The sequence below is a fragment of the Amphibalanus amphitrite genome, unplaced genomic scaffold (genome assembly GCF_019059575.1).
Source record: "Amphibalanus amphitrite isolate SeventyFive unplaced genomic scaffold, NRLGWU_Aamphi_draft 000597F_arrow, whole genome shotgun sequence".
NCBI lineage: Eukaryota > Metazoa > Arthropoda > Thecostraca > Balanomorpha > Balanidae > Amphibalanus > Amphibalanus amphitrite.
The window spans coordinates 48,500-109,447 of NW_024882091.1; the positions used below are offsets into that span (position 1 = coordinate 48,500).

General features: G+C 47.7%; 4 protein-coding genes across 22 annotated transcripts; 3 read left to right on the plus strand and 1 right to left on the minus strand.

Moving 5' to 3' along the window:
- The first annotated feature begins 5,212 nt into the window (after positions 1-5,212).
- Positions 5,213-22,205, plus strand: LOC122394534 (myosin regulatory light chain sqh-like). 9 transcript variants are annotated; one of them, XM_043391473.1, is made up of 4 exons: positions 5,213-5,468; positions 19,001-19,206; positions 20,966-21,195; positions 21,645-22,205. In XM_043391473.1, the coding sequence occupies exons 2-4, from the start codon at positions 19,017-19,019 to the stop codon at positions 21,747-21,749; spliced, it is 525 nt and encodes a 174-aa protein (XP_043247408.1). In that variant the 5' UTR covers positions 5,213-5,468; positions 19,001-19,016; the 3' UTR covers positions 21,750-22,205. The 9 variants fall into 9 exon arrangements, with proteins under 9 accessions (XP_043247408.1, XP_043247406.1, XP_043247412.1 ...); XM_043391471.1 differs by having other exon boundaries at positions 5,224-5,269; XM_043391477.1 differs by lacking the exon at positions 5,213-5,468 and adding an exon at positions 5,990-6,022.
- A 1,980-nt stretch (positions 22,206-24,185) lies between these two features.
- LOC122394536 (G patch domain-containing protein 1-like) lies at positions 24,186-31,873 on the plus strand. Of its 2 annotated transcripts, none has more exons than XM_043391480.1 (10): positions 24,186-24,286; positions 25,251-25,329; positions 26,031-26,251; positions 26,572-26,726; positions 27,083-27,182; positions 27,578-27,841; positions 28,108-28,780; positions 29,258-29,573; positions 29,912-30,104; positions 30,411-31,873. In XM_043391480.1, the coding sequence occupies exons 2-10, from the start codon at positions 25,266-25,268 to the stop codon at positions 31,305-31,307; spliced, it is 2,883 nt and encodes a 960-aa protein (XP_043247415.1). In that variant the 5' UTR covers positions 24,186-24,286; positions 25,251-25,265; the 3' UTR covers positions 31,308-31,873. The 2 variants fall into 2 exon arrangements, with proteins under 2 accessions (XP_043247415.1, XP_043247414.1); XM_043391479.1 differs by lacking the exon at positions 24,186-24,286 and adding an exon at positions 24,441-24,735.
- A 68-nt stretch (positions 31,874-31,941) lies between these two features.
- On the minus strand, positions 31,942-41,737 carry LOC122394537 (lissencephaly-1 homolog). 10 transcript variants are annotated; one of them, XM_043391490.1, is made up of 10 exons: positions 41,659-41,737; positions 38,861-38,924; positions 38,404-38,557; positions 37,956-38,102; positions 37,268-37,424; positions 36,077-36,254; positions 35,526-35,661; positions 34,880-35,038; positions 33,830-34,025; positions 31,942-33,255 (listed from the first exon to the last, which is right to left on the minus strand). In XM_043391490.1, the coding sequence occupies exons 2-10, from the start codon at positions 38,896-38,898 to the stop codon at positions 33,182-33,184; spliced, it is 1,239 nt and encodes a 412-aa protein (XP_043247425.1). In that variant the 5' UTR covers positions 38,899-38,924; positions 41,659-41,737; the 3' UTR covers positions 31,942-33,181. The 10 variants fall into 10 exon arrangements, with proteins under 10 accessions (XP_043247425.1, XP_043247424.1, XP_043247426.1 ...); XM_043391489.1 differs by lacking the exon at positions 41,659-41,737 and adding an exon at positions 41,577-41,638; XM_043391491.1 differs by lacking the exon at positions 41,659-41,737 and adding an exon at positions 41,526-41,550.
- Positions 41,738-57,199: 15,462 nt separating this feature from the next.
- LOC122394538 (glutamate receptor ionotropic, delta-1-like) lies at positions 57,200-58,525 on the plus strand. Its single transcript, XM_043391492.1, has one exon. The coding sequence runs from the start codon at positions 57,200-57,202 to the stop codon at positions 58,523-58,525; it is 1,326 nt and encodes a 441-aa protein (XP_043247427.1).
- The last annotated feature ends 2,423 nt before the right edge of the window (positions 58,526-60,948 follow it).

The window sequence follows — 60,948 nt, forward strand, 5'->3', positions numbered from 1 at the left end:
CTGTGTGACGTTCCAAGAACTATTTGGGAAAAGTTGCACCTCCGGAGAGACGGACAGACGGACGGAGAGACGGATGGACGGACGAAGAGACTGATGACGGACGGACGGAGAGAGTGACTGATGGACGGACGGATGGAGAAACGGACGGACGGATGGACGGACTGAGAGACGGAAGGGCGGACGGACGGACGGACGGACTGAGAGACGGAAGGGCGGGCGAACGGACGGAGAGACGGACAAAGAGATGGACAGACGGACGAGAGAGAGAGAGAGAGAGAGAGAGAGAGAGAGAGAGAGGGTGGTGAGAGAAAGGAGGATCAGATGAAGGAAAAGACTTAGAGACATGGATATTACTTGTCAGAGACTCGGGGAGGACGGGAAGGAGACTGATACCTAAAGAGAGGAAAGATGATCGTGAGCAAGGGGTTTGGGAGATAGGTAAGGAGACAGGGGAAAATGAGATTTTATTGCTCCGGTCCCAATAACACTTCCCAAAATAAAATATAATTGGTCGTAATTATCGAATAAGAATCGGAAATTGTCAATTGAACGTCTGATTTGCTTACATCGATCCGCCCTATACCCTGTTTGACATGTTTGCACCAAAGCCAACTTGCAGGCTATACATCGAGCCAGTGGTATATACTATACAATAAATACATCTCTCCCGGTGGTATACCTGCATAGAGCCGAGACCTCCGGCTGTATTTTCCCACGATCAGCCGGATCGCAAAGCCGTGTATTTTTCGTCCGTTGCAGGCGGCCGGCGCAATCTCCGTGAAAGAAGCGCTCCAGTGACAAAAGCACGAGCAGATCGCCTAAATGCCGGTGGCCGCGAGAATTTCTCTAGTTTCTGAAGAATTGTTCGGGACCCATGCTCTACTCATACTGCATCCGAATATACGCGTACACGAGCTCCGTCGCGCCGCCAGCCGCCCGCTAAAACTACTGTTGCCATGACAACAACCGGGAGAACGATTTGTCCGCCTGAATCCTTCAGGGCACTCGGCCACTAAAATATTATCCCCGCGTTCGATGTATTTCGGACGACGAAGATTCTACGTCGTCTGGCCAATCACGTTCTATAACCGCAGCTGAGCCCCCGCTGACCTTGAACGGGATTGACCGGTTGACGTAGAATCTTCGCCGTCTGAGAGACATCAAACGCGGGGCATATGTGCTTACAGCCTTACATGCTGGTCTCGTCAATTTTAGAGCTAAGCGGGCCGGACAGGGCACTGTATGGGCTGGAGTTCAAGTTCAAGTTTCAAGTTCGGTGTATTGAGGACATTTCCACATAGTGGCTTAATATTTAGTCCGAGTCAGAGTACATAGATAAAAACATGTCAATTTCACAGTAAATCACAATCAAGAGATAGGTAGGTATATAAAAACTCGGTCCAAAGTCGGACAAACCAAACCCTCGACTAGTTCGACAGCCGGCGCAGAAACTCGGCGCGGGTTACAGAGCCGGTGACAGCCGGCGACAGGCGGTTCCACGCCGCGGCCGCTCGGTAAGAAAACGCGCGGCGCGACGCGGACAGGCGGTATGGAGGCAGCTCGAGAGCGCCCGCCTCAGTCGACCGGGTGCTGCGCCGGGAAACCGCTGTACGAGGGACGAACAGGGAGCGGATCGCCGCGGGAGTGTGCGGGTCCCTCAGCGCCCTGTAGACGCCGAGGCAGTCACGGCGCTCAACCAGCTCGCGCACGTCACACCAGCCCAGCGCAGCTAGGATCGGCGATATATAGTCATGCCTGCGCACGCCAGAGACAACCCTCGCACCAAAATTCATCGCCTTCTGCACACGGTGAAGGTGGCATGCAGCGGCGCCACCCCAGACAGAGAGGCAGTACAGGATGTGAGGAAAGGTATGACACTGGATAAGGATTAAGGATGTCGGGACTAAGATGATGGCGAATTTTATACAGACATAGGTATAAGGATGGAATTGCACTTTTTGACAACGTTGGAGATGTGCTTTTCCCAGGATAAGGTGGGGTCTACGGGCGTCAGGTCACTTTCCGAAAACTATTGGAAGCGGTTCTTATAGTTACCTATGATATGGCATAAAAGGATTCCTGGCAAATTAATTTGCCATTAATTTGCCAGCAGGACAGCGCTATATCCCAGTAAACATGCCGACGTCGGCCCATCAGCATGCCGACGTCGGCCCGACGTCGGTCCAGCCTCGGCACGACGTCGGCTGGATGTCGGATATGCCCGCATGTACCGACGTCCAGCCGAGGTCCAGCCGACGTCGGGCCGACGTCGGACCGAGATCAATTGCTGAGGTCCAGCCGACGTCGGGCCGACGTCGGGGCGACGTCGGACCGACATCGGCCGCTGTTTTACCGTTAAAATAATATAAAATACATGTTTCATGTTTCATAAAGAGCTTATATATTCAAAATATCCTCAGGAAACTCAAATCTTCCTCCACGCCGCAACCCCCAGATCCGGACTGGACGGTAAACTTTATCCCATTTGGGATTGCCCGTAAGCCGAGCTCGCCCGTAGCCGGGTGCGGTGAGTGCTTGGGGGATGCTCGGCCTATCCTTTGGTCAGGCTCAGCCCCGGCAACTCACCAGGGCCGGGCCCAGTTCATATAGAAAGGCCAGTCGGCAAGTGTCACTTTGCCAAAGTGCCACTTATCAAAGGGACACTTTGGGAAACGTTGGTGCAGGTGTGTAAGAGTGGCTATATGAATCCATTGTGGGGTCGCCCCTTCCAATAAGTGTCACGTAACAGCAATGGGACCAGGGACTCTAAATGAACTGGACCCAGGGTGCTCGCCAAGAAGACCAATGTCTCCATCCTATCATCCTTCCGGCTGATCTGAAATGGTCTTGTCAGACCGAAAGGGCATAACCCAACAAAACAAACTACATTCGCTATTTGGATGCGTGGTGTAGTGGTTAGCGCTCTAACCTCGCGTTCAAATGACAAGGGGTTCGAATCCCATCGCCGGCTGATGCTTTTGGCGTGTTGTCCCAGTAAACACGCCGACGTCGGCGACTGGGGGGCTCGAATCCCGCCGCCGGTTGATATTTTTGGCGCGTTGTCCCAATAAACATGCCGACGTCGGCCCCGTCGGTCCAACGACAAACTATCTCGTCAAGTCAACCTCGGCAAACGACCTCGGCCCGACGTCGGCTCGACGTCGGCTGGACTTCGGCTGGACGTCGGAACATGCGGGCATATCCGACGTCCAGCCGATGTCGGGCCGAGGTTGAACCGACGTTGGGCCGACGTCGGGCCGAGCCTCGGCCCGACGTCGGGCCGACGTCGGCATGTTTACTGGGATGTTAACCCTCGCCCCGTTTGGGGGGGGGGGCAATTTGGCTCCCCCTGTGGTTTTTCCTGAATAGCAGGAAAACGGCGGCGCGCAATGCCGCCAAATTTTCAGTACCTTCCCGGGCATCAATTTGACACCTTCACACCAAATTTCAAGTCTTAGGTCACCTTAGGTCAGGAGTTATTGAGGTCAAACTGAGGTCATGTTCGAGCAAAAATGAGCAAAAAACATGCAATTTTGAAACGCTCACCAAATCTACAGTTACCAAGCAATTTCAAAGTTCTTTATATGGTCTAGTAGACAAAAAGCGGCGCTACAAAACTGCTATCTCGGATTTTCAAAATTTTGGGATTTTGACCCCCAAAAATTCAAAAACTTGAATTTTTTAGAAAAACTAAAAAAAAATCCAAAAAATCCGAATTTCGAAAAAAACGGAATATATGTGATAGTCCCTGCGCTCTTCTATATACATATCAAATTTCAGATCGATATCTCGTTTTTTGGCCAAGTTATGGTGAAAAAACTGTTCATAAATGATGACGTCAAATTTTTGAACTCAATTTTTAGCGAATCTAGACCACGTAGGGCAAAACAAAGACCACCATTGAAATCCCCGTGACGAGCTACATCGAATCGATACCCATTTATGCAAAAATATCAACTTTTAAATTTAACCTTTTTTACCTTTTTTGACCTTAACCTGACCTTGACCTGACCTTGACCAACACGTGACCTAAGCTGGCCCCAAAGGCTGCATGGCCCACATAATCGCATTTGTCATGTAAAATGGACCATAAAACATGTATCACACGACACCTTCATAAATTGTGACCCCCCAGTGACCTGACCTCTGTGACCTGACCTGGTATCAGTGACCTCAAATAGCAAAATATGCGTTTGAAGAACATTTCCCCATCGATGATTTTCAATGAAATGCATTTTACTCGATTTTACAACGCATTTCTTGAAATGCCTGTAAACGGTGAAAATTCGACCTTTGACCTGATCTGTGACGTCATCGGTTTGACCTAGGTCAATAAAATTGGGTCACAAGGTAGTTCCCTGATAGGGCTATCCAACACCGTTTGCCGCTTGTCGCTAGGTTACGTGGTTCTCGAGATCTTAGGGGGGGGGGGGCAAATTGCCCCGGCAAATTGCCCCCCCCCCCCAACAGGGCGCGTTGCTCTGCAGAGCCCAACGGGGCGCGGGTTAACCCTCGCCTGTATTGGTGTTTTTCCAGCCGCGAATTTATAAGGGGGAGGGGGTCCGTTGGATTCCCCCCTTGCTGTTTCGTCCCTGATCGATAATGGTATGTTTTAGGGCCTTGGATCGAACTATGAGCTTCGCGGAAAACCGAGCGTGTTACGGGCTAGTACTAGTAGTACATAAAGGAATCTTGATACGGGTAACGGGCGGGGGTTAAAATTTCGAAATTATTGGTAGGGCTCAGACCCTAACAAAGCGTCACCCTTGGATAATCCTGTCGGTTTATGTAGCATTGATTCTGTGCGTAAGCCAGCGCCCAATGCGCCCAAGATCTTCAGCCCAAGATTCCTTTACTACTCCTTCCGCCTTTCATGCTGCTGCCCAAGCTCCTGCCTGATCTCTTCAACGCAACATCCAAGATTCCTTTACAACTCGCAACATCTTGGCACCATCAGCTGATAAAGCTGTTAGCACGGATTACTATAATTATTATCAGTATACCTACTATATTGTACTGATCCGTGCTGTTAGACTCAAGATTCCTTCACTACTCCTTAGACTCCCACAGAATCCTTTACTAAATGGCAGCATTCTGCCCATATGGAGGCACTTACTTGATTTTTCAGACAAATATTGCGCATAATTTTCATTTGATAGTGTTCATATGCATATTTTTCGTAGCTAAAAGTACGGAAATAAGCGAAATGGTCGAAAGCAGTTGGCTTTGCAGCCTTATATCATCCAAGATTCTGCTACCAGCGTCGAACGTAAAATACAATCCACGATCACCTTGCTTCCTGAAGCAAATGGATGACTCATCACACCTGGGTCAACATTGGGTGTGCCAGCCTTGGGTGTGCCCGATCCTATATATTATCGATTGTCTTCTTGGTCTTTGTCGTTCGTCTAACCTGGTCGAACCGTTAGGAAGGGAGGCTTGCTAATATCTGCAATTGGAAGTGGAACGTAAGTACGTTGGTTTATTTTACCAGTTGTGATCGCTTCTATACAACCAAAATGAGTGTTACTACAATGCACTGCTGGCAGCTGTGGTGGTAAAAACAAGAAACAAGCAAACCGACCTGACCTGACCTACCTACAGATTTTTGCCTTTTAATGGATAAAGAAGAACTGACTCAAATGAATAGATTGCTAGCAATGATAAGTCAAATATTTTTAGGTTAAAGTGACTATCCCACGATCCACCTTAACATAAGTTTTTGAGTTGAGTGTGCTTCTACAGGTTGCTGGAGGTCATATCCCACCTGAGATTATGGGTTTGTTCCCGTCGCTCCTCTAACCTCCTCCAAGCTCCTCTAACCTCCTCTCGTTTCAAAAAATCGTTCCCGTCGCTCCTCCAAGCTGCTCCAAGCTCATCTTGATTTCACATCTCACCACCACTATTTGCCTCCTCCCTCATCCCAAACGAAAGTTGGTTTTTCGGAGGAGGCTCTTGCGTAGACATATTTGGCGCACGTAATACAAATGTGAATTGTTTATAAATGAGATTTGAAGGAAGTGTAAATAATTTTAGTGATTGATGACGATTGGATATCTTTAAATAGTAATGTTTGATATTAATATAAGGTTATTTTATTAGAAAGCGATTATTATCTCTTGATTTATGTTTGCGCGCCATAAAGCGCCGACCGTTACAGCCCGCAAACAGCTGATTTCCTCGCGAAAATGTTCCCGTGGCTCCTCTGAAACGGCTCTCCTCCAAGCTCATCCAACCTCATCCGAGATTTTTTGGGAGGAGCGACGAGAACAGACCCTATGTACACCCCAAGACCCCCCTGTGGAGTCACCGACTCGCTCAGTTGGCTCCTGGCTCAGAACACTGGGGACTGGGGAGGCATGGGCACTAATACAATTGATATCAGTCGGTGACACACCAGGGAAATAAGCTAAAATTTGAGCGCTCTATTTATTGCTCCCGCTACTTCACCGTCTCCCATAGGGTCCTGTGTTGAGCTGGTGTCGAGGCTCTAAAAATGACGCCGATTTTTGCACCCTTCTCACGAAAACCGCTCGGACCGCCTGGAAACTAATTGTTCCGCTCTAAAAATTTCATGATCGACGGGAAAATGAATGAGGAAAAGATTGGTCCTGAAATAATTCTGAACTCCCTGTAGAACATATCGAAATATGGCTGCAAACTAGGAGCATGTCAAAATCGACAAAACAATACAAATAAACTTACCGGGATTTTTTTATTTTCCATGCATCTGTGTATGAAATCAGTCGGTTTTTCGGAAAGATAATCTTCTGTTTAATAAATAATTCCACAATTGCAATCGAGAAAAAAAAACATTTCTGCTGTGACGGCAGTTTTGGCATTGTGCCAGTAGTGTGGCGTGCGCGGTGCTGCGTGGTCGTCGGTGCGGAGTTGTGAGTATTTTCGGTGTTTTAAATGGTTGATGGCCATTTGAACCAGCTTTATATTATTTCCTACAAATTTTTGCATCAAATTATTGCTTTGAAAGACCATTGAAACCCCTTATCCCTTCATGAAACACGATCATATTTATCGTCGACGAAAATGGCGCGGGACCCCATGTGCGTTCCGATCGAAATAAATCGTAAATTAAATAATATTCGATGATAAGTATCATATTCTAGTGACACATTTTCATAAAATAAGGCATAAACTTTGCAAGGAAGTCAACATTGGATAATTGGATTCTTATTTTGCTCACATATCCTTGTGTAGTCAAATGGCTCAATTGTTAGGATAAATGTAAGCATATGTTTTGGCTTGATGTTTGCTGTGAAACCACCCAGCCACTTGCTGGTTGAGTGGTTTTTGATAATTACCTGATAATCATTTCTCCTTTTCCTTAAAAGAAACTAAAATTCTTTTCAAAGTAATCCATTTTTAGGAAAGGCGGCTTGCTCATTGACATTTCATGTTCTTGTTTTGTTATTGCTGGCAGTATTTTGATACAATAATGCAATATGAATTTTTTGCAATAATAAAACCTAAGACAAACCTAGTTAATGCGTCAATCAAACACCCAACAGAAAGATTGTGAGTCCTTGTGACGTGAAGTAGAACATTCTATGAATGTGATACCTATATAGAATATGCCAAATTTTAAATTAATTTATTATTTGATACTGATAGCTGAGCATGTGAATTATGCCACAATATAATTTCATTTTCTGGTTTTGAAATAGCCGGCAGTATTTTACTTCAACAAATGTAATATACATGGAATATATGTTGTTATGTTATGTTAAAAGTTTAATAACAGCAAACAGAAGGGGCTGTTTCAGCAGATAATGTTGTACCTTATGCATTACCTTTCTTTTCTGCAGGACCATGCTTCCGCTGGGTGGTCGACATTTGCCTCCTGAAGAAGTTGAGCAACATGAAGACCACCAGATGAGGTGTCTGCAGTTCATGTGGAACTCTGCAGACTACAAGTGTTATGCCAACCACAACCAAAGTGCTGTGATCATGGAGGCATGAACCTCATGACAACACTTCAGATTTGCAATTGTACCAAAGTGTGATTCAAACCACCTGTGGCATCTCACTCAATGTGTGAACAGTGTGATCATTGTGCAGTGTTCAGCTGCAACTAAGACATTTATTAGTGACTTGTTTTGCAATTAGCCACCAAAAGCATTTTTGGGCTGGCTGCTGTAATTTGTTGTGCACTGCGCAATAGTGGTAGTGTTTTGTCACTTGTCAAGTTGTCAGTTGTGCATGTTGCATGTTTCTCTTCCCTCGGCCCTCATTATCAGTTAAGTGGTGAATTGGCATCACTCAGTCTCCCCAGATCTCCATTGACTGTCTGTCAACCACCTAACGTGAGATGGTATTTGCTAATAGTGTCAGAAAAGAAGTGATTGTAGACATTTTTAGGAATATGAGCTCCGTTTCATGCGTGTTGCAGTGGTCATTTTGTCACTTGTCCCATAGTGTAATAAATGGAAACTGTTGTTCCCTTTTCAAGGTACTCGCGGATGCAGAAAGCGTTGGGTCTAATTATTAAACGCACCGGGCACCCTTCTATCAGCGACGCACGAAATCGACAAATATCATCCTTTTTAGAGCAGGAGGAAACGAAAACTTGTGAACATAGCTGTACCTACAACAGTGCATAAGGAATTGGAATTCTGGGAGTTTTTGAAATTCGGAGAAACTCAAGTTGTCGACAGGTATGCCGCCCCCTTGTACGTCAAAGACCGCCTAAAAAACAAACGTCTACAAATGAAGGCAGTATTCGTATGTTCGTTGTAATTGCAGCAGCCTAGCAACATGCGTTGCGGTCAGATGGCGAATTACACTCGTGCTAAAAAACTATGCCGGTAACTGCCAACGTACTTAGGTCGTAGGTGAGGAGAGGAAGGGTTATGTCAAATGTCAACATCAAAGAAATGGCTTCATCTGAGCCGTGCCTATTGTACATAATTCAACCAATCTATGCATTTCGTTTCTTGCAATCTACTCATGCTTTCACTCCAGCTTCAGAGTAATCATCCCATATTGTACGTCTTAAGATATTGATTTCTATGGCAGTTCGCAATTGCTAGCCACGTCTCACCTCAGCTTGGTGGCCCCGCGCGCCCCGCATCGGCCCACTCGGCCGCGCTCGGCCGCTCTAAAATTGACTTACGGAGGAGGATGGTGGCTTTTATTTTAGCTTCTCCGCTGACTGCGGGGAGCGCCGTCGCCGAGGTAGGAGCAATAATTAGCTTAAGTTTGGGACTAATTTCCACGCTTAATTAACATTTTAATGTTATTTTAATTAATTCATGTTAATCTTTGACGCATTCTCTTTCTATTGATACCATCCACCGGTCTGAGAAGTACTGCCTTGCTGCGTAAGGGCCGATAAAAGATCACGCTTTTAGGGGTATCTCTTCAACATGGGGTGAGACTAAATGCTTACTTCGAAATCTAAGCTGCGTTGCGGCATTGGCGGTTATGTGCGGCGTGTATGCCGCATGATTAGTAAGCGGCGACCACTAAATTAAAAATTCAATAGCTTTGACCTGTTTTCAATGGATAACACTGCATACCAAAAATGTCCATCGCTCTCGTCATAGGATATTTAGATTTAAATAACTAACTTATCTACATCATTGTTTTGAACCAAATTAATACTCAGCCGCGAACGTATAAGGTATAACCCCTTGCCGTTTCGCTCCTGATCAAGCTAGAGCTTCGCGGAAAAAACGAGCGTGTTGCCCGTGACGAGAGAAAGCCGATGATACCCAATTTTAAGGTCCTAGGTCATCGGTTGACCTTCCAGGTCAGGTCAATGACCCAAAGGGCGGGAAAATTGGGACCTGTTAGAACGTCGTAGTGTGGCTGCTATGGGGTTTTTCGGGGTGCTGATCACAAATATCATGCTAGTTTTGATCACAGATGATGTCTTCATTCATTTAGGCCAGGTCGGGTTAGGTCAGGTCAGGTCAACCAGTAGAGGTCCTGCCAGGTATTTGTAGTAGGTGTCAACCGCCTCTGACAGCTTCGTAACATGTTACGAAGGCACCAAAACTACTTTGTAAACGTTCATGTGGTTGCTTAATTCGAATTCAGCTCGAAAAAAAACTGACCTAGAAACATGTCAAACTCGAAAAAGTGAACCGAGGTCACCAAAGGTCAATGACCTGACCTGACCTTCAGGTGACCTTGACACCCACCCTAATGCATGGGGGCAACATCATATCACATGTTTGAACGCTTGAAACCACGAAAAGACTGCAAACGCGCTGCTAATGCGAGCCGACATACGCTGAATCGCGGTTCCGGCCAAACATGGTCTCGAAAAGTAGGTCACAGGTCAAAGGTCATTTGGGTCAGGGTCATGAAATTTTCAGGATGGGTGTTAAATTGATCAATGCGAGGGTACTGAAAGTTTCGTCGCGATCAGCCGCTTTTTAAGCGAGTTATTCGCGAAAAACCTTAGGGGGGTGCATCAACCCCCCCCCCCTGTGCGGGCGAGGTCATGTTTTGATAGCAAGACTGAAACAGACTTTTTTGGGTAGCCAGGAAATCGCATGCCAGAGCCTATTCAAATTCTTTTATCGGCCTTTATATGCACCAGTCGCATACAGGTACGGGATTTAGCATACGATTTCCAGACAATCGAAAGACTGTTTGGAGACAACAAAGGAAGGAATGAGTGAGTTAAGTTGAAAGTATTAATTTGGTTCAAAATGATGATGTAGATAACCTAGTTATTTAAAGCTGAATATCTTATGACGAGAGCGGTTGGCATTTTTGGTATGCAGTGTTATTCATTTAGAACCGGTCGGAGCGTTTCAGTCTTTAATTTAGTGGTCGCCGCTTACTAATCATGCGGCATACACGCCGCACATAACCGCCAATGCCGCAACGTAGCTTAGATTTCGAAGTAAGCATTTAGTCCCACCCTTCAACATGGGGCAGGAGCAATAAATAGAGCGCTCAAATTTTAGCTTATTTCCCTGGTATGTCACCAACTGATATTAGCGCCACCCATATGATAGTGTTATGTTGTTTTTGGTATGCCTATGTTTTGGTGTAGGTATGATTGTGCATATGTTTTCTGGCGTATGTCTTGTGTGCATTGTGTATGTTTGTTATGCCCATGCTTGTCTTGTCTCTAGACGTAATACAATTGATGATGATGATGATGATGATGATAGCCAAAATGGGGTCCCTGGCTCCTAATCGGTTTGAGCACTCACAACATCGAGAAGTGCCTCAAATCGAAAATATCTCATTTCAAAGTTGTAGCACTGATTCAGAGGGTCTAATACATTAGAATGCCCCCTGATCTGAAGCCCGACATAGCATTTTGATTTGGTGACATGGTGTTGGTGGTGTACCTGTCTTCTCCACGAGGAAAGTTGCCAATGGGACGCATAGAGCAAGTGATCAGAGGTGACAATGGTCACGTCAGAGTGGCATCTGGGAGGATGCGAGACAAGGTCCTCATAAGACCAGTCACAAAAATAGTCTGACTGGATTTCAGCGGCCTGCTGGTGTAGTTGCTGGATTGGGAACAATCCAAAGTGAGGGGAAGATGTTGGGGAGGGTTTTATTTCAATGAGGCTTGTGCGTAAGCTCGAGAAGTGAAAAAAGATTTTTACTTAAAATACAGGAGTCAACATGAGTCATGAAGTGTTAAGAATGTTTAAACCGTTATTAGATACTAAGCAATTTAAGTTAATTTATTACTAAGTTTCACATCAATTTAAGATTTAAGGTTACAAAACATTACACGAGGATCAGGATAGCAAAACTATAGTAACACCCTCTCTGAATGTGTGACGTCAGCGACTCAGCGCAGATCTAACTATTTTAAATCCTTTACTAAAACCTTTGGTAGCATGCAATGGTATATGCTGCTTTGTGTGCAACAAGTGCCACACTTTCAGATGCCAAATTATTGCTTCCAAATAGTCGCTAGGAACAGTGAGATCCCAAAAAGCAAACAGAAGTAAAAGTCTAATATCTTGAAAACCGCTGAATATTTTCCGGTGAAATTTGGTAAATATTTGTTTCTGCTCTTTCTGAACCGAGCGACACCTGTTTTCATGCCAATTCATTAACTTTTGATGGTGGGAGGTTCCCTTTAAATGGCTGTGCATCAGGCTTCAGCCTTCAGGCCTTTGTAATCTCTCCTAAGGCATTGCCTTCGGCACTGCACTGCTTTGCCACAAGGAAGTTAATGTTACTTTCCATACTGTATTGGTGCTTTTGAACTTATTGTGCCATTAATAATTATCAGATATGAAATCAGGAGGCCAAAGGATATCATGTGGTTTGCTTTTTAATTGAGGAACACATCAAAAGTAACTTGGTGACAGGTCCTAAAGTAAAGAAATACTGCTGCAGCCTGGGTTACTTATCAGTTGTGGTATTGCTTTGTCCTATCTTGTTTGCCTTTTAGAACCAGTATAACGCCTTTTGGGGCGACTAACGGAGCGAGCGAGAGGGTGGGCCTTGCACGTGCGAAATTGCGAGGGGGTACCTCCAACTCAGGGGGTGTCGAAGTCTAGTAGGAAAATCTGGCAAATTCCCTGCGTGACGTCACGTCGGGGATGACCGACGGCACCTTGAACTGAAAGATACGGCAGAACGGCTATTTTTGAAAAATGATTAAAAATACTTTTGTGCTGTTATGACGCATAAAACGCTTATCAGCATGTTCCTCATCATGTGATAAAGGCATATCCGTGGTCGAAAATAGCTGAGCCCCTCCCAATTTCCAACCACCGACCTCATAAGCAAAGGATGTAAGCGTAATCCTTAAGGGCGACTTTCCTATACATATCCGTACATATGCGTCCTTATGGAAATCGGTAGTGTGGCGATTGGCGACGCGCGCGACATCTGTGTGGCGACCAAGTGGCGACTGTGGCGACACCTGGTGGCTGCTTTTCTGCTGTATGTAGGCATTGGGCTTTTGCCAGATGTGGTTCCTACTGCTACACCACTATGCTGACCCAATACTAGAAAAGTTATTGTGCTAGTAAAAGGCAAGCAAATTGAAAGTTGATTTATAAAATTGCTTATAAATGATTACGAGATAATAATAAAGAAATTTTGATTGAATAATTATTTTAATAATCAACCGTGAAACTATATTCTGGTAGGTTTAGTAGAAATAAGTCCGTGCAACCTTGTATTTAGGGCCTTGCCTCCAACTGACTTGTGCACGGCACCCTACTAACTGGTCTCTAGCGATGTGCCAAATTTGGGCACAATCGGCCCAGCCGTTCTCGAGATCTGGAAGCGGCACCCTGCACGTGCGCACGTGCAAAATGGGTCCCAACTGACTTGTGCACGGCACCCTACTAACCGGTCCCTATCCGTGTACCAAATTTGAGCGCAATCAGTCCAGCCGTTCCCGAGATCTGGAAACGACCCCTGCACGTGCGCACGTGCAGCAGCACCCCAACTCTGGCACATGGATATGCAGTGCCTAGTGGGTGCCTACCTACATGTCAACTTTCAGCGCAATCGGCCAAGTAGTTACCGAGATATTGCAACAATTACAAAACTGACACCTCTTCGTTTTGCACGTGGCACGTGCATAAGGGGTCACCCACATGCATCGGGAATAGTCCAATACTTGGTAGAAGGAATGAAGCTACCCTACAAAAATTACCGCGTGTAAATCGGTCAAGTGGTTGCTGAGATATAAGCCTCGCAAAAGCGTGACCACGGCCGGCCGGCCGGCCGCTCATACTCAGAAATTTCCGTTAATCTAAGGAAAGCCTACGCTCGCTTCGCTCGCTCCGTAATGATATCCCATATATGTATTTATTTTGTCCTTTTTCATTATGTATTTGCATTTTATTTACATCAGCAGACACTCAGCAGAAACGAAGACAAAAATGAAAGAACGCTTCACAAGTGCCCGCATGGTGAAGCTCGACTGGTGAAAAAATGGTGAAACGTCCATGGTGCCCGCAGGACGTTTCACCGCTTTGTACTGCTCGACTCCAATACCATAGCAGCCTTCAAGCTGTCCGAGTCTTCTGAGACTCGTTCTTCTCAGCGCGTGTGTCACTGGGGTTTGTTTAAAAGAACTTCCTCGAACAAGGTGTATGAATGTGTGTTTTTGCGAGTGTGTTTATATGGGTATGTGTGCATTTTATCTCTGCTTTTTGATTAAAAAAGACGTTTTATGACGTTTTGTTTCCATTTTATTGTATGCTGATCACTGGACTTACCAAGCAAATAAAATACGCCACCTTCAAAGAACACAATGCTGTGTTAGGTCACTGACCTAATGTGACCTTGACCCGGCCCATACCTACTCAAAAACACCACCAATGTATTCTCCGTGAAGTTAGCTTTCATATGACACCCATATTGCCTATGATTCATGACGTTCTCGGCAGATGTCATTTTCATGTCAGGTCATGACCACATTGTTGACCTCAGTTTGAGGTCAACGGGTCCGATATACCAACCAAATCACATACCACTATTAAGAGCATGGATAAGACATCTCTGATAGAAAAAAATCAGAATTTTTAAAATAGGACAATTTTGAAAGGTCACGGGGTCAAGAAAAGGTCACAAGGTCACAAGGTCAAAAATTGACCCTGAGGTTTCGTTCACATTTTTGCTAGACGCACCAGCCTGTGCGCTTATTATTTCATAAATAACTTTTTTTGATACGGTGAACCGTTGCAGAGATAAAAAATACTTTATATTTCAATATCCCGGGAAACCTTAAAATTTGCATGATCCATATCTTATGACCCCTGTGACCTAGAGACTAAAAATTCACTGGGACGTAGTAGTGCCCATAGGTCAACTTGCATGCCAAATTTGAGCAAAATCGGAGTGGTCATGGTGAACATGCCTAGGTGATCTGTCATGGAATTGCCCATTGAGTAAAAAGCGAGGCCGCTCGGTAAGCAAATCCTCGCCGCCCTGCCGCTGTTCTGGTGGCTGGCGGGCTCACCCAAGGCACGCACTCTATGTGCCCACTCTAAATGGGCACCTTTATCCTACCCTAAAAGTTGCAGGATTTTGCATAATAAAACACGCAAGGAAATTACAAATTATTTTGGCCTTAGTCAGGAAAAAATCCATACAATACACTGTAGGCCATCTGGGACTCTCGTGCTCCGACGGCGCAAGCAATTTTGCGCCGAAATTTTAGGCTAGGCAGATGTGCGCCGAAAGTTTAATCTTATTTGTACCAAATTCAACGTTTTTTGCCCTCATAGCACATGTAATGCTCATACTTAGCTCTGCCTTAACCCGCGCATGACTGGGGTATTTTCCATAACGCGTGTGACTGGGGGGGGGGGGGGGGGCTCTCCAGAGCCCCCTCCTATCTCCGAAACTACTTGGCCGATCGTCAAAATTCAAACGGCGTCTGATAGCCCTGGAAAAACTGTCGAGCGAAACCTATTTTCATTGACTTCAAGGTCACCGATGACGTCACAGTTCAGGTCAAAGTAAAAATTATCGACATTTTGCTAGTTCACAAGTTAGGCTCTGACCGCCGGCTGACAAGTCCGATCAAGCTCATTTTTGGTTTACGCACTCCGTGATAGATGCCTTAGATACCCTTAGGGCAACAAACTTTTACTTCGAATTTTTAAGGTCAAGGTCAGGTCATCCTAGGTCACGAAAATTGTATATCATGTATCGGTCACGTGACGCATGTTTTACGTCCATTTTACTGGTAGATTTCAAAAATAGTGTCGTCTGTGTCATTTGAGGTCATTGTCAGCTGAATTTACCGGAGGTCAGGTGACTTTGCAGGTCAGAAAGGTCAAATTTAGAAAACGAAATTTTTCGACAAAAAAGGTGCCTATCAGATGCAGTTTGAGCTCAGGAACACGATGGTGCCAATTATATTGCTGTACGACGTCAAAAACGTACTGAAAAATGGATTTGAAAAATATAAAATTGTAAAATTTTGACAATAATGCGAATAACTTGGCTATTTTTGAAGATATTGAACTGAAACTTGCTAGTGTAGTTCATCAGAGTGTGTTCTATCGCATTTATTACGGTTTTTGCGAATAGTCAAAAACTTATTGAAACAAACAAACAAAACAAAACATTTATTAAAAACAAAAGATATTTTTTTTGTAATAGTAAATATATATTTTTCAAAATTTCAAAATTTTGAAAATTCGAGATAGCAGTTTGATAGCTACGTGTATTTGTATTCTACTCATGCAAAGAAAATGGATTTAGCTTCAAAACTGAGCTCTTGAGAGCGTTTGCCGTAATTCAATATTTTGCATCAAAATCGGCCGACATGACGTCCCTCTGACGTCATTTCCGGCCAAACTATGGTAGCTAGAAAGTTGAAATTTTAACACAAAGTGTCAAATTGATGCCGCTGAGGGTACCCCAAGTTGCGTGTGGATCCGTCTAACGGTTTAGAAGATATGGCTGAACAACGGGAGGGGGGGGGGGCTCTGTAGAGCCCCCCCCCCAGTCATGCACGGGTTAAATGTTGAAAAGTTTGATGAGAAATAGCAAGGAGACTGTATAAAAGGCGAGTTGTACAAAAATGTTTCCCGGCACGAGTTCATAGCTCTTCCGAAAAGAAATAGAGTACACAATGCCGGTATACGGATGTGTTACCCGTTCGCTAGGTACTACTACCAACTGCCTGGCCCATGATGCAGCCAGCCTGTTGTGCCGCATCATGGCACAGCAGGCTGGCTGCATGTGCCAATATGTAATCTTCAATGCTGTTTGTTTTACTTTTCACAATGAAGGCGTATGGCAGCTCGTGAATAGTGCTTCTCTTTTTGTAGAATTTTGTTGCAGTTATTATATTTTTTCTTTTGGGAAGTTAGTGAAGGTGAATATGTCAAGAATTTTCGGCAGCCTTTAAGCAGGCGTCACACTTCAGTGTTTACGGCCGAAGGTGCGGTGACCTATATAGTATATACCTATAGATCGTCGAACGCATAGTTCACACGCAGCTGTATACTTAGGGCCTGTTCCAGCGCCTCCAGAAACCTCCAGAAAGCTCCAGAAAGCTCTAGAATCCTCCAGAGAGCGTTCCAGCGCCTCCAGAAAGCTCCAGAAAGCTCTCGCCAAAGCTCCAGAAACCTCCAGTAGCCTCCAGAGAGTTGAGAGGTCCAAATTTCTCTGGAGGCTCTGGTCTACAATTATGGTGCACATGTGACAATCACGAATGTAAACAAAGGACATTTGACTGATTATTTTACAACTTGAATGTAAAGAAAATTACATTGCTATAATTTTATTTATCTTTTTAACTAAAATTGAAAACAAATTTTGCGTTTCAAGAGAGAACAATCGTCATTCTTTTGGTATCTATGACGCCAATCTCCAGAAATCTCCAGATTGCGTTCCAGCGCCTCCAGTAAAACCTCTGGTAGAGCCTCCAGTCAAGAATTTCTTCTGGAGGCGCTGGAACAGGCCCTTACTTTGACTCGAACCACCTATTTTCGTGTACGCAGCATGGCTTTCGTCGCCACCACTCGACCGAGACGGCCCTTATAAGAGTAACAGACCGCGTTCTTCAGGGTATGGACAACGGCCAAATATCTCTTTTAGTACTATTAGATCTCAGTAAATGCTTCGATGTGGTTAGCCATTCAAAACTGATTGAAAAGCTTGAACTTTATGGGGTAGAAAGCACTTGGTTCTCAAATTACTTATCAGACCACTATCAGCAAGTTAGACTTTGCTTTCCAGATGGTCGTCAGCTTCTATCCAAGGCGGCTAGAAACCCTATCGGAGTGTACCAGGGCACCTCATTGGGGCCCCTCTTGTACAGTATTTTTGCAAACGACATCAGCCTATACGTCGGCGACGACGTTAGCATCACTCAGTACGCCGATGACACGCAGATTCTTGTTACTGGACACAAGCGTGACATTGCGAGTCTCATTCGGCGCATGGAGTTAGCCCTGTGCACTTTATTCCAGTGGTTCACCCAAAATCAGATGAAAATTAACTCTAGCAAAACTCAACTTATCGTTTTTGGCACACGTCATATGCTCCAGGGTCTTCCCAAGATTTCCATTAAAGTAAATGGTGTGACTGTGCAGGAGGTTGAGCGAGTAAAGAATTTGGGGCTGGTTATGGACCGACACTTATCTTTTGAACCGCATGTCAACCAACTGGTTGCAAAGTGCACCGGGCTACTTATAGCTTTGAGCCATGCGAGGCATCGTTTACCTGAAGGTGTGCTACCAGTGATCGTGAGTGGCTTGGTTATTTCTCTGATTCGATACTGCATTGTTGTATACGGAAACTCAACTACACACTCAGTGACGCGCATTAAGAAACTGTTAAACTTTTGCGCAAGAGTGGTGTCAGGGCGGAAAAAGCGGGAACATGTGCGTGATGTGTTGAGCGAGTTGAACTGGTTGCCTGCCGAGGACCTCGTGATGTATCGTACACTGTGTCTGCTGAAAGCCATCCTCACCTACGAACAACCGGCTGACTTGGCGAGTCACTTTCGAACGGCGATGAGTGTGAGGCAGAGATCGACCAGGCAGGACGACCATCTTGTTTTACCACGCATCAGAACAGAGTCAGGGAGGAGAATGTTCATCTACCGGGGGGCCCGAGCATATAATGCCCTACCACCCTCCGTACGGGACGGACGCACCGCGGCTTTCAAAAACGCTTTGCGGATACACATGGGTCAGGCGCGGCAGATGCAGGTGTGAGCGTGCTCGTGTGTTCTTACTGTGGTACCTTTTAGCATTCTTTCATTGGGTTAGTTGCCTTTTGCATTGTTTTATGTCGTATCAGTGTCGTGTGTGTATGCCTTTTATCCCACAACTGACGTAAGCACATGAAAAGCCGGTGTATGTTTACCTGGATGAGCTTGAAATACATTCTGAATTCTGAATTCTGAATACCTTAGCGGTGACAGGCTGTGGCCTTGGACGGCCGCAAGTTTATTGGGTATATGGTTAGGTTTATTTTCGAATGTTTGAGGGCCCATACTATCGATGGGGTGTAACCACAGCTAAACTGGTTAGCTCGTTAATGACTGTATGCTGGCCACTAGTTTCAGGTTGGTCGCCATGTCGTCCCGTCGCGCCGCCACCCGTCGTGGGGTCACCAAGAAGCGTGCCCAGCGCGCCACCTCCAATGTATTCGCCATGTTTGCACAAGAGCAGATCCAGGAGTTCAAAGAGGCCTTCAACATGATCGACCAGAATCGCGACGGATTCGTCGACAAGGAGGACCTTCATGACATGCTTGCCTCTCTAGGTTGGTCTAAATACTATTGGTTTGAGCTACCTATTGGTGTTTACTAATTTCTGGCATTAAAATGCTTTATACATATATATGTATGATATATCCGTCCTTTATTTTACCTACATACTACCATATGATGGTTGTCCGAGAAATGACGCGGGAACGTCATTTGCTGAGTAGCGGAAGATCGGTGGCTTGCTAGTTAAATGTATGGACAGTTATGTTTATTTTCGAATGTTTTATTGGTGTTCGCACACGTCTTTTTCATCAGGTTTACATTGGTTGCTGAATAGTGTCCAGTGGTTCTTAGACTGCCATGTAACAATGTTGGCTCATTGGTGGCCGTGCATATTGCACAACGGGTGGGGTAATTTGAACATGTGGGGCAATTTGAACATAGTGTGAATAACAGAAAATTACGGACAATCCATAAGTGGCATGACAATAAGACCAATGAGAGAAATTATCGTAACTAAAAGGGCTATCATATGAACGGGGTTTAAAGTTTCAGGGAATGGAGATGGTGACGCACAGTGTAAAAAATCAATTTCGCAAGGAAAAACGCCTATCAACACGACATTGCAACTTCATTGCAGCGCAAAATCTTGCATTGCTAGCGCCTAATACGCAACGGCTTTTGTTGTATAATGACCTAATCAGTGCCTTTAATCCAAAAAAATTGCTTTTGAACCCTGTTTTTTAAAATGGCAAAATAACTTTTAGCGTGGGGTAATTTGAACATAGTGTGAGAATTTCAATGAAGACAGGGATAGCTCCGAAAAAACAACGCTCCCAGTTTTTTTTTTTTGCCAATATTTTCGACCCAAGGCAGTAGCAGATAAGTGATGCCAGTTTTAGAAAATTTACGTCTAATATCCGTCTAATGTCCGGCATTTTTGTTGATTTTCCGTCCAAAAATGTTAAAGTCAACTATTTGTCCAACTATGTCCGAAAATTATGCAGCTATCAACACTCAAAACCGTCATTTATATTGCTTATCATGTAATTTCACCAGCCGAAAAGTGTTCATTATATTGAGAGCTTAACAAGCTTTCCATTCGCCAATCAATGCTATGCACGATTACTTTATAAAAAGCGCTGAAGTGTAGCAAGCCATCGTCCAATGTTGTCCAGTCTGCTACCTTTGTCCAACCAATTCCGAATTGGACATTGGACAAAATCAGAACTCCAAATGTCCAGGTTTCGATTGGCACCACTTTACCAGATGTAGTACGGTTGGGAGAGTTTTTATCGAACAAAAATGATAGACGTTCTGTTAATTGAAGAGGGGCGAATTCTGTCAACTGACCGGTGTCAAGCGTGCATATATTGATACTCTGCAACTGTTATTTTTGCTGTTGTGTTGATTTTTCAAGTGAAGGTATGTTTAGAATTGTTCTGCCTATTTGTTTATGGGTCAAACAACATCGGTGCTGGCGAGACTATCGTTTTTATGACAGGTAAAGGCAGTATGTTCAAATTACCCACGGTGGGGCAATTTGAACACACCGTGACTTGGTGGAGAAGTGAGGCTATGCTATTCAAGGTATGCTCGGCTCGTCCAAAAATGAGGCTTGCATGGTGAAAGCAAGTGACACTTGCGCTACTGAAGCAGTTTTTCTTCATCCAGGGTTGAACTGGAATTTGGTACAACGGAGAAGACGTAAAAATATGTTCAAATTACCCCACACTACCCTATTGGCTCCAACTCAGCAGGGACCTACCTGTTCAGTCTCTCTGACACTTTGTGCCGCCGTTCTCTCTGCTACAGGCAAGGACCCGACCGACGAGTACCTGGAGGGTATGATGGGCGAGGCGCCGGGCCCGCTCAACTTCACTATGTTCCTGACGCTGTTCGGCGAGCGGCTGCAGGGCACCGACCCCGAGGAGGTCATCAAGAACGCCTTCGGCTGCTTCGACGAGGAGAACTCGGGCGTCATCTCTGAGGAGTTTCTGCGCGAGATCCTCACCTCCATGGGCGACCGATTCAGCCAGGATGATGTAAGTAGTGTAACGGGAGAGGAGGGCTGTATACGAATGTATCTTAATAATATTTATTATTGCTTGTAATTCTTTCTTCGGACTAGGAGGGCTTCGTTTTTATTTTTGTTTTCTTCTGCCGTATAGCTTTAAATTATTCTTCTCGCGCTTGATGGTTTTCATTTTGCATCCTAGTTCAATCCATGCTTTTATTGAGTTGAATTTGTTCCATTTGCAATAGAATATTTGACATTCAGCTGGTTCTCTTCTACCACGAATTCGATGTAATGCCTACAACAACGCGCTTGTTACCGAAATAGAAATAAGCCACCGTAGGGCTCGGCTCCATCAGATACCTAATCTGTGGTGCAGCTTGCTGCTCCTATGCTCTTTCCGGAGTGGTTGAAACGTTCTGGGGTTGTTTTGAACTGTGATGACAGTGAGTTTGAATTAATTTGTCTCTGTTTTAGGTGGACGACATGTACAAAGAGGCACCCATCAAGAATGGTATGTTCGACTACGTGGAGTTCATCCGTATTCTGAAGCACGGAGCTAAGGAGAGGGACGAACAGTAAACGCCGACGGAAAATCACGCAACGCGCTTTTCAGCACGGGCTGCTGACTGCTAGATTGTGACGAACGGATATGACCAATGGGGAGCAGACTGTCCAGTATATTTATTGGCCAACTTTTAACTTAATCTAGATGATCAGCGGGCGATAGCCCCTAAAACATAGCTGCCTGCCAAGATGCACAGCGTGTGCACTTTCGGAGGCCAGCTGTATTTTTCTATCAGTCGACGGCAGGAACGTGATTTTAAGAGCGACTTTGAATAATGTGGTGGGAGTGTTTTGCGGCGGCAGCGTGATATTGCCGTTCTTGTAGTAACTATGCTTATTGCTTTTGCTGTTATGCTAACATTCTATGAGGACTCTACGCGTGGAAAGCACATCTTCCTTTACAAGTGTTATTGCCATTTTAACGGTTTTGTAAGAATACAATCGCAAAACTGAATAAATTTTTGGATTCAATTATGGCATGTTTAGTGTTTACCACGTGATACGAGGATTCGAATTGCCCGCTCATGGCTCTTAGATTTAGGTGAGTGAATTACTGCTACAGACTGTATTATTGGCCGGTCACTGTTGTAGCCAGCCCGACCAGATTATCTGTTGGCGTTGTTAACGCGAGAATTGCCCATGAATAGGTAAACTTCTGCGGGGAGTGCTGTGACAATTGACATATGTATGCTGCAGGGACTTTTATCTGGGACTTTTATATAGATGACAGACCAAAGGATGCCACCAGTATAACGCCTTTTGGGGCGACTAACGGAGCGAGCGAGAGGGCGGGCCTTGCACGTGCGAAATTTCGAGGGGGTACCTCCAACTGACTTGTGCACGGCACCCTACTAACCGGTCTCTAGCGATGTGCCAAATTTGGGCACAATCGGCCAAGCCGTTCTCGAGATCTGGAAGCGGCACCCTGCACGTGCGCACGTGCAAGATGGGTCCCAACTGACTTGTGCACGGCACCCTACTAACCGGTCCCTAACTGTATACCAAATTTGAGCGCAATCGGTCGAGCCGTTCTCGAGATCTGGAAACGACCCCTGCACGTGCGCACGTGCAGCAACACCCCAACTCTGGCACATGGATATGCAGTGCCTAATGGGTTCCTACCTACATGCCAAGTTTCAGCGCAATCGGCCAAGTAGTTACCGAGATATTGCAACAATTACAAAACTGACACCTCTTCGTTTTGCACGTGGCACGTGCATAAGGGGTCACCCAAATGCATCGGGAATAGTCCAATACTTGGTAGAAGGAATGAAGCTACCCTACAAAAATTACCGCATGTAAATCGGTCAAGTGGTTGCTGAGATATAAGCCTCGCAAAAGCGTCCGCACGGCCGGCCGGCCGCTCATACTCGGAAATTTCCGTTAATCTAAGGAAAGACTACGCTCGCTTCGCTCGCTCCGTAATAAAATGCTTTCATGTCACTATTGCATCGTATAGCCTTCAGTCACATGGTTTCGTGTTGCCGTCAACGGGCAGCGAAATCGACAGAGAATAGAAGCATTTACATGATGCTCGTCAATGCTCGTGGCTGATGAAGTATTTTCGGTTTGGCAGTCTGATATGGTAGCTCATACAAGCATCTTCAGCGGCGCGACTGCTACGAACTATACGCAGCTCTATTGTGCTCATTTTGCCTGTCGCTAGCAAAAACCCGCTTGCGGTTGCAAAATAGTGAAGAACGAACAAATCAATGTTCGATATGCAAAAAAGCAGCGAAACTTGCAGATACTGTAGAACAGGATGTTAGTGAGTCCCGCATTTCGCTAGGCAGACAGGAAGGCGTAACGTACAAGGTTGCACGGACTAATTTCTACTAAATCTACCAGAATATAGTTTACCGGTTGGGTATTTTGATAACTATTCAATCAAAACTTCTTTATTATTTTCTCGTTATCATTTATAAGCAATTTTATAAATTGACTTTCAATTTGCTTGCCTTTTACTGGCAAAATAACTTTCTAGTATTGGGTCAACATAGTTGTGTAGCAGTAGGAACCATATCTGGCAAAACCCCAATGCCTACATACAGCAGAAAAGCAGCCACCAGGTGTCGCCACAGTCGCCACTTGGTCGCCACACAGATGTCGCGCGCGTCGCCAATCGCCACACTACCGATTTCCATAAGGACGCATATGTACGGATATGTATTGGAAAGTCGCCCTTAAGGATTACGCTTACATCCTTTGCTTATGAGGTCGGTGGTTGGAAATTGGGAGGGGCTCAGCTATTTTCGACCACGGATATGGCTTTACCACATGATGAGGAACATGCTGATAAGCGTTTTATGTGTCATAACAGCACATAAGTATTTTTAATCATTTTTCAAAAATAGCCAATCCGCCGTATCCTTCAGTGCAAAGTGCCGTCGGTCAGTCCCGACGTGACGTCACGCAGGGAATTTGCCAGATTTTCCTACTAGACTTCGACACCCCTGTATTTAGGGCCTTGGCGTAACGTTTCTTTTAGCCAAGCTTTTAGCAAGGCCAAATTGAAATATAACCAGCAAGGCCCTATATACCTCTTTTAGAAGGTATGGTATTTAATCGCGAGCCGCATTTTCGTTTTTTTTTGCTGATACCACGGTGGGTGATACCGGCAAGGTTTCACATCAATTGTGAATCTTGAATACGTATAGTGCTATTTTGTAACGATAATACTAAAAAGTGCTCATATTCGTTTCAGACCCATAGGAAATGGAAGTGAATGGGTGTTCTTAGCATCTTTATCAATGTCTTATCTTTATAAGCCAAATTCACCTTTAATCATCATTGTGTCAGATGGTGCAGCAATGTCAAAAACAAATTAATGGGACTTTGGAGACAATCTAGTTAGGGCCTAGGGGGATGGCTGGCCTGAAAGGAATGACAAGCCTTTAAATATTAATTCTGCAGCATACACTAAACATTCTAGTTTTTATGCAGGCAGGTGCACATTTTGGACGACGGTGAAAAAAAAATCGCCTGGGGCGATTTGATCAAGGTTCGTGAAATTTACACGTGACGTTTAGCATGTAGAAGGCCGACAAAGGGGGAGAAGCTCCAAATGTCACGTGACTAATATGCCCTCTGGCGCCCTGTTTTCACCGGCGTCCCACATTTTAACCCTAGTTGGTGTGGTCTGGTGGCTGGTGTTGATCTATACCACCTTTTCTACACCTTTTTAGGCACACTTTCAAAAAGTTAAAGACCAAATTCAAAATATTCACATGCATTTTGAGCCTAAACTTTTTGAATCAGTCTTCAACTTTTTGAAATCGCACCTTAAAGGTGTATTGAATGTCCATGCTGTTGCCTGTTCTCATGCTTTGCAGACTGGAGAATGGAGATTGGAGAAAGAAATTACATAATTTTATGTGACGTAATATGGAAATTAAAACTTATAATGGTCAACACATTGCTTTAATAATTTATGCATTGTTTGATTTTTCTGCATGGCATCTTGCTGGTAACAGACAAATATTATTTTACAGCAGTTGATTTATTACTGTGTTACAGGCCCTTCATTCCACAATGGATTCAGACAGTGATGATGATAATGTTCACTTTGGTACACCCCTTGAGCCTCTTGAGGAAGGTAAGTGACCTGTTTTTCCTTAGGGTCCATGCTACATAAGGTTAATTTTGAATATTAGAGGTTGAAATTGCATTTACAAAAGTTATATTGCTTCAGCCAGGCAACTGTAATTTAATTTGATAATTTCATTTATGTACATGGTTGATATTGCAGTGAAATTCTTGCATATACTTAATTTTTCTTCTCTATACTTAATTTTTCTTCTCTATATAATTCTCAAGCAGTAGATCCAGTTAGTTCAGACCCTTTTGGCTCTGGATATTGATCTTTATTTTGATCAGTTATCTAAATAATTAACAGAATAAGAATACCTAGCTGCATACCAACAGTTTTTGCCGGATGGCCTGCACTTTCTCTTTAAATACAAAGGCACCTCCATACCATGACCAACCACTGCAAGTAATAATAACCCCATATTGAAATACCTAGTGGAAGATAATGTTTTCCTGTGTTTTACTATTTTTGAAATTAACAGAAAGTCCAAGATTGAATCTTCATTGTGTTAAACTGTGGGCTTGTAATATTTTGCTTTCCAAAGTCCAAACACTTCCTTGTAGAAAGCCATGTTAAGGTTTTATGACTAACATTTGTCAAAAATGTTGATTTATCAAACTAGGTGGAACCTCACAGCCATTTCTAAAAGTATCTGATTTAAACAGGAAGTAAGTCATGCAATTCATTCATATGCCCATGTTTGCTAGGGAGCGCCGCTAAGCGTCGTCCGCCGGCTCTTGAAGACCAGACGGTACGGGACAGTCGCGGCCGACAGCGGTTCCACGGCGCCTTCACCGGCGGCTTTTCTGCGGGCTTCTTCAACACGGTCGGCTCCAAGGATGGCTTCCAGCCGGCCTCTTTTGTGTCGTCCCGCAGCACGCGCGCCGAGCGGCGACCGGCGCGGCCCGACGACTTCATGGATGATGAGGTGCGCGGGCGACTCGGCTACGGCTTTTTCCTCGGCCAAGGGCAATAAGGAGGGGTGTCAGTATTTTATGGATAGAAATGGTACTCGCCCCCTGAGATGTGAGCGTTAAGCTTATTTTTTATGCTGATGAATGAGGATGTTTTAATGATATCCTTTTTAGCATTGTATTTGATCGCCTTATGTGCGTGCATGTTTTGGCTAAGATCAGAGTACAGTTTGCTGTTCCACCTTCACTTTCTTACATACTGTAGTGTTCTCTATGCCCTTACCGTCCCCGTTGGCCTCGGGACGCCCTCTCTGTCACACCCCGACCCCTGCAGGACCGTGGGGAGCACGGTATCGCGCCGCAGCGCGTCCAGGCCAGGGACGAGTTCCGACCGACGCCCCCCGGCGGCGTCAAACGCAGCCGGCCCCAGTTCGACGAGGGACCCATTCCCGGGGAGCCGGTACTCAGTCAGCTGGTGCAGCCGGTCAGGTGAGCGGGGAACACGGGCCCAAACCTTCAGTGCATTTGACAGAGGGCACATAACAGGCTAAAGTGGGTGAACGAAAATTATAGAATAGGAAGAAGTGTTGCTAGTTTGGGATTATGACTAGTACTTTGACGATATGTTTGTGATGTGTTACGGATGCTATGCATCAGCGCTCATCACTGCTTGTTTTTTTTTTTTTTGTGTCACGGTATTATTACGTTATGTGTCGTTAGTTTGCTAGTGTACGTTTAATCTGTTGCGTTGTGGGACTGCAGTTCCCATCAGTAGTTCGATTACACTGGTCAGAATTAATCCGTTTAGCCCTGCACTAATGATCTCATCCGTGCCGCTCACACAGGGACACGGTTGGTGTTCGGATTCTAAAGGCGATGGGATGGCGGCCCGGGCAGGGCATCGGACCCCGCATCACAAAAAAGGAGAAGAAGAGACAGAAAAAGGTAATTATTAGCGCTATATCTCGGCAGCTGGAATCATATCATCATCATCAATAACGTTCATGACGAGCCATGCAGCGATAATACACAAAAAATGATCATCTGTCGGCTGTCGCTGGTGGAAATGTTTCCGTGGTAACATCTTCAAAATTTCAACATGTACGGACACTGCTTGCAATGGATGATATTTACGTATGATTAATCTAGACTTGCAAGAAAAGGAAAATGGGTTTGTTTATTGTCTCCATTTTCATTATCCGCTGCAAATTTACATACGCCAGCGATAAGTTGCAGGACAGGGCATACATTGTTTCACATTTTATCTTAACTGTTTTCAACTCAGCGACGATTCGTACAATTGTCATATAACCCCGTCTCCTACTTTCCTGCTCTGTCAGGTGTACGGCTGCGCGCTGCCGCCGGGCGCCGAGCCCACCGCCGCCGCTCCGTCCGACTCCGACTCCGACTCGGACTGGGACTCTGCGCTACGGGAGGTACTCCTGGCGCCGGACGACTTCGAGGCGCCCCTGGTGCGGCCGAAGCACGATCACATGGGCCTGGGGTACCGCGGCCTGGACCGACACTCTGTGCTCGGCGCCGCCGCGGGCGATACCACGCTGCGCTACAGGGACAAGGCGGGCAAGGTGGCCATCAGGGGACAGGTAAGAGCCGGTGATACATGCTGAGATCGGTACTGGGCGGGGCTGGGAGCTTGTGTTACTGAGGATTGAAGCTGACTTGAGTTGTAATGGGACGTTGCCTGGGATGCCGGATGACACATTGGAAAAGTAAGAATGGCTTTGAACTGTTGGTTGTAGTGTAGGTGAAAGGGATTCGTTTTCATTTTCGCTAAGTTCTAGGCTCATTGTTCCATTTATTCTAATTTGATCCGGAGTTCGTCAAGGTAACTTTCTCTGTCTCGCGTCAGGCGTTTGGTGTGGGTGCATTTGAAGACGAAGACGATGATATTTACGGCACCGAAGATATGTCCAATTACGACTTCGAGTCGGCTCCGGAAAAGCCTACCTCTCGTCCCGCGCCCGGCAGCGCTGACCGCCTGGCGCGGACCCTCGCCGGGTTCCGTCTGTCGGAGGGTAAACGGGCGACTCGACCGCGCTACCCGCCGCCGCCACTGCCTCCTGGCTTTGTGCCCCGCCACCGGGCGCGCGCGAGCCGCTTCGAGCCGCGTCCTGAGGAGCGGCGGGGATTGGAGCGGCACCGCCTGTCGGCCGGTCGGAGGGCAGAGATGATCGGCGAGCAGCGGCCTGCGGACCCAGTGGATTCCTCGCCAGCTGCGGCGCGGACGGAATCTCCGAGCGGAGCACAGTCGGAGGCTCAGCCCGCCGCTCCGGTCGCCGCAGGTCTGCCGGGCCGACCGGAGTCCGAGCGGCCCTCCCAGCCGGCAGACAGCCCCGCGGTGAAGACAGAGCCTGGCGCAGTGCCGGCGGACGCGGAGAGACTGAGGGAAGTACATCAGCTGCTGGCGGAGGGCGGCGACTCGCCGGCCGCCGCCGCTCCCGCCCTGAAACCGTTCGCCAGCGACCCGGAGAAGCAGGCGCGGTATGAGAAGTTCCTGAAACTACAAGCCGCCAATAGGAAAGGTGAGAGATGAAAGAGAACACCTCTGAGGTCAGTTTTTAGAGTGGGAAGGGAAAAAATGCACAGATAGCAGAATGCATGCTGTGTTCTACGAACTGTTTAAGAGATGATAGACGGAAGATGGAAGTTCATAATGTATTTTATATTACCGCCTGCTGCTCTGCCTTGATGACCTGACCCATCTCTGTCCCGTGTTACTCGTCCGCCTCTCCTGTCTGACCCGTCTCCTTCCCTGCCAGAGGACTACCACCTGCTGGCAGCCTCTATGACCTGACCGGACCCGGCCTCCCCCGTCTGACCCGCCCCTCTCCCCTGCCAGAGGACTACCACCACCTGCTGCCCGCCTCGATGACCTGACCGGACCCCTGCCCTCACTGACCCGCCCCTCTCCCCTGCCAGAGGACTGCCACCTGCTGCTTCCTCCTTCGATGACCTGACCGGACCCCTGCCCTCACTGACCCGCCCCTCTCCCCTGCCAGAGGACTACCACCTGCTGCTGCCCGCCTCGATGACCGACTGGGAGCGACAGCGAGAGGTGAGCGAATTCCACCGCTCGGCGCTCATATTCCGACCGCTGGCCGCCTCCCTGGCCGACAAGTTCGTCTCGGCGGGTACCTCCGACCAGGAGAAGCCGCCGGCACCGGGCGAGGCTGCCGCCGGACGGAAGGAGTCGACCGATCCGGCTACCCAGGCGGCTCGGAGGCGGATGTTCGGCTTCCTGACGCGGCAGACCCAGGAGTGGCACCCGGCTCCGCTGCTCTGTCGACGGTTCAACGTCAAAAACCCGTACCCACAGTGAGTCAGATCGAACAGACAGATGGTTATCCAACAGGTCACATGTAGTCTCTCTTCGTTTTGAATATTTTAGTCTCTCTTCGTTTTGAATATTTTTACGGGACTTTTCATACCTTTTGTGATTGTGATACGGAGTTTTTATGCTATCATGAGACTTTCATTTTGCACTGATCGTCGGATGGCAACTGAACATCATTGATATTTCCATTCTTCCATTTTAATTTTTACCTGCTGGCCATTACACGTTAATTTTGCCTCAGCCTATATGTGTAGGCATTGCAGTAGGACACCGGCACCTTTGCGCTGTCCTAACCACCATTACGTATTTGTTCCCACAGCTCCAGTATAGTCGGTACGCTGGGTCTGGCCAGCGGCGCCGCCTCCATGTCCGCGCCCGTGCTGCCTACTCCGACCCCCACTGCTGACGCGCCAGCAGCCCCCAAGCCGCGGCTGCGCTGGGACGATGTGCTGTCAGACGAAGAGGGTGGAGGGACGGATACGGCGGCCGGAGCTGGCGACGGAGCCATGGCGGTGAGTGGATGGATGAAATGGGCTGCGGATAATGGATTTGTGGTTGTGCTTCATAATGTCACGTTGATGCAGAAAGTCTGAAGTTAGGTATAGGCTATTTCAAGTGGAGTATTTTATCCAGCTAGGTCGTTCTCCCAGAATTCCAGTCGTTATGTCTATTCGATGTGTGAAACAATTTGAGTCCGAATGCTCTTCGCCGCGATCGAAGTAATCGTCTTTTTTATTTCAAAAGGATTCAATGACGTGTAGATATCAAACATGCATGTGGGAACGACAATAAATTAACAAGTCCTGTTTTCTCCACAGCCCAGCGGTTCTCTCGCCGGCTCTTTGCTGGCTCTCCCGGCACCTAACACCGCCGGCCCGCCACCGGCCACCACAGCACCAGCCCAGAAACCATCCCCGGACCTCTTCAAGGCCATCTTTGACGACTCGGACACCGAGTCTGAGTCGGAGGACGCCCCGGCGAAGGAGGCCAACTCACCGGAGACTCCTCCGCTGGTGGGCGGGGCTCAGCCGATCGCCGCCACTGACAATCAGCTAGCCGCCGCAGCCGAGGAGGGAGCGACGCGAGCGGAGCCTTCCCGCTCCTCTCCTCCAGTTGAACCACAGGGACAAACAGGAAAGCCAGTCGGACCCTCTGGCCGGCCGACTGCCGCGTCTTTCTTCAACCAGGCCCCGTCCGCCGCGGCCAAGAGGCAGGGATTCAGCCTGTTTGATAATGTTGATCTGGACGAGCTGAACAGCTGGCGAAGGGGTGGATCCGGTGGCGGTGGGAACGGGGAGAGTGCGGCAGACGGTCCGGAGAAGGGACAAAGCGCCGCGCCAGCCGCCACTGTCCCGGCGTCGCCGGTGGGGAGCTTCAGTCCGGGCTCAGAGGACGAGTACGGTCCCCGTCTACCGCCGTCCGCGCCCACCGCCGCTACCACGTCCTCCTCCTGTCTGCCAGTGAGCTGTATGGGGAGGAAGAGGAAGAGGTCCGACAGTGACGCCGCCGAGTGGCGCGAGATGTCTCCGAACGGGCACAAGAAAAAGAAGAGCAAGAAACATAAGAAGAGTGATAAGAAGAAAAAGAAGAGTAAGAGAAGGGGCAGTGGCAGTGATAGTTCAGACTCTGATGATGTGGATAGGACGTTATTGAAAAAGCTCAGGGATGTGGTGATGAAAAAGAAGAAAAAGAAGAAGAGCAGCTCTCGACACTGAGAAATTTCCACCGATGCTCGCTTGCTGACCGGCTGTGGACTTTCAATATGGTGAACGATTCGCGATTGGGCTAATTACAAGTATGTGCCATACTGGCATACTGTGTTCGGCATGACCCCTGAATCCAAGGAGTGTTACTTTATGTTCGATCTTTGGATGGTGATAGTGACGTTTTCCTGCCTTTTCATTTGAGCCTTATGGCCTGAAGGCCGACCGGTGTGACCCAGCCGCACAAGCGAAGTTCAGCTTATCGCTGTCCTTCCCAAAGGCGTAAGTCGTCCTCAGGAAAAGTGCCGTTTGACGTGATGCGATAATATTGTGACGTGATCTCGCCAATTTCGTGTAATGTCCTGCGTGTCCAATAGCATTGGCGCCAGCCCTGTCCAGTGTGCATCCTTAGAAATGTAACGTGCTCTGTTCATAGGATGCGAAATGTTCGGCAGACTGATGTCTGCAGTCTGGAACAGGCAATAGGGTGCAGTTGTCCTTACTAATGGTGATGTTTTCGCGAGTTATATGATTGTAGACATGTGCTGTTTACTTTGATAAATGAACCAGTCCACGCACATGTCAGTTTCTCATCGTTACTTGCTTCTTCCATCGCACTGTTAGTGGCACATCGCAAACACAACGCTTCATCCTCTATATACCGAGCCTATATTTCGCTTGGCAGCATCTGCATGTCATTGCAAACTAATGGGACGAGTCACAACCCTATGTCGATCAAGCAGCCGCACGATATACTGTTCAGAAAACAAAACCCAGTCAGCAAGGTACGCAGCAAACAAAATCACCGGCTACGCAAAGCGCACAGTCTGCCATTGAGGCGCCCAAGGTGGCTGCCCTCCACCAATTCGACGCGTGCCCGCACCTTACTACGTCTGTCCCCGCCGTCCCCCACTCAATACCATCCCCGGCATCCTCCAGCCCTGAGCAGGCCGCTGTATTTACACGGGGAAAACTCAGGCTGCATATCGGGGCAATCCCTTCCGTCGGCTGCTGATGTCGCCCCTCACTGACGACCGTGAGGGGGTCGAGCTGACTGGGGGAATACTTTGCACCACTCGGCACAATATCGCGCTTCATTCGACACCGCACCTTCCGCCTGACACGCACTGGAGACTCGGAGGGCGTCGATTCCGCGATAGTCTGGTGCTGGGGTTCAGTGCGGATGCGTTTGCTGCTGCCTCGGCTAGGTCGTGAGGGGTCCCGGTCTTGGCGGCAAAAGGGCGGCTAAAGAGTAGGTGCTTCTGGGTTGTTCAGCCATAGCCTTGGAGGTGAGAGACGTCACACTCGCCTTGCACTTCATCCTCGCGCGCGGAGAGCGTATAACAGAAAACTACGACAATTGGGCGGGAGCTCTGCACCAGACGAGATGCGGTACCGGCCCCACATCGCCAGGTCAGCTGAGAGCCAGATAAGGACTCGCATCGCCATCCGCTCAGTCCCAGATCCGCGCGTCACCAGCCACCACGGGTATAAGTTAACACAACAGCTAACACACCAGATACTAGAATTAAATAGCTACCGAGCGCGCCGCCCCCTCTCTCTCGTTCTCCCTATCACACAGCGGAGCCGGCCAGCCGGCGGAGCGTCTCTCAGTTGGGAGCTCGCCGCGCGCTCCGCACTGCAGGCTGCCGCAGCGGAGCGGCGGCCGCCCGTCCGAGCCTGACTAGCGTGGAATGTGGAGCGTGCAGCAGCGGCGGCAGCGGCAGGCAGATCATTGCTGGCGGCCGCGCGGGTCCGGACGACCGCTCGGCTGGCGGCTAGCCAGCGCTCCGGCACGGGGTCCGGACGACCGCCCGGCTAGCGGCTAGCCAGCGCTGCGGGTTCAGCCGTGTCCGGCTAGCGGTTTGGCTAGCGCTCCCACGTGGTTAGCGACACTCCCACACTTTGATGGTCTGGTCGACGCTGCCGGTGACGACAAACGGTGCCGTCCGATGCATATCTGCGGGTACGGGATCAGCCCGGGTCACGTTAGGTGCCATTGGACGAGATCAGCCCGGGTCACGTTATGATGCCATTGGGTATGTTACCTAAAGACGTGTATCACAGATTGACCTGCTTGGTCGGACAAAAGCCTAGGAGGCAGATAGGCATCTTTGTATAACCGGGGACATTTTGAACGCATGCACCTTTGTGCCATGTGCCAATGTGAAGGCGACCTCAACAAACAACAATAATTTAAGGGTAAGACAGGGAAGCGTACGAGTCATTAGAAAGGAATTAAATGAACGGTATAAACAGGACAGGGAACTAGACGTGTCCATTTATAACGTTACTCTTAGCAACATAGGTGAACGAGGAACACCACCACCATGTTAGTCACACATTCTGTCGAACAGCATCAACCAACCAGTCAAAGCTGCAGATACACATGTAGCTAACTTAGAACATTGCTTCAGTCGTAGCCGACATCCTGCTGAATTCATGTTAAGAAGTCCAAATGGATAATGGGTAAACCAGTCGAACAAAGGATTTTTAGCTTCAGCAATTATTGATGTCAGTGCTGGAGCACCCACCTATTGAGGTGCAGAAGTGCTGGTGAGCCTCCAGGGTGCGGTGGCACCGCTTGGCCTTGATGGTCCATATCTTCACCGTCTTGTCGTCGGATGCGGAGAGGAGCAGCAGTCCGCCCGGGTGGAAGACCAGGCCACGCACCCAGTTATCGTGACCGATCAGCGTGAGCAGGCACAGACCAGAGCTGGCGTCCCATATCTGGCAGGGGGATAGACAGCGTGAGCAGACAGAGGCCAGAGCTGGCGTCCCATATCTGACACAGGGATGTCAGTATCTGACACAAGACGGCGTGAGCAGTCATGGCCCATAGGCCAGAGCTGGCGTCCCATATCTGGCACAGGGATAGACAGTGTCAGCAGACAGAGACCAGAGCTGGCGTCCCATATCTGGCACAGGTGTAGAGACATAAGACAGTTCAGTGGACAGTGGACATCAGCGTAAGCAGACAGGGACCAGAGCCGGCGTCCAATATCTGACGCAGAAATAGACACAGTCTAAGTTGACAGTGATAACAGTGGAATTAGGACAATCAGAGACAATCAGTTCAGTTGTCAAGAGGGCTTGGACATTAGACGCCAGTATACAGTGATCAGGGAATACAACCGTCCTACGTGCCACCCTCAGCGATGCAGGGTGCACGCGGCGTAACCAGGCACCGGCAGTTGTAAAGAAGACACGACTGTAAACTATCACAAACGATCAAATAACTACATGGAACATGCTCGACAACGACCCTAAAGAACATCAACTGAAGCCTGTGCCGCGGCGATCCACCCAAGTGTCATAGCCCACTTTATGGTTCAGCGTACGCTAGGCAGCACCGAAGCATAATAACAGCTCCCGATTATCATTCCCGCAATATACCAAACATAAAAGTTAACGACCACTACACTGCTAGTGCTACAGGACAACGACGTTCATATATCTTCAGGAGCGAATATAACCAAAAGTAGCTGGCATGTTCAGCTCATATCTATTTCATGCGACACTGACTGGGTACGACATTCCTCCGCACAATTAGAACCCCGGGGACGGCCGGGTCGGGCGCCTACCTTGATGGTTTTGTCGCGTGAGCCGGACGCCAGGAAGGGCCCCGGGTGCGCGGGACGGCCGCTGTTGTCGCCGCCGGCCGCCTCCTCGATAGCCGGAGCCGCAGACGGAGGCGCCCAGGCTACACACTCGACCACGTGCTCGTGTTCCCGCAGCTCCAGCTGGAAGCGGCCACAGAACGCAGATACATACGGTAAGTAGGTTAAAAAAATGTAAAAAAAAATGATAGAGGTAGCAATTAACATTCCAGTCAGAACTACCGTCAATAAGATAGAAAGATGCTCCGGCTACCATCAGTTAATTCGAAAAAGACAGTGAAAATCCGGACACCTTGTCCGGAGCTGCAATTATATAATCCCCCTCTCACAGATAAGACTCCCCGTCGTCAGCCTATCGGCATCGCGACCTAGAACCAAGAAATCCTTAACTCAGCCCACTCGTGGCTCTAAGACTGTCCCTATATCCGCTCTCACATGAAGGCATCAACACCTACCCAACAGCCCATGGAGGCTTAACGTCCCAGATACTTATCAGATAGGGACGAGACTGAGGCGGCGCTCACCTTGCACTGCTTGCAGACCGCGCCCCAGACGCGCACCGGATTGGGACAGACGTGGGGGAAGATAAGGAAGCAGGTGCAGTTCTTACCTTGCACTCCTTGGAGGCCACGTCCCACACGCGCACCGTCTGGTCGTTGGAGCACGAGGCCATCAGTTGTCCGTCCGGGTGGACCCGCACCATCCGCACCCACTCACGGTGGCCGGTGAAGGTACGAACACAGTACCTGGGGAGGGGGGGGGGGGGTAGGGTGAGAGCTGAATTACACACCATCCGCACCCACTCCCGGTGACCGGTGAACGTACGAACACAGTACCTGAGGAGGGCGGATGGGGTAAGACCTACAAGCAGATAAAGTAGGTATACGCACATGGCGGTTATCCCGGAGAATGTGAGCGAGCGGGTACAGTCATTTGGTGAGGGGTCTCCCTTTGAAATGGGATAAGTCACATAATTTCACTTTCCACTTTTTTGCAGTCTAAAACAAGACTGCACTTCTTTGATGTTGCTTGCTCGTAAAGAGTTAAATGAGTTTTAAAGAGTTCTTGAAGAGTTTTAATAAAAAAGTGGATAGTGATCAATCAAGATAAACGACACTGATAAGCGAACTGTGACGTCAGCACGGCGTGCTGCCCACTCACCCGGTGGCCACCTCCCACATTTTGATGGCCTTGTCACGGGACGAGCTGAGGATGAAGTCTCCGGCAGGGGTGAACGTCACACTGGAAACGTTATGGTCGTGGCCGTGCATAGTCTTCAGACACTCGTAGTGGCCGGAGAAGTTCCACAGCTTGATGGACATGTCGGCACTGCATGACACTGCGGAAGACAAGAAACAGCGAATTCTTAGTCAGGTGGGGCGGATTCAATGGACGGGTTGGTCTATGTGGTCATGAATTCTTTATGACGCTAAAACGGTACCAAACCCGACTGTAACTGCTGGGTAAGCGCCGCCCCAGTTCATGCAACTTCTAAAATTTCGACATCCCCCTATCTATAAGTTCTCTAAGTGCAATGTAGCTGCCACACCCTATCGGGACCTCGTTTGGCGTAGGTTATTCGGCTACATATGTGAAAAGATAAGAAGCCCCAGCAGCATATGCATTTTTTTTTAGTCTCCTTATGAGATAATTTGTTTATCAATCGATATCATCGCCACGTTAACGGCCTTGTGTACAATATGGCATTGAGGCACTTGTACGAGTATATGCTCCGATGTGCTTTGGCATAACGGGGCAATAAATCCTATCTCCATGATTAATCGAGGACGGCTACACAGAGGCTAACTTGACACATCAGTCGTCACACCCCCGCCTATCACGTTCAGTCGACAACGGCCCTTTCTAACCGGATTTTACCAGCCGTGAAGAGGCCAGCCTTCACCGTGAAAACACAATGAACACATCTGATCCATGCCATTGCCCAACGCTCCTCATCTTATCATCACGAACAATAGTGGGAAAATCAGTGTGATCAGAGGACAAAGATCGAGAGGGACCAGATTTTCTATTGTGCTGCAGTTCATGGATATGAGCAATGCACATGATGGAAGGTTACTTTCATTATGAAAGTGACAAATGTGTCACAGCAGGTCACAAACCCAGGTCAGCATGTGTCAAAGTAAAAGGCAAGTGGCAAAAGCAGTAGTGGCTGAACGCATCACTGAATGACAGACTGGGAAGAAACTGAACAATTCTGACTTTCAATAGAAACAAATGTGGCTAACAAAGACAACAATTACACTCAGCAAAAGCAACAATCGATCACGTCCTTACAGTTTGCTATATGCTTAAAAAGAGCACTAACTACGCACAGAGACACCATCTACTTACCGAGGAAGGCTCCGGTGTGGTCGAAGGCGATGTCCTGGACGCTGTCAGTGTGTCCCTTCAGCGTGCGCTCGTAGTCGCCGGAGTCGAAGTCCCAGACTTTGATAGTGGCGTCCTCACTGGCAGAGGCCATCAGGCTGTACACAGGGTGGAGCAGCACCTAGTAGCGACAGAGAGGGAGGAGAGAAAGAGAGAGAGAGAGAGAGAGAGAGAGAGAGAGAGAGAGAGAGAGAGAGAGAGAGAGAGAGAGAGAGAGAGAGATAGAGAGAGGGAGAGGGAGAGAGAGAGAGAGAGAGAGAGAGAGAGAGAGAGAGAGAGAGAGAGAGAGAGAGAGAGAGAGAGAGAGAGAGAGAGAGAGAGAGAGAGAGAGAGAGAGAGAGAGAGAGAGAGAGAGAGAGAGAGAGAGAGAGAGAGAGAGAGAGAGAGAGAGAGAGAGAGAGAGAGAGAGAGAGAGAGAGAGAGAGAGAGAGAGAGAGAGAGAGAGATCCAGGTCATATGGGGACATAGGCTGGTGGAATTTTTAAAGTGCACAATCCCAACACATTTATTTATGGGGAAAGAACATGATTTTCTAGAGACCTTGCCGCAACATCCTGCCCGTCGACTTAGCTGCCCGTCGCCCGCCTGCCCTCCGCACTGAGCGCAAGCAGGCAATCAGCTAAAAAGGAGAGTGCTCCCACGGCCCACCTACCTTGGTGACAGGCGCGCGGTGGCCGGTGAGCGCGTACTTCTCGGGCGGACGGGGGATCCAGTCGGACGGGGAGCGTTTCTCGCGTGTTGGTGCACCCGCCTGCATTTCGCGCTGGAAGTCGGCCAGGTTAGCCTCCAGCTCCATGTTCTGTGGACAAAGTGAGACAGAACATATTGTCAATGCACAGAATAGAACAGTGCTTTGAAACTTAACTAGCACCATCAGCACACCACTCCTCAAAGTTATCAATGAGAGACAAACAATTCCAAAGGGGAAACAAAAAGCAAAAACATATCAAAACAAAATGAAATACAAAAAAAATCGTCAATTAAATACCCAGTCAAAAACCTTTGACACTTTTATCTTATTTTATTTCTTTTCAGCTTTACAAGCCAACCACCACTGACATACTTCTAAAAACGAGGTACACAAAAGGACAGAAACTCACTCTTTTCTGCAGACGTAGAACAGCCGTCCATTTCTTCTCCAGATGGCCGGCATATTTCTTCTCTACTTCTCCTGGCATGTCAGTCTCCCTCTTGAAGGCCTCCAAAGAGTCAGTGTACCCATTGCTGCCAAGGTAATCAGCAATGGCTTTGTTTCTGAAAAAAGAGAAAGATAGAATATTTTCATTTTTAAAAGAAACATGAGAAATAAGAAAGAGAGAAAGCAAGAGCAAATGTGAATGATTGCAACAAGCACAGACATCATTCAATTTCAAGCTTAGATAAAAATAGCCTACTTAAACTAGATCAATACGATTGTAAGCACCTGTAGCTATTACCCAAAACATCAAAATGTCAAACATCAGTGATAATGTTAAAATGCTGGAGTGAGCTAAAATCATGCCACGTAAATGTTTTTGTCATGCTTTGATTTATCTAGGAATTGAGATTAATACTCACAGTTCCTCCCTTTGCCTCTGTGAGAGCACCATTTTCATGTTCTAGGTGTCCTCACTTTTTCATTCTGAAAAAAACATGGCAAAAATGAGGAACACATGGCCATATCTTAGAAATAACCATTTAACCATACCATATAATTTAATGCCTACATATTGAAGTAACCATACCATAAAAGTAGTTTAAGAAAAGATGCCTTCTTAAATCACTTCCTTACCATAAAATACCAAATGATGAAGTAACAACCAAATGATGGGTGAATGAAAATATTTTTGAAGACTTTGGCACAGGTCATTATCAAAATATACCAGATAGCTATCTGATAGCTAGGTATCTGACATATTTTGATGGTTACCTGGGATTGAACTCATTCATTAATACCTAAAAATTTAATCTACCCATCATTTGGTATTTTATTGTGAGAAGCTGCCATTGAAAAAAATATTTTCTTTAACTACCTAAATCTATGCCTATTGCCTTACATACAGCAAGTTCTCCAGCAAGTAAGCTTATCGAACCATACCATGAAGTTTCAACATCCAGCAGACTATGACAAGACAGTGCATTTCTTATTTTCCCTTGCAAAAAAATAAGTTTAAGTTTAAGTTTAATATAGTGAGCTATGGTAGACAGGGTCTATTCGGTGCTCACTTCGAGCATTAAACTGGGCCAGACTGGGTAACTTCGGTACTGTGGATGTTAAAGAGAGAGGATAGCGCCGTAGTGGTCCTGAGCTTGTCTAGCCGGTTCTTGAAAGTGTTTGTGTTTTCAGACATTATGATCTCCTGAGACAGCTTGTTCCATGCTGAGACTACTCTGTTTGCAAAGAATTTTGCTCGAGCTTGGGTCCTGGACCTCCGTATCTCAAGTTTGAGCTGGTGACCTCTGGTCGTCCTTCCGTGGTGGCTAGTGAAAAATTGACCTGGGCGTATGTTCAATTTCCCCTTAAGAATCTTAAATGTTTCTATCAAATCTCCTCTTCTGATCCTTTCTTCCATACTTGTCATGTTTAGTACTTTCAAACGTTCTTCATATGGTACTCTTTTCAATCCATGGACTAGTTTAGTGGCCCTCCTTTGTATTTTTTCAAGTGCTTGCATGTCCTTATTCAAATAGGGACCAGCCGCTTGCACACAGTGCTCAAGATGAGGTCTAACATACACCGAAAAAAGGGTTTTGAAGTTCTTCACTGTTAGTTGACCAAAGGTCAGCCTCAGTACCCTGAGGGCAGACATGGCCTTGTTTGCTGACTTAGAACAGTTCAATGAAGGTTTCAGTGTGTTGGTAATGTACACTCCAAGGTCCTTTTCTACAAGAGTTTCCTCAAGCATTTGTGGCTGCCCAGTTACTGTTTTCATTGTGTAAGTGAATCCAGGATTTTGGGAGCCACAATGCATTACTTTGCATTTTTCCAAATTGAATTGCAACAACCACTCTCCAGACCACTTGGTGAGTATATCCAGGTCAGCTTGCAGCTTTAGAGCATCACTTTGATTACTAACAGGTCCATACAACTTGGTATCGTCTGCATACATTTTAATCTTGCTTCTGACCAGGCTTGGTAGTTCATTGACATAAATGATGAATAATACAGGACCTAACACCGAACCTTGGGGTACCCCACTTCTGACTCTGGACCATGTGGACCAAAGGTTTCCTCTAAATATGGAAAACTTTGAGAAAAATAGGTTGTTCTTCAATTAAGCAGGTTTGGTCATATACAACCCAAGCATGGTACACAGATATGGTGATTCTTCTTATTTGGAGACTTAGTCCCCAAAGTAAGAAGAAACATTATAGTTGAATGTTGATAGTGCAATTTTAGGCAATGGTCCCAATCCAATTTGGCATTGTTGGTAGAGAAATATATTGATTTAAGGAGCAAAAAATATATTTTATATACAGCTATGCAATTAATTTCAGGGGCATAGTGATAGAATGCAAAGGTTTGCAGATGTCAGAATAAAACTTCAACACCCATAGCTTGCAACACATTGATCAATTAGTCCCATTAATGAATTTAAAGATCATATGGATCCAACTAATGGAATTAAATACCTAACCTATTTATTATTCATTTTTCAAGAATGGTTATCACAAATGTTATAATTTATGCCAATTGACACTTGACAAGTAACCGAAGCCTCAGGACGCACAAGCACTTTCACATCAAACAAAGCAATATTGTTAAGGTGAATGATGACTTATAATTACGTTTAGGTCATGGAAACAAAGTCCTACAATAGCATTATATTATCACTTATTGCAATATTGTTATTCATATTTTGCTTGAAAGAGGGGAGTGGTGACAAGCGCGCCGTAAAAGCCGCAGCGTAGAAAAATTAGTGATCAGCTGTAGTTTGAGTCAGCCTCAGCAGATGTAAGGAAGCGAGAGTATCGATTATCTTTCAGTTTGCCGATTTATCAACGAAACCACACTAAATATTTAATCTGAAACCATATATCACCACCACCACACCCGAACTTGGCTAAATCCAATTCGCCAAGGTTCCCTAAAATCTACAGCTCACAAATATTACAAGGGGGGGCATTCCACGATAGATCGACCAAAGCCGTACACCCTCACATTTTATTTTTTGCTTAAAATTGGTCTAATGGGTTGTGATGGGCGGGGAAGCCAGCTGTGCCAAGGATTTTTTCTTCGAACAACGGTTTCCGAGATATAGCCTCAGGCAATTCCTGGAGGTCACGCTGCAACCCTATGTTTGGCGGCTTATAACTCAGAAACTATTGGTTTTCTATGGTAAAAACTTTGGGCCTGTTCCAGCGCCTCCAGAAACCTCCAGAAAGCTCCAGAAAGCTCTAGAATCCTCCAGAGAGCGTTCCAGCGCCTCCAGAAAGCTCCAGAAAGCTCTCGCCAAAGCTCCAGAAACCTCCAGTAGGGCTCTCTCTATCGTCTGGATAAAAATAGGCCCCGCCCATCCCAATCAGCTGCTGTATGACGAGTTGATGACGACAACCACTACTTACCAGCAACCAATCTAGGGATAGCGTGCGTGACAGTAATGGTGCAGCGGTTGCAAAATATTACATTGTTATTCAAACGGTTTTTGCTTTTAGGGCCTTGTTGTTTAACCCATCTGTGTTTGATTGTATTGAGATATGTGATTAGTAGATGAGGTGTTGATGAAGGCAGGTATTTTGTAAAATATTTTTTTGGACAATTTTTTTGCCCTTGTTCTACTTAATAGCTGAACCCGGGGCCACCTGAAGTCTAAACCTTATTTATATAACATGTCAATGCTGATGCTGTCTTGAAATGTGAAATTTAGACAATGGTAATAGGAATAATGAATAGCAATTTCACCAACAACTTGTTAATCTCTAGGAAGTGCAATTGAAATTAAAATCACTGTCTGCCACACTGCTCCGATCCTGGTCATGCAACCAACGTTCATGGGTGGTGTTTCACGGCAGAGCACTGCAGTGCGCTGCGTGTGTCAGAGCATTGGGTTTCCATGGCAGTGTCAACAAACTTCACTGTGACGCTAAGCTATGACAGCATCCCAGAATGCTAGCACGCTGCGGTACCAGCACCAGCAGCATGCTAGCAGTATTTGAACTCAAACCTCTGTTTTTGGTACGGTTTTTCAGAACCTCTCACTCTGTTCCAAACGCGATTCATCATAAACTAAGAGATCACATGCAACGTCATTTGAGTGATGCTATGGTATGCCGTAGCTACCAGTGCACACAGTGTCTGGATGGTGAAACAGGGCCATTATTAATCACATTTGCTTTGCTTTGTTTCAGCAGAAACCTGTCTGCACATGGGAGGAGCGCAACAAAAGCCCATCAAGTTCATGCATGGCAGTGGATCTCAACAGGAGAAAACCAGAAAGAACATGGATGCTTGTAGATTGCAGTTGTACACTGCTGTTATCACCTGATGTGCGTGGCTGGCATTGCTCCTGGCAAGAACCACCTGCAAGTGATGAGATGGTGCCTCAGCCGTTGTGTGCTGCAGTGTGAGAGGCGCCCTGATCTCTACTTTGTGATGGGTTTCCATTGGAGGTTCAACTGAGAAGTGAGAACTGACTGTGACCATGCTTGAGCATGCCAGTAGAGCTTTACATGCTTAGGGCAGCTTTTGAACAGATGCTGACCATGGCATGTCCCATCCAGTTATCACGTGCACAGAATGGTGGGGGGAGGGCAACTCTGGGCTCTTGAGTCAGCCCTACTGCACAGGGGGTACAGATGGCCGCTTACGTATGGTGTGTCCTGCACTGCATTATCAAGCCCAGTCTGCTGCCACAGGCAATGGGTCGGGCTGCACTGTATTAAAGGCAGACTATCTTGCAAAGGAGGCTGGCATCCTCTCCCATAATGACACACCAATTGGCAATCATCGCTGCGATGATCACGAGGGTGTCCGCTTATCTAACATGGTGAGGTGGAGAGCCAGCTCAAGCTGGCCTGAGGGATGGTTTTACTTCATCTGAGGCCCCCTTTCCCCGCCTGCCAGGTCCGGTCAAACGACCGCTTCACAGTGAACGACTTGCAGTGGATGCCGTCCCACAGCGCAACGAGCGCGCCGACCAGAGGCGGCGGCCAAGAGGCGGCCGCGCTCCCCCAGTCGACGGTCCCGGTGGACGTCGGCAACGCCCACCGCGCGACCATCAGATCGGCTCGCGACCGCGCCGTCGCCGACTGACTGCATGACTGGTATCTGTTCTTGATGTGGGACCGACTGCCACCGCCGGTCGCGGAAGGGCATCGCTCATCGGCCATCGACGTTCACCAGCTTCGCGTGGGTCACTGTTCGGGCTGCCACCAATACACCGAATCGGATGGAACCCTGTCGGCGAATGCCGGCGGTGCCCCGACATCGACTGCGCGGCGGCCAGTGCATCGCGTGCCGGGAGGAGGCTGGCACCCCCGATCGGTCATTGGTCACAAACCGTGTCCCAGCTCATGACTGCATCCAGCGCAGCTCTGTGAGATGTTCTGCTGCAGTCTGCCGCGTGTGTTGAAAGAAGAATGAACATGAGAAAACCTCAAAACTTTATGCCTATTAGTATTTGACCAGTATTGGAATAAGTTTGGATTTTGAGAATTTGTGTCCCTGTGCTTGTGCCTGTGTGGAAAGGCATGCTTTACGGTGTACCATCTCAATTTGTACGGATGCTGACAGGCCACCTGGGTGCCAACGTATGTACGAATCCGCGAATACGTTGTGTTTCGTCAGTCGGTATCGTTCTGAAAATATTGACTGCAATAGGCTATATAGCGTATGACGGTTCAGCCCAGCAGTAATAACCATAGGTGGAGAATTGTGACCAGCTGGGGGTGCTCGGGCGCAGCAAATCCACCGCCGCCTAGCGGTGACCTTGACCCGCGCCGCCCGGCCGCGGCTCCAAAGCCAAGCCGGCGTGGAATTGGGAGAGGTCGAGCACCCCCAGTCCAGCACAATTCTCCACCCGTGGTAATAACTGACCATTGATTGGGCGAATTTTGTGTGGTGGTTCGCTAATACATAACCTAAAGAGTGTTTTGCCGGAATCGTTTAGTAGCAGAACTGACCGGAATATAAGTAGAATGCAACGGTTTGAATCGTTAATTTGTTGAAACGATTGTTCTCTGAGACCACTGTGTAACTTTTGACCTGAGAATCACCAATTATAACGACAACGGTGGATGCAGTAGGCACTGTAGAGTGTAGGCAACACTATATAGTTGGCACACTTACGCAAGCACACGACTTACGCAGTGGACATCTGCATCATGCATGTTAAGGTTTACTGGGAAGAGTGAGAAATTAGTCAGAATATAACTGACTAAGGAAAATAGGCGATATTTCCAATTGAGCTGGGGCGGAGAGGGCCGAGGGGGAGGGGACGTATGGTCAGCTATGCCAATAATTCATTCTCGTTATGCAGCTGTGTAAAAGGGCGTCCGTTTTTTGGGGTGAGACCTTCCCCATTGGCCATTTCCAAGCTAAATCGTGGTGGAGAGTCTGGAGACCTCAGCATCCTGCCTCGGTAGTCGGTACCCTGCTCGCTGCGCCACCTTGCGAAACATAAAGCAGCAGTCCTGACATCTGCAGGCGTTACTTTTCATGAAAACGCGGATGTGTTCGCGCTTATGCGAAGAAAATTCTTCCGAGTATGGTTGATAATGAGATTGATTGTTGTCATTTATTTATTAATTCATTGGCAAAAGTACCCTAATAAATCGGTAAAGTAGCTTAAACTGTATCGTATTTCCTTGGGAAAAAATGACGAACTCATCCTAAGACATCCAGATTATTGGATGCGTTCGTCAGTTGTAAGTAGCTCAAGTTTTTGGAAAAATTTGCTTGTGGAAAATCATAATATTTCAAAGATATGCCTATTTTCGAAAAATTGATGCATTTATCTGCATTGAAAAATGATTGTAAAGCAAAAGTGCAAAAGATTTTTGTCAATTTATTTTCTCAAATCACGATTTACGAACGCACAAAACTCCAGCTTTTAATTTAGTGCGTGTGCGAATTGCGGTCAAGAAAAAAAATTAAACTGTCTATATTCCTAATGAAGGATGAATGAGGAAAACGCTGTTTTAAACAATTGTATATTTATTTTTTCTCAATTAAGCAAAAGTACAAAATTTTCAACTATTATTACATTTGCTCTCACAAAACCCATCACTTTTAAGCATGACGTCATGTCAGCCAAATTTACTAGCGCCATCTCTGGAGAGCATCTTTCGAAACCTCCAGACGATAGCGAGAGCCTCCAGTAGCCTCCAGAGAGTTGAGAGGTCCAAATTTCTCTGGAGGCTCTGGTCTACAATTATGGTGCACATGTGACAATCACGAATGTAAACAAAGGACATTTGACTGATTATTTTACAACTTGAATGTAAAGAAAATTACATTGCTATAATTTTATTTATCTTTTTAACTAAAATTGAAAACAAATTTTGCGTTTCAAGAGAGAACAATCGTCATTCTTTTGGTATCTATGACGCCAATCTCCAGAAATCTCCAGATTGCGTTCCAGCGCCTCCAGTAAAACCTCTGGTAGAGCCTCCAGTCAAGAATTTCTTCTGGAGGCGCTGGAACAGGCCCTTTATATGGTTCAACTCGCAATCAACCAACAAACGTTTTGGCTATCTCGGATTTTCGATTTTTGAAAATTTTGATCACGTGACATCTTGACCTTTTTTTCGAAGAGTGACCCTGATATTTTCCCAACTGAAAGTCGCAATTATGTCTGATGACGATTAAAGCCTTATCAATTGTCATTCATATGCGCAGGCAAGGCTATATAAACCAGGTAGAACGCTCCGGGAAAAAAGTTGGAAACAATAAATTAGTTGCGGCATTCCCTGATGACGCGAATGTGGGTCAGCGGCCGGCGGCCGGCCGCCGCTAACAATGTATGAGGAGGGATGCGCGGAACTTTTGCTTGTTGGTGATTGCGCTAGGCAGTTAAATGGTAATGTTAGGATATGTTTCGAAAGTAAATTGAACGACGCTTCGAACGCCGTCAATGAATTTGCGATACGACGACTTTTTGTTTAGTTTGAGCCGGCGAACTTTTACCTTCCAACCGCGCGCGGAGGCGATATGGTGCCACACTGGCGGTTTTTACGATAGCTCAAAATTCTTTTGAGATAAAGAGATGAAATTTGACATGTCCTATCTTTTGATCAAGCTGGATCTTATGGTACAAGTCGCATATTTAAGGTAGGTCAGATTGTTGACCTATTATGTTGTCGCTCGTGAGCCTCTGCACAGTCCAAAAACAACGCAATTTCTGAACACTCAGTGCCAAGAAATTTTTCACAGAAAGATGACACTTGGCAGAAAGAAGAGTTGTCGGTTTCTTACCGTTCGTATGTGTCGTGTTTTCACAAGAGTTTAGTAAGGTCAGGTCCGTCACGTGACCTCCCCTCATAACTCAATAGGTTTACTATCGTCTATCATAGAAGCGTTTATCAATCGCCGGAAATCTTAGCCAATCCCACTGGACACTGGATCCATACCCACATGGGGCCCTCCTGACTGGCCACTCCCTCTGAAATCCACAATAACATTGGGCTGCGGCCACGGTTATGTATTAATGCTTTTCGCTAACAGAAATACAACTTCAACCAGCACAGTGCACGCCGCCACAACAGTCCGACCCACGTCCCTGATATCGACTAGCTCCTGGCGGGATGCACATACGCGGAGCCAATCAGTCCGAATGTGACCTGCAGCTTACAATTGCTGTGTCGCATGGCGCATGGCACAGGACGATTCCTAGCAGCTGTCGGCTGGAGTGGAGAAACAGCACGTTGCGACACACCGCGCCGGCGACAGAGCTCAGCAGGGCTGGTTGGAGACTGGAGCCGGAGGTAAGGGCGGACACAGGCACAGACATTGCAGGACAAATAACAGGATGTCAGTTAGGGATATAATTCAAGACGAATGATTCAAGACGGACTGAAATAATACACATTTTGCTCACTTGGATACCAACTTCAAACTTGACGTTTATGTATAGCACCATGGAAACAATGGGCACACAGGAAAGAAACAAAAGATGAGGGTTTTTTAACTCAAGGAAGTAAAACAGCCCGAAGTGCAGACAAGCACATACTTTTGGTAATAGCTATCAGCTGTCCTACTCCTCTTCTCCCTTCATCAACTACTGGACACATTTGAAGCATCATATATAGCACCAATGTCCATAACCAAAGCTTGCAAGTAGTTTTAACTTCTATGAAGCCAAGGGAAATGTGCCTACATCATGCATGTAAACTCAAAATTACACATGCATGACAAAGGAATCTTATGTAAAGAGAATAGTTGACAAAAGCATCTCATGGTTAAAATTATTCAAAACACACAGGGCAAACATAAAAAGCAGCAAGTGTACTGTTCTGTTATGCTAAGAAATAATCCAAAACAAAATACAATCTTTTCATGTTTGAACTGGTTGTTCTTCTATGCCCGTTCATCCATATCTTGATTACAGATGGGCTGTTACTGTAGGCTGATGAAGTGACACTTGATTGCCTTTGTGCGAGTTTCAGTTGCAGCCTCCTTGGTAGGTACTGCACTGGAAAGCAGATTGAGTTGAATGCCTCTGAAAGATAGGAATACAGGCAGGGTTAGCTGTAGTAGTGTCAATGATAATAGACATGACATTTTTGTCCTTTGACATACATTTGTTGAAGTACAAAAAGGTACAAAATAAATTGGTTTGTTTCAAGACACGCACACTGCACAAAGCCGCACAGACATTACACAGGCATATGAAATTGGTACACATAAAATTTGATGATTAAAAAGGTCAAAACTTGCAATAATAATTGAAGTAAAAGTTACAATCACAATCATTTGATTTAAAATGACTTGACATAAGTCACAAGACGCAACGCTCCTATTCTTTTATGCTTTCATTATCCTCCACATATCAACCAGCTTGATACCAGGCTGTGCAATAGTGTGTACATAACCCCATGTTGCCATTTTATTGGAGCAAGTGGGGTTACAACAACAATGCTAATGTCAAACCCACATCTGCAACCCGTACTGCAGTTTCAATCACCTTACAAGCACACCTTCTGGCAGTTTGATAGGCAGAATGGTCATTACTACTTTCCCCTCATATTCAACACATATTCCCTTTATACAGATACAGTTTAGACCTGGTTATGGCAAGCACTTTCGAGAAAAGATATGATTAAAGTCCAAGACAAAGGTCGAGAGAAACAACACCAACATAAAACACCGACTTTGTAGCACTAATACTGTCAAATTCATAAAAATATATACATGAGTCGATCAGAAATTCACTGCAGATTTCGAAAATGGTGTCAAATGCCTTTCAAATACCCCCATTCGCATGTACGAAGCAATAAAACGCTGACCTTCAATTCCGCGTGCCATTCTCCATAGGCCACTGTGTATTAAATAACGCGTTCACTGATAGCAGAAAATGAGACCCACATATGACGCGTTTGCTACCAGCCAATCAGCGCTCGAGTTACCGAGCGCTGATTGGTGGAGAGGGCCATCGTCAGCAGCTAATTACACGTTGTTTTCCTTGAACATGTGCGTGAGCGCTGATGCTGCTCACGGGCTGTTGCCATTTTTCGTAATGCTGAAGGCACGGGAGCGAACCCCCCTGCTGCGCAGGGACCGCGGATTCCGGGGGGCAGGGTGTGCAATTGCACACCCTGAAAATCCTGAGGGTGTGCAAACACCTATTTTTGCACACCCACAGTTCGTTGTGGGGGCCCATGCGGCCCTGGCGCTTGAGTGTCCCAAGCCGATTCTCGAGGGCCCCAGTGCGAGCCTGATGGTCCCGCACCGGTGCCTGAAGGCGTGAACGGGTTCTAGTGTTATCTCAGGGGTTATCTCAGAACCCCACCCACGCCATTTTTTAGCGCTCCCATCGGCTCTTGAGGGCCCAGGCCGATGCGCGAGGGCCCCAAGTCGATGTCTAAAGGTCCCACGCCGGTGTCTGAGTACCTACATGGCTAGCTCAGGGATCTACGCCAGTTTCTGAGGGCCCTGACCGGCTCTTGAGGGCCCCTGCCCCCTGCCCTCCTTAACCCCATCTTGGGGCCGATGCCTAAGGGTCCCGCATCAGCACCTGAAAGCCCCCAAAGTTATCTCAGGGCCCCATACCAGTTTCTGAAGGCCCTCACCGGCTCTTGAGGGGCCCCAGACCGATATCCAAGGACCTCTGGCCAATGCCCGGGGGCGCAGGCCGATGCCCGAGGGCCCCAAGCCGTTACCCGAGGGCCTTACACAGCCATCTCAGGGTATAATGCCACTTTCCGAGGGCCCAAACCGGCTCTCGAGGGCCCCAGGCCGATTCCTGAGATCCCCAGGCTGATGTGAGAGGGCCGACCGACTGAGGCGGCCCCTACGTCACTGTCTAAGGGCGTCCACGACCGCCATCTGGTCAAAGCTGATCTCTGAGGGCCCTACGCAGGTTTTTAAGTGCACTCAGCTCTTGTTTAGGATCTCACACCGGCCTCTGAGATCGGACGGCTTATGCATGCCGCAGAGGAGCCCTTACCGGCTCCTGAGGGTTCCGTGCTGATAGTTGAGGGCCCCACTCGAGAGTCCCATTCAGTAATCTCAGCGCCCTACACCAGTTTGAGGAACGCCGTTCGGCCAAGGCCGACCTCCGAGGAAAAGCCGTTTGAAAGCCTCGTAGTGCCCTCACTTTCTTTTTTAGGATCTCACACCAACCTCTGAAGTCGCAGGGCTAAAGGGTGCTTCTGATAACCCTCACTAGCTCGGACCCAAATCGATGCATGATGACCCGACAGAAGTGCCTGAGTAGCCCACACAGTAATCTCAGGGCTCACACCAGTTTCTGAGGGCCTACACGAACGCTTTTTGGCCAAGGTCGATGTCTCGGGGCCCTATTCAGGCATCGAGGCTACTCGGGCGCCAAGAGACGGTGGGGGACCTCCAGGCGAGCTTGCTTGGTAGTCATAGGCGGCGGAACGGGGAGGGCACCGGGGCACCGTGCCCCCTTTGATTTGGGCATTTTAACATTAGCCCTATGGGCGTTGCATGGAAAGAATGGGACCAAAAGTCGGCAGTGCCCCCCCCCCCTTAATTGAAGGTGTTCCGCCGCTACTGTTGGTAGTTGGTACCCCATGGAGCCGGCGACAGGTGTCAAAGAGCCCGGTATGGAGGCCCAAGAAGCGGCGTGGGCATCCATATTTCTATGTACATACATGAGGTATTCCAGAGGCCATTATGGGACCTTCAAAGACCGTGTGCGGTGCGCCGAAGACCCTTAGAATTGCCGGCGTTGGGTCTCAGGAGCTGGCGTGCGGCCTTTATGGGGCCCCAAAGCCAGCGTGTGGGCCGTAGAGCAATGGGGAAGCTAAGGGGGCCGGAGGCCAGACCCCCATAGGTCATAGGGGCCAAATCGATGGGCCCAAACATCCCGCCGGCCGTGTTTTATTTTTAAACTAATTCATGTAATCCATGATAAAAAGAAGTGTGCCAACATCAACTGTGCAAAAGGGCTCTCTGAGGCCCGTAGGGGCCCTTGAAGGTCACTGTAAGCCTTTAGGGGTCTGCTTGGGAAAATCGGAGATCGATTTGGATCACGTTGCTTGCATGCATGTGCATTTACTCTGCTCATGCATCTCCTGACCGTAAGATGCTCGCTCAGTCATCTTACGACCGTCAATTTTGAAGATTTTCCCGCCCCGCTTCCTTAGAACCGGCTTATTCCGGAGCAGTGGCGGCGCTGACTTTTTGAAAGAGGCCCGGCGTGAGATGGGGGGCCCAATCGCCACATCTTGCACACCCTACGAGAATTTGAATCCGCGGTCCCTGCATATGCGCAAATAAAAAAAGTGGCTTTCGGCCTGCGTTGACCTCAGGTCAGGTCATTTTTATGACCTATCCATTATTACGAGCGGGAGCGACGCGAGATCTCGAGAATAAAGCAAGATAGCGACAAGCGGTAAACGGTACAGGATTCACACGGATAATGTTGTAACGTGATCTCTTTATTCACAACCAAAGCCGCATAGCGTTAAACTTCCCAGAGCGCCAAACACCGATCGCTCCTGCAGCAACCGCACTCCGCGCGGGCCGGCGGCCGACTCCTCTCGAACCCCGCGTCTGCGCGCCGGCGCCGCCAGTGGCGTCGCCAGGCCCCCGGGCAGGGGGGGGGGGAGCAAGTGGCGTCGCCAGGCCCCCGGGCAGGGGGGGAGCAGCTCGCGACACCACACCCTGCCGCCCTTAAAACGGAACACACTCACTTTAAGCTGCCGCCCTTAAACGGAACACATTTTAAACCGGAACGTGGAAACAAACACATTTTAAACCTCAACGTGGAAACAAACACATTTTAAACCTCGGCGATCAGTCGCCTCGGGCACCTCCGGCGCCGAGCGGAACGGCGTTGCGAGGGGCCCTCAGTGTCCCCGCCGCCCCTGCCGCCGCCGTCACCGACTTCACCGCCACCGCCGGTGTGACTGTAGCCGCTGAGGTCACCGGTATCACCGCCGCCGCCGAGGTCACCGGCACTACCGCCGCCCCTGACGACATCACCGCCGCCGCCGGGGTCACCGGCACGGCCGTCGCCGCCGGGGTCACCGGCATCACCACCGCCGCCGCGGTCACCGGCATCACCACCGCCGCCGCGGTCACCGGCACGGCCGTTACCGCCGGGGTCACCGGCATCACCACCGCCGCCGCGGTCACCGGCACGGCCGTCGCCGCCGGGGTCACCGGCATCACAGGATGTTGTAACGTGAGTTCTTTATTCACAACCAAAGCCGCATAGCGTTAAACTTCCCAGAGCGCCAAACACCGATCGCTCCTGCAGCAACCGCACTCCGCGCGGGCCGGCGGCCGACTCCTCTCGAACCCCGCGTCTGCGCGCCGGCGCCGCCAGTGGCGTCGCCAGGCCCCCGGGCAGGGGGGGGGGAGCAAGTGGCGTCGCCAGGCCCCCGGGCAGGGGGGAGCAGCTCGCGACACCACAGATAAGGTCTACAATTTTTATGGAGGTCATTTTCAGGTCAGGTCAAAGATGACGTCACAGGGGTAAAAAGGAAGTCAAAATAGTTTTGGCTGTACCTTTTGATCTAATAAAGAAAGAGACGTGGAACGGGAACCATTGTGTTTGCTTTCGCCTAGCGCCAGTTCGTTTTGAATTTCAATACCGATGACCTAAGATCAGGTCAATTTCTTGACCACCCCATTATAAGTCAATTGGGGAAAAATCAGCTCCCTTGTTTTTACACTAAAACGCGTCGGAATTGCCTAATATACCATGAGTGACTTCATATACGACTAACTTTGACTACCTTGAGACCTTTTTTGCTCTTGGTCAACTGTGACGTTCCTCTTGGGTCATGTGACGTCATTAAAGGTCACCAAATGTTTTTTGCTAATAATTCCTTACAGGTTTGAGATACAGCCGCGCGGATAGGCTCATTGTGTTCAGCTCGTCAAAGCCCATCGAATGATATATATGATGACCTTAAGGTCACGTGACCTAAGGTCAACTTTTGACCTTGACCTTTCGAGGTCAACATACACATGTTTCGATGCGGATCGACGAGAGGATCACGATGGTGCTATTAGTTTGTTCATAGCTGGGATACTTTGAAAGTTATTCGAGAAAAACTTCATATGTATGTAGTGCCGCAATTTAGACTTTCTTTTTACCCCTGTGACGTCATCTTTGACCTGACCTGAAAATGACCTGAGTAAAAATTGTAGACCTTATCCATGTGTACTTTGTGCCGTTTACCACTTGTCGCTATCTTGCTTTGTTCTCGAGATCTCGCTGTCGCTCCCGCTCGTAATAATGGGAAGGTCATAAAAATGACCTGACCTGAGGTCAACGCAGGCCGAAAGCCACTTTTTTTATTTGCGCATATGAATGACAATTGATAAGGCTTTAATCGTCATCAGACATAATTGCGACTTTCAGTTGGGAAAATATCAAGGTCACTCTTCGAAAAAAAGGTCAAGATGTCACGTGATCAAAATTTTCAAAAATCGAAAATCCGAGATAGCCAAAACGTTTGTTGGTTGATTGCGAGTTGAACCATATAAAGTTTTTACCATAGAAAACCAATAGTTTCTGAGTTATAAGCCGCCAAACATAGGGTTGCAGTGTGACCTCCAGGAACTGCCCGAGGCTATATCTCGGAAACCGTTGTTCGAAGAAAAAAATCCTTGCCACAGCTGGGTTCCCCGCCCATCACAACCCATTAGACCAATTTTAAGCAAAAAATAAAATATGAGGGTGTAAATTTTATTTATTTTTGGTCGATCTATCGTGGAATGCCCCAAGGAAGGTACTGTTAGCAGACAGCATAAATATGACGTCATAAAACTGTAAATGCTTCTTTCACATATAAATGCTTCTTTCTGTGTATGTGTAAACTTCTTTCACACCATATTGATCTATTCAAAGGAAAAAGTTTACTTTTAACATGGAGTTTTGAACTGGAAAAGCAGTTTCGTAGCAATTGAGCTGAGACTAGCGCAAATCAGAAACTTTTACGGCCCAACGATCAGTGATCACCCTAGACGAAGATATTCCATTTGTCGTTCCGAAAAGAGAGCCTTGCAGAGGAATGCGTGCCTTGCTGAGGAATGCAGCCACGCTATTGTCAGCCAATCAGCATGCTGCTTACAGCCAATGAGTTTTTATTGTGATTGCGGTCAACGCGTAATAATGCTTCCGCGACCGGCGGCAAGCAATATTTTTATAGAATGGGTATAGTTCTTGCTAAGACTGTTCTTCTCGATGCAGAGCCGTGTAAATTTCAGACGGCTCCGGCTCCGGCTCCGGAGAAAAAATCGACTCCGGCTCCGGCTCTGGCTCCGGGTGAAATGCCATGGCGGCTCCGGCTCTGGCTCCGGCTCCGAGTAAAATGGTCTGGCCCGTGCATCCCCTATGCAATTAACCTTCGCCCCAGTGCACAATGGGACCGGAGCGAAAACTAGTGCACATTGGTACTTTTTCGTGTTTCGTGCCTGCTTTTCACATGAAAGGGATGATAGAATCAAAAATGGTAGTCGTCAGTCGGTGTACTTTCTAAGCAATTTCTGATAAATTTAATTAATCAATTATTAGTAATTTAAATAATTAATTAATTAGTTAATTAATACGTTGACCTGCGCTGACCTCGACTCGGTTCGGTCACGTGATAAGATGGCAACACCTGTCAGGTCAGGCACTTTTGACGCGCCCCTTCTTTTAAGGGCCGATATTAAATAGAGTGTGACCTAGCTTGACCTGAAAATGGATATCAAAATGCTGCACTTGAATCAAAGGTCAGGTCATGGGGATCCTGTACGAGCTGTGACTTGTAGATGTCCTATCTCTACCAACGTGCATTCAGACTTCAGAGCCCTGTGCAGATTATCCCGGCGTTCAGCTGGGGTATTTCGCCACCCACCGTTTGCTGGGGGGGGGGGGGGGCGTTAAACGCCCCCAGCCGATAACTCGAGAACCAATAGGCGCAGCGAAACGCACGAGGCCGCAAATGAAAGAACGCGACGAGACGCTTCAGATGAGTACTTTAAAGTTAACTTTTTAGGTTACAGGTCGTGGTCGGGTCAAGGTCAGGTCAAACACCTGAAATCGGGCTTTCAATAGCATGAACTTCAGGACTTCGCAAATATATATATATATATATATATATATATATATATATATATATATATATATATATATATATATATATATATATATATATATATATATATATATATATATATATATATATATATATAATGTGAGAATCAGCAGGTGGCCATTAAAATTATAAAAGAAAAAGCTTCAGACGTTTCGATAAGTATTATTATCTTCGTCAGAATAAATGGCCTCATCGTTTCGCCGCACAACACAACACATACGTGGCGCACATATCAACATGAGCGTGATAAACATATTCGTGCACGTCCAATAAAATGTACGCATTAAAACAGAACAGGAAATTCAGACAATATACGTACTACGCGGTCTCCTACCAAACGAAAACGACTCAAATTTACACACGATGACATACACGCCTATTCCATAATCACCAGATCCCTCCGGCCGCGTTGCTGTTCCAAATTTTGTGAAGACATTTTAATTTAAGATTTTGTGGTAGGCTGTGCCGCCTGACGGCTGTGCCCTGCGGGTCAGTCTAACTCGTCGCCAGCCGACACCCGTTCATCCGTAGCGCTTGTTCATTCCCTCCTTTCCGCCTTGCGTTCCCAGCAGATTCATCCACCGCTTCTCTCTTGACCGCCTGTACTCGACATCTTGGCTCCACACTCTTTCTAGCCCGACGACCCACACATCATCTATACTATGTCCCGGGGCAAGAAAGTGGAGCCGAACCGGGAGGGACACAGCAGGATTACTGGCCCTTATCGACGACAGGTGGTTCTGGATGCGAGAGTACAGACAGCCGCCCGTCTCACCCACATAGCACACACATCGACACACATTGCACCAAATCCCATATATCACATTTACACTCCTACACCCAATCGTTCGGTCAACTGGCGTGTTTTTTGTTCTCCTATATATATATATATATATATATATATATATATATATATATATATATATATATATATATATATATATATATATATATATATATATATATATATATATATATATATGTGTATATATAATCTTTCGACGCGGCTTGATAAGGCGAATGCGGTGATACCTCATACCACTGCCGTAGCTCTAGGACCATTTTTGTTAAGTTATTTGCGAAAAACTAAACCCACAGCCGGGGTCGTTGACCTGACCTCTGACCTTAGGTCACCAAAACTATTTTTCTATTTTTCTCTAGGTCAAACACTACACAAACACAATCGTGCTCGAAATTTGTCTTTATCTCTAAAACTCTATTTTTAGCAGCTCTTTGAAGTTCGCGTCTGTGACGCCGACGTTTGGCGCAGAGGGGTCTAGAAAAATCGACCCTGTGATTTGTTTTTACTTTTTTACTTCTTTTTTTTTTCGTTCAGAAGATGTCAAATTGATGGGAGAAGGGGTACTGAAAGATTCGCTTTCCTATCCCTAGGTGTTTGGGAGCTATCACAAATATTACGCCCCCCCCCCCCGCGGGCCCCCGAGGGTTTTAAGGGTCACCACTGTTGCCAACGTTTAATGTGCAAGTGCCTGTGCTGTGGTGTGTTATGACTACCTAGGCAGGCGTCACTGACTGTAATTATAAAACACAAAGGATGGGCGCGAGCCTAAATCACCAGTTCTTCGCTGCACCTCCGCCATTAGGACAGTCACTCTAGCGCCGTTTAGGCCGAACACATTCACGCGTTTCCACCGTTTGGTGTCGACTGTGCATACCTAATGGTGCAATGGCATGAGGATGATGGGCACCAAAGCAGTCCGCGGGTCGGTGTAAAGAGCATTCAAACCGACTATCGATCCAGATTGCATCCGCCTAAAGTGCGACTGACCCAGGCAACAAAAGGCCAGTTCTGTGCCGGGTAAGGTGCTGCTCACTGTCTGCCGGCTTCGCTCTCACCGGGTGAGCTACCCTACCTGTCCTGGCTCTCACAGAGCGAGCTGCTGTGCTCACAGCAGACATGATCAGCACTAATGTTTGTCGCAGAGTGATCAGCTGGTGATCAGTGACCTCAGAAGCTTCCTGGAGCGGGCTGTCAGCGAAAAAAAAAAACGTGTCACGCAGGACAATCACTCTCAGCCCATAACCAAGGCACTTGTGTTGGCTACCGGGTCAGCAGCGGGTCAAGCACAGGTCAGCGGGTCGGCTGCAGATTTGCAGTGACTCGTAGCAGGTTTGTGGGTCCGCAGCAAGTCAGTGGCAGGTCCTCAGCAGGTTGGCAGAAGGTCGTCAGCCATGCAGGCCATCGGGCAGCTGATGTCAGTGGGCCGCACCTGGTCTGTGGAACCGTTCAGCGGCGAGGGCATGAAGGAGCCGCTGCGCGTGGTGGCCATCCACGATCCGCCCTACATCTCCATGGTGCGCCAGGGCGACGGCTCCTACCACTTTGACGGCTACCTGATGGACCTGTGGCGCACAATTGCGCGCGAGCTGCGCCTCACCTACCGGCTGGTGGCACTGCCCGGCGGGGGGTACGGCAGCATGGACGAGAACGGCACCTGGAACGGCCTCATCGGCGAGCTGGCGTACGGGCGCGCGGACGTGGCGCTCACCTGGGTGAGACTGCGCCAGGACCGCGCCCAGGCGGTCGACTACGTGGCGGCCGTGCCCGTGGAACAGGACCAGTATACGTTCCACGTGCGCCAGGGAACCGGTGCCGTGCCCCAGATCACGCCCGGCATGTTCAGCTCACTGCTGAAGCCGCTGCACATGAACGTGTGGTGGAGCCTGTTGGCCTCGCTGTTCGTCGTGTCGTGGGTGCTGCGCATCGCGCTGCGCTACAACCACGAGCGCGCCGAGCGACGTGAGACGGTGGCTGACATGACCTGGGGCACCTGCTTCCTGTCCAGCTTCATGTCTGTAGTCGGACAGGGCTGGGCGAGCACTCCGGACTCGCTGGCGGCGCGCACGGCCACCATCTTCAGCTGGGTGCTTGGCATCCTCATCTACGTCAACTACACGGCCAACCTCATCTCCTATCTAACCATCACCACGGTGGACAAGCCCATCAGCAGCCTCAAGGAGTTCTCAGAACAGTCCGGCTGGAAGTTCGCCTTGGAGCGCGGCATTGGCACCCTCAACGACTGGAAGGTCAGCAGCAGCCCGTACGAACGCGAGCTGTTCCGGCGCGTCTCACAAAGGGACGGCTACTTGGAGCTGGATGGCAGCGATGAAGCCTTTCGTAAGTCCATCGAGCCGAACGTGCTCGTCTTCATCGACGTGAAACGACTGTTCTTTACGCTTGGGGACGACGCGTGCAACACTGTCCCTCTGCTGGATCGGTTGCCGGCCAAGACCAACACATACATCGTGATGGCGAAGGGCAGAAAGCGAATGCACAGTGCCATCAACCAGGTGATGCGCGTGATGAACCAGGCGGGGACGATCTCCCGGCTGAAGGCCCGGTGGCTGCCAGGGGGCCAGGACATGTGCGCTGCGCCCGGTGGCTTCAAGGAGCTCTCTCTGGGAGATGTGCTGGCAGTGCTCGTCCTGGTCCCCCTGGGCATCATCTGCAGCGTGGGCCTCTCCATGCTGGAGTGGCTCTGGGCCAAGTGCCAGTGAAATTCCCAGCTCTGGCAACAATAGCCGTTTTCACGACGGGCTATCCGGCAAGTGCACCTGATATGACCAAATCTGCACCTAATCTCTTTTACAGCAAATATCTTCATTTTATGAATTAATTTCAGGGTTTTAGTCGATGATGCTCTATGATAATACGACAAAGCAGGCATATAAGCAAAACGGCTAATATCCGACCGTATGATCGGAAGACCGAAAGCAAGGCGCCAACATGGGGCATGTAGGGCGAGCGAGACACGACGTTAACTATACAATTTTCATGTAAAGCACGGCTAGGTATATTGCAGAATAATAGGGGAAAGTGGGGTAAGACGGTCAGGGTAGGTAAAACGGGCACCCCTTCTGCAGACCAAACCAATAGCGCTACGAGCGAGAAAAATTAGGACCAGCATTGCCTTTCCAACCACACCACCATTGAAGGATGGTGAATTTGTGTTCAGTCAATAATCTTTTATTTTGATTTCTTTAAAACACTCATTTCATTGAAACATTTATATATTGTGCAAGCTTTTGTGTGCAGCACTATTAGAGCTAAAAACTCGCAATCACTTGTGGTACACACATATGCCACCAGTGTTCATTTACCGTGGACTTGCTTTGTCTGCATGATCAAATTGTCCACAGAAAAATCGTGCTGAACTTCTGACATTGAGTTTGGGGTAAGACGGGCAACTATGGATCCAATGGGTCTGTAATGGTGAAAATATTTCTGTTGTTGTATAGGAAAAAAGAAGCATTTCTGTTAAGAATGTGTTCGATTCCGATACTCACAGACATATTAGCAATATTCCTTCGGCACAGTTTATTCTCGAATAATGAATGTGAAAAACGGCTCTACAAGTCTTCTGAACTAGGGCCTATAGGTATACGAGCATACGCCTTCTGCACGAATTTCGTCTATGTACTGCCTCTTCCGAAGCACTTGAGACCAACGAGCGACTGTATCAATGCGGCTAATCTCGGGCATTTGTTGCGAGCTGCGCTGGTCGGTGAAAGAAGCTGGCCGTCTTGCCCTTCCCATGTGACCGTCTTTCTTACCCCATGGGGTGGGGTATGACGGGTTTTTGCAAGGTTTTGCAAAAATAGCTGTAGTTTATTTGTTGGATCAGCTCTAAGTCTCATCTTCTGGCAAATGGAAGTAAGATGTCTAAAAAAGGTTTTCACTCAGTTTCCCGTTTCTGTGATATTTATATAACCGGCCGAAAAATGGTTCCAAAGTTAAAGTGCCCGTCTTACCCCACTTTCCCCTACCAATAATCGTGATATTTACTAACATAAGTGGTAAAACCAATTCGTAAGAAGAATGACAGTTATTACGAAAAAAAAATAGGAAAAGCCGTTTATTTGGGTAATTTTCGCCATCTGTGGGTCAAACCGTAGGCAGTGGCGGATCCAGAGGGGGGGGAGCATGGGGGCCATGGCCCCCCATTGGGCCTCCCGGGGGGCACCATCACGCAGAGGCGGATCCAGCTCAGAGGTTTGGGGGGGGGGGGCAAACCATAAAAATTTATCGATTCTTTCCATGCATCGTCCATAGGCGTAATGTTAAAATCATGCCGTTTGGGGGGGGCAAATGCCCATTTTGCCCCCCCCCTGGATCCGCCACTGCCATCACGGAATGTTTTTTTTTAATTCATCACGGAGGTCACTGATGGGAGCTTCAACCCAGAGTTCTTCTAAGGGGGCACCATCCAGAAGATCTATTGGAATAGGGTACCGTTTTCGGGGTCTCCCGGAGCCGGAGGCCCATTTCTGTCCCTCACCTCGGGTGGGGCTATTTCCATCCCGAGGTCCGCGGGGGCACCATCTCGAGTTCTCCGAGGGCACTATCCCGAGTTCTACGTGGGCACCATCCCAAGGTCGGAGGGGGCACCATCTCGAGGGTTCGGGGGCACTATCCTGAGGTCTCCGGGCGCACCATGGCGAGGTTTGGGGCACCATCCCGAAGTCTCCGGGGTACCATCCCGAAATCTGTCTCCGGGGGCACCATTCCGAGGTCTCCGGGGGCACCATTCCAAGTTTCCAGGGGCACCATTCCGAAATCTGAGGTCTGAAGGAGCACTCTCCCCGGGTCTGAGGGGGCACCATCCCGAGGTCTCAGGGACACCATCCCCCTGAGTAAGTGCCGAAATCCATGGATTTTTTTTAGGGGGGACCAAATGCCAGAGGGCACCACAATGCCGTATGCCCCCCCCCCCCCTAACGAAATCATGGATCCGCCACTGACCGCGGCGTAATCAAACCTGATGGGATGCTATCAAAACTCAAAAGAGATTCGGAAAAGCTATCGAGTGCGCTTAGGTGACGCCCTCGCCTCTTTTGGTTGACGAGTTATGGGAACTGTGATTTGGAATACAAAATGTCAGCTTCGGGATTCAAAAGGGATAATTTTACGTTTAGTGACC

Excerpts from the sequence above, each read along its gene's own strand:
- LOC122394534 (XM_043391470.1), top strand. The coding sequence starts at position 10,985 with ATGATAGTGTTATGTTGTTTTTG. Across the intron at positions 19,207-20,965 it reads TGACATGCTTGCCTCTCTAG|GCAAGGACCCGACCGACGAG; the intron begins GTTGGTCTAAAT and ends TCTCTGCTACAG. Across the intron at positions 21,196-21,644 it reads ACCGATTCAGCCAGGATGAT|GTGGACGACATGTACAAAGA; the intron begins GTAAGTAGTGTA and ends TCTCTGTTTTAG.
- LOC122394536 (XM_043391480.1), top strand. The coding sequence starts at position 25,266 with ATGGATTCAGACAGTGATGATGATAATGTTCACTTTGGTACACCCCTT. Across the intron at positions 26,252-26,571 it reads ACGACTTCATGGATGATGAG|GACCGTGGGGAGCACGGTAT; the intron begins GTGCGCGGGCGA and ends CGACCCCTGCAG. Across the intron at positions 26,727-27,082 it reads CAGCTGGTGCAGCCGGTCAG|GGACACGGTTGGTGTTCGGA; the intron begins GTGAGCGGGGAA and ends CCGCTCACACAG.
- LOC122394537 (XM_043391490.1), bottom strand. The coding sequence starts at position 38,898 with ATGAAAATGGTGCTCTCACAGAGGCAAAGGGAGGAACT. Across the intron at positions 36,255-37,267 it reads CCACACCGGAGCCTTCCTCG|TGTCATGCAGTGCCGACATG; the intron begins GTAAGTAGATGG and ends TGTCTTCCGCAG. Across the intron at positions 33,256-33,829 it reads GCACTTCTGCACCTCAATAG|ATATGCATCGGACGGCACCG; the intron begins GTGGGTGCTCCA and ends CCGTACCCGCAG.
- LOC122394538 (XM_043391492.1), top strand. The coding sequence starts at position 57,200 with ATGCAGGCCATCGGGCAGCTGATGTCAGTGGGCCGCACCTGGTCTGTG.